This window comes from Pleurodeles waltl, chromosome 5, assembly GCF_031143425.1.
Source record: "Pleurodeles waltl isolate 20211129_DDA chromosome 5, aPleWal1.hap1.20221129, whole genome shotgun sequence".
NCBI lineage: Eukaryota > Metazoa > Chordata > Amphibia > Caudata > Salamandridae > Pleurodeles > Pleurodeles waltl.
Window position 1 is genome coordinate 1,563,306,455 of NC_090444.1, and position 72,089 is coordinate 1,563,378,543.

Consider the following 72,089-nt stretch of genomic DNA (forward strand, 5'->3'; position numbering starts at 1 on the left):
TGGGTGTGTGTGTGGGGGGTGTTTTATAGTGCAGTGATCAGTGTGTTTATGTGTGTTGGGTGTGAGTATTGGTACTGTCCAATGAGGTGTTGTGGTCTGGCTAAGAGCAGGAATTAAAAAGAGGCTCCCATTGTGTTCAATGGGACTCTGGGTGCTTTGCAGGATTAGCTTCATAATTTTTTACACTAATCTTGCAAAGCACTGGACTAGCATAAACAATTATGAGGTCAGTCCCCCTAACTACTGCCATGATGCGCCGTATTTTAAATACGGTGCACACATGGTGGCATTAGGTGGGTGCTAAGGTGCACAAGAAAAGTGGCGCTGCACTAGGTGCAGCACTGCTTTCCATGAATCTGCCACTATACATGCTAACTGGGCTGGCAGTCTGTAGTAGAGCACATATACATACATAACTGCAATGGCAGTGAAAAGTATCTGGGCATGCAGGAACAATTATCATCTCAAGCAATATCATTATGACCCACTCCATGCCACACCATTGCTTGTACATTTCCCTTAAATAATCTGTCTCTCGTGCAAGATACAAACCTTTCTCTTTGAATAACATAGCATGCTGTAATTCACTAACAATTATATGCAGGGATAATCTGTGAGAAATGTACTTAGTTTTTTAAGATTTGTATTTCTTCGGGTTAGTTCTGTGGGAAAATCAAGATATGTAACCTAGAGATAAAGGATTTCAGTCAAAAAATGTTTCAAATAATCGCTTTCACAATTCACGTTGTTCTGCTTTAAAATTGAAACAGGTATGTGACTTAAATTTAAGCCAAGAGAAAATAACTTTTAAAACAGAACAACACAATTCTGCGTACAGTGAAACAACACATTTTATGTCTGGTGCCTACAATAATCCATTTTAGATATCTGCTTGTTTCAAAGTTTCAGTTGCATGTTCCAAGCTAACTGGCAATCAATGTTTTGTATATGTAAATCAATGGTAATTTTGAAGCTGGAACTAAACGGAAAATGTTTTGAAACAAATAAAGGCACATCATGTAAAAAACATTGAGCAGTTCGTTTGCGTCGGTATCACTACCCTGGCGCTTTGGTATGGTTATAGTCAGTTGGGTTCTATTTCATTACACTTTTTGTACTCGTGCTTGTTAAATAATTGTGTTTCGTATTAGCATTTCCATTAATGATGAATTTATTTGTAATTTCTCATGATATTTCTCTTTAAGTACGTGCTCAATTTGTGGCTTTCAGTTTTGCTTTAGTGTGTTTTATATTTGTCACAGGTTGGGCAGAAAAATCGTGATCTGACCATAATAAATTGAAAGTTGTATTTGATGCTTCCTTTCTGTGGGTGGTGGGTTCTGATCGATGCAGATGTACATATTACTATTGTCAAGTGTGGTAAGTGTGCATTAATACATACAACGTGGGTATTGATGCCCCTTCCCTCCTTCAACAATGGCAATAAATTGCAAATTACGCTCTGAACATCTGTAATGTGGTTTACGCGCTGGCATTTTTCTATTTTTATTTAAAAACATTCCGGTTGCAACGGTTACATTTGCAGTACATGGTAAAATTATATTGAAGGGGCCTATTGACTATCAGAAGAATTGTGTTCACTGAAACATGCTACCTGCGAGACAGTGAACAGTGGGTATACGTATAACACAATATTGCTACATACTTTTCTTCAGTGATCACCCCATTGCGAGGCATGGCCTCTGTGCTTCGCAATACGGCAAGCAATGTTCTAAATGCATTGATGTTTCACAGTAATGAATGATTCCTTTTGCGAGTAGGGTATAATTTAGTTATACTCCTCTGCATTTAGATATCATTTACACTCTATTTAAATTACTGATCATCATCAGAGGTCATGTTTTACGTAATGGAAATTACTAGTGGCCCTATTACAAAGTTAATGTGAATCTACAAAGAAAAATGCTGTTATAAATTACATCCTACACTAGCAGGACCTTCATTCAATTACCCTGTGCCTTTTTCGCCATCAATCGAAGTCAATAAGTTGCAGCCAGCTATGCAATTCGATGTCTGGTCTGCTTTGCTCTGAGGAGCCTTTTGAGCCCCAATGATTGCAGTATTTACTACCTCAAAGCAGCCAAAGGAGCACATGTTCTCGCTTGCACAAGGACTCATGGAATCCTTGCGATGCTACTGAACTGTTCTTTTGAGAAAAAATCTTTTTTAAAGGTGGTCCCATATTAACAAACATTTTGTGCTAAGTGTGCATCACAAAAGTGATGCAAGAGTGCACATGTTTCAAAAATTGTATCTACTTTCCAGTGCAAAACGTTTTTTGTACTGGAAATTTGCCTGATATTAATGCCCTGCTTTGAGTTACTCATAGTCAAGAAGGATCGTTCCGTGGGTGGGACAGGCGCATTCCATATAACCACCAATGGCCTTTGATGCAAAACTCTGCCTACTAACAATATTAGACAGGGTTTTGCCACATAAAAAATACCACTTTAAAGTAGGCATTTCAAAAGGGAAAGTGGTTTTATTTCTTCTACCTGTTCCTACTTTGCATGTGTGCTTCACTGTACAGCACACATCTAACTGGGAAAAGTTTGAAAGTTTGTCTAGACATAGGGGGTTATTACAACTTTGGAGGAGGTGTTAATCCGTCCCAAATATGAGGGATATACCACCAGCCGTATTACGAGTTCCATAGGATATAATGGACTCGTAATACGGCTGGTGGTATATCCGTCACTTTACCGTCACTTTTGGGACGGATTAGCACCTCCTCCAAAGTTGTAATAACCCCCATAGTGTTTTGTTCTGGAAAAGAACCCTTCCATTACAAACCTATGAGAGATTCATGCAGGTACCCTTACACTATGCCACAAAGGTGTGTGCGTAACGCTAGCCAACCTATTTATATGCCAATATTAGGGAAAGAGCAGGAGTGTGCCATAGCTTTGTAGATATGACTCTTTCCTGCTCTCTCTCAAAATGCACAACAATGTGGTTAAGCTCACTAACCAGTGGCATGTTGGATCCCTTAACAGATAAAAATGTTTTAAAAATAACACATATTTATATATATATATATATATATATATATATATATGTTCTTTTTCTAAACATTTTTATGGATTTACTCGGTTTGCTACATACTTTGCCACATAATTTGAAAAATTAGCATTTTTCACCGAAAATAACGACCCTGTCTTAAATTGATAAAATGATACTGACAGAGAATAAGTATTATGATTTATATGTTGTGCTATATAATTTAAATAGCCATGCCACTAACTTTTGTGCTTTGTGCTTCAAAATCCTAATATCCCTGGCAATGTTAAAGCTCTGTAAAGTGGTTATCAAGGTCCCCTGTGAAATTGCTATTGCTGTGAGTCGTGGCCCATTCCCACACTCAACCATGGTAATAAGAGCATTTCTATAGCTATATCTATACATAGATATATATATATTTATATATAATAGATATATTATAGCACAAAGCGGTCCTATTGCGGTGCGTTTTCACGGGCTGGTGCACACGTTAGGGACGGACCTTCCCTCGTTTTAATGTTGAACAAAGGAATTGCTCATGCGTTGCACTCCAGGAAAGCATCTCATTTCATTTCAACACCTAAACCACCACTGACGCGTTTCGACCAACATGTCTTGCTCACAGCTCGTGAATGCATTTTCTGTCTCACATTTATACTGTCTCAATCACATCCATAATGAAGCATCATGGGATATGTAGTGCTATCTAAAAAACTTATTAAATCAAGAGGTTTGGTTTGCGGAATCCATTCAAGGCTGATGAACATAAACTTTTGAACTAATCTGGTATACACAGTAATATTCCTTGTCATATCTTACGGTCCTTTACACATTAATATATAGTTTTAAATACCCATCCTTTCAATTATTATATTTTGTAGTCTCAGTGACCCTAATATTATATCAGGTTATATTCTTTGTATATTTAGCTTCAACTCAATCTGTGATACCTCATATTTATATGCCACATACTTCCATCGGTAACAATATGGATAAATATTAACACAACATATATACTTTTACTTCTTCTGGGACTCAGTGCCCAGTTTTACCAACATAGGTCCAAAGTTTTTTTATTATTTTAATAACTGTCTGTTCACCATTGTCTCTACTTGAAGTTTAACTGATACCTCAACACTGTTCTCCACTTGTTTTCAAGCATTGGTGAATTGGATAAAGACCGTAATCTATTGCTTGATTATTCTTACTCATTCAACTCTACATTTACAGATAGCTGTATAATTCTTCGTCCCTATTTAATCCTTTAGGAGTCTTAATTCTTAGTTGCATAATTAATCGTGACTCCAAACGTCTAAGTTTCAACTCACAATCCTCCCCCTTTCATCCTTGTCAAAACTTGCAATGCTAAAGTATCTCATGCTTGTCCAATACTTCCCAATATGTGTTAATAAATGCTTTGACATGGCATAGTTTACATCCTTGTTTTTTTTTTTTTCGTTTTTTTCGTGTCCTCATATCTCTTAGAGTACCTCCATTATAATCTGACCTGGTCTACATTCCAGGATCGCCTGGATAGGTCCGAAGCAGCCAGCATCCGGAGGTCAAGCATCATGGGGGTGGGATTTCTGAGTGCCAACCCTCATTTGAAATAATCATTGGACAACAAACTAAAGAACGGGTGCTCAGAGAGAGCCAATTCACCCAAGGTTGACAAAGCTCATTAACATTTTTAATGCTGGTTCTACAGAGGTCTAATTTACATATTTTTATTACGCCATTCACCCATTCCCATCGGGTTGGTGGGGTGGGGGAGATCCAATATCTGCATATCTGCCACCTGGCTAAAAGTATTAAATAAAATAGCAAGTTCCTATGAGCGCTCGCGAGGTTTTGCAGCTCTAAAGAACCACCAAATCCACCTGAGACCGGGAAAGCTGCCATTGGTACCTGTAGCCCATTAGATAAGACCTCAAAAATCTCCCTCCAAAAATCTGAAATCCAAGGGTACAGAATCAGCATATGAATATCATCCGCCCCCTCTAATCCACATTTCTTACAAGCTGCCTGAGCATTTTTATTGAATTTATTAAATATTTTGGAGTATAGTAGGCCCTATGTAAAACAAACAAATGGTTCTTCCTAAGAAAAGCTGGCTTGACCACCTTATAAAGACGCTGCCAAGACCATGTCCATAGTATATCAAGCTCCTCCCTACTCACCACGTCATCCCACAGAGGACCAGGGAAGTTCTGTTCATCATCTAAACTATCCACAAATATTCTGTAATAGGCAGCAACTTCCTTCTTACATGGCTGGTTCTTATTTAATAACTCCTCTAACTCATTAGTCTCTTTGTCCGTTATTCATAAAGATCTTGTCCATGCTTGTAGTTGATAATATTTAAATCTAGACAACGAGCACTGCATCTCAGAGGTAAAAGTTTTCCAGGGTTTCAATACTCCATCCTGTAATACTTGTCCCCATTCCATAATACCTGCCTCCTTCAAAGGAAGAGATAGAGCATCTTTAAGGCAGTCTGGGGTTTCCGGAGAATCCCAAATGGGGGCATGGGTACTATAATATGATAACTTTGTAATTCTTCTTATCCTAGCCTACAATGATATGGCAGCTTGTAGTGTTTTCAACCTTACTCTTTTGTAGGACCTTGGGTGACCAAATTTATACATAAATATCCATTCCCCTTTCCCTTCACCTTTTAACATAGCCTTCTTCTGGGGGGAGACACCCTTTCCTGTTAGAAGATCCTTAACATTCTTTAACTGGAATGCCCATGCATATAATTGAATATCCAGGAGGGCGATCCCTCCATTAGCATGTCTCCTGCGGAGCTTCTTCCTAGCAATCCTCATCCCCTTATAAGCCCATATAAAACTATCTATTCTTGTTTGCAAATCTTGTATCCTCTGTTCCTTAAATTCCAACAGGATCATATTAAAGAGAAAAGTGAGTTTACGGAGAATAAACATCTTTACTAAGTTTGCGCTCCTGTATAAAGTCAAAGTTAGATGTACTCAACTTAATGAAAGTTTATCTATTTGTTGTGCTAAGTATTTCAAGTTTACTAGAGGTGTCTCTTCCAAATTCTCAGGAATCTTGACTCCAAGGTATTTTATTTCCTCTTCTTTTAATCTATGCTGCGCATTCATATTCCATGTCATTATTTCTGTCTTTGACATGTTAACCACATATCCCGAAACCCGACCAAAGTTCCGTGTTATCACCTCAAGTCTGTCTAGTGCTGAAGGGAGGTCTGCTGTGAAAATCATGATGTCATCAGCATACAAAGATACTTTTTTCTGCCACCCCATATAAACAAAAGGTTTTATCAAAGTATCATTTTTGATCATACAGGCCAGTGGCTCTATGTATAGGTCAAAGAGCAACAGAGAGAGAGGGCATCCCTGTCCAGTCCCTCTAGTAATAGGAAAAGGAGGAGTTAGATTCCAAATTATTGAGACTCTTGCTGATGGAGTGGCGTAAATACTTTTTAAGACCCCCAAAAACTTTGGTCCAAAATTTAGGTGTGTTAAAATGCAGTTTAAATAATTCCAGTTCACTCGATCAAACACCTTGGTAGCGTTGAGAGTAATAACTGCCAGGGGAAGCTCAAATACCTTGCCATATCAATTACCCGTATCAGTTCATGAGATAATTGTTGCATGTACCTATTCTTTAGAAACTACTTCTGGTCATCCTGAATCAGAGGTACAATACTTCTCCCTAATCTACTAGCAAGAATACTCATAAATATTTTATAATCATTATACAGTAGAGAGATTGGTCTATATGATTCACAAAGCGAGGGGTCCTTCCCAGGTCTTAACATGATAGTTATTATTGCTTCATTCCACGATATTGGTAAGCGGGATTCTCCCCTCCAAATGAAGTTAAAGAGGTCTTTAAGAAATGGGGCTAAAACACCACATAACTTTACATAAAATTAGGCGGGTAAGCCATCAGGGCCCGCTGCTTTCCCCTTATTACTTTTTGAGATAGCCTGTGCTACTTCCACCTCTAAAAATTCCTCCTACAAAAGAGACTATCCTTCATCATCTGGTTTTTCCATCAATAACTCCTCTACATTTGGCATCCTGGCCTCTGCCGCATTCAATAAGTCCTCTGTATATAAAACTTCGAAAAAACCCTGACACACTCTTTGAATCTCTGAAGGTTCCCTTAAGGTCACCCCTGTAATAAGGTCTCTTATCTCTGAGATCTGGTTTCTAGCAAGATCAAATTTTATTTTCCATGCCAATACTTCCCTGCGCTCTCCCCATATTCAAAATTTGCAAATTTGCTTGCATCCCATCTTTCCTTTACTTGCGTTTCTATTATTGCTAAAAGGGAGGCCCGTTTAGACACCAATTCCAATAATATTACATCGTCAATCTTTTCCTCAAATTGCGCCTTCACCAGCTTTCCTTCTAAATTCTCTAAATCTTTCTCAAGATTCTGAACTTCCACCCTGTATCCCCTGTTTCTCTGGGCAGAAATATCAATCAGGATCCCTCTAATAAAGGCTTTATAGGAATCCCATACAAGGTAAGGAGGGGCAGAATTCAAGTTAACTTCAAAAAGCCACTTAGTTTCACTAGACAAACGTTCTACCACTTCAATATTGTTCAAAAGAGAGCGATCTAACGTCCATCTCCTTACTGGCCGTTGCCCTGCTTCCTTCAAGGTCAACACTACTACGGCATGATCGAATAAATGTGTTGGAATGTGTTGAACATCCACCACAGACACCCTAAGAGCCTCAGTCAATAAAAAATAATCTATCCTAGAGTGATGTCTATACTTTTTATTATGGAAGGTAAAACTGTGAGAGCGACCATGTGAATCTCTCCAGATATCCACCAGAGCATAATGGTCCATTATTACTTTAATATATGCCGAGGATTTTTTATATCCACGTGCTTTACTTTCAGCTGCTGATCATCAGCCGCCATGTTCCCCATCTAAAAAAACCTTGTTTAAAAGAACTCTGTGAATGCATCCTTCTTCTTTGTACAGCTCTAATATGCTCCAAGATCCGTTTTTTTAGGCGACATATAGTACTTTCCACGTAACGAAGTCCACAATAGCATTCAATCATATAAACCACATAGGTGGTATTGCATGTGATTCTTTTATTGATGATTATCTTGTTGCCTTTCAAGTCTCACACAGACAAGACAAGGATGAAAGAGGGGGAGATCGTGCACTCAGACCCTTACGCATCCACTGACAGACCCATTCAGACACTCACACAACCACTCACAGACCCACTCAGTTCCTCTTGCACACAGACACAGCCCCAGTCAGACCCTCACGTACCTACTCACAGACCCACTCAGTTACACACCCACTCAGATGCTCATACACCTACTCACAGACCCACTGGCAGCCTCATGCGCCCACTTAGAGATGCACACTCACACTGACACACCTACTAAAACACTGATATACACAGTCTCACACCCAGACAGACACCCTCTCACATCTATTCTGACACCTAAAGAGGCCATGGACAACTTCTGCTGCGCCCGACCAAAGGTCTGTGCACAGCATTGGGTTGGGTGGTTAGGTGGTTTTGCCGCAGGGTCTGGCTGCAGGCCAGGTCTTTTAGGAAACCTCTGTTGTGCACATGGGAAGGCAGCACATCGTCCAAGGCTGGGTACTTATAGGGGGTTGGCCTCAGGGCCAGACTGCAGGCCAGGCCATGTTGTCACCCACTTCCGCGTTCAGCCGAAGGTGGTTGGGTTAACGTACAGTAATGAAAATTGCTATATGTAAAAAAAAAAAGAAATTCACTTAAAAAACAAAGGTTACAGGGACATTATAGTTAGGAAATAGTACATACTATTTTTGCCTCTTTATAAATTTCCCACTTTTTTCATGCTGAGCACATTAGCGTCACATTGGTGCATGTGTAGAGGTACAGCTTTACATTTGTGTGTGTGTGTGTGCCTGTGCATGTTTAATTTAAGCTGTTATGCACTGCCCCGAACATGTTGACATTGTACACCTCAATGATCTTCCTTAAAAATAGTTTTGATTATCAGATCACCTGAGTGAAGTAGATGCATATAGCTAAGCTTCCTGTCCGATATTGTAACCCCTTTGTCCTGATTCATAACAATTTGGTTTGAGTAGGTGTGACTTACGCTTGCAGCACCCTTCTCTTATTTCTGGAACCAAGGAGTAAGCCAGGACTACTTGTGTAGGTCACAACACTTTTTTGTGAATTGGGCTGTTTTTAACATTCGATCCATGGTCCATAAAGCGATAGAATGTAAACTCTACTTCCCTCGCATTCCAGTCTCAGTACACAGTTATCCCTCCAGTCATTGGCTCATACTACAGATGCCACAGCACATCAGTGCTATCCTATTTAATGTTGATGTCGCTGTTCAGATGTGGTTTTTAAGAAATTCTTTTGAAAGCTGTGTTCTCTTTCGTTTTCAGAACATTCATTTTTCAGACCCGTCACTGAAACAGAACACATCCATTTATAACGAATAAGCACAGCTTCTAAAAATGCACAGCTAGAGATAAATGTGTCTTTTAACAACCCCCATCACAAATGAGCAGAAAGTTGCTGCCAAGAAGCCAAAGTGCATTCATTATTTCTCCTCCAGACTACAGCATATATTTAATAGCAAATCATTCCGTGTTTATGAGCCAGAAATGAAAGTGGTCGAATATTTTATTTTACACTTTCCAATGGATCTGCTATAAATGATAAAATATTTCATAGCCAGCACTCCGTAAGGCTTGGAATAAACATGTCCAGGCAATGAGCTGCTAGAGACGCGTTAGGATCAGCATGTGAATGGTTGCTCTGATTTAAAATAATTACAGGCAGGCGTCTAAGGGTCTTTATGGAAAAAGGTAATCTGTCACACCACACATTCTTTGCAAACTGGCCTCCTGTTTGCGGCTGATTTTCTATGGTACAGAAGCTGATCCCTTTTGTGTGCTGCGGTGCAACTGTCTATGTTTGTATTTCTGTGAGCTAGTGTCAACACCTGCTTTGTATTCCTTCTGTCATGCTTGTCATGGTGGGGAGCCGTGTATGGTATGGTCAGCGAGGGTTTAATGAGCTGCTGCTGGTTCAATAGAACGCAGTACACAAAGGCACCAGATGGGGTTTTGCAGTGAAGCCCGCCCACTTTCGATCATGCATGTATCCCTTTAACCGGCTTTCTTTACAAGAACCGACCCCCTAGCTTTCTATAAGTGTCTAACTCCTTTCAATTTTCAAAGAGCCACCACTCCTCACCCTTCTCTGTTGGAATTGTCAAAGTGCTTTATTCTATCCTTTTGGTGTCACTTCAGTGGCACCTGTTCTTTTCCAGGCCCTTACCTCTACATTCGTTTTTCCGTCTTTAATTGTGTATCAAAATTCTGTTTAAGCCATGAATATATACACAACAATGAAAACCATAAAGCAAACGGCTACTTTATTTTGCAGTGAGACTACTAGTTTAGTTAACATTATGCTAACATTAGGTTTGTATCCCTAATTAGATATCCTTTCAGTCAGGTAATCATTGGTAAAATCTGTCTGTTAAAACTATACTGGTGCTGCTTGTATCACTTTGAGAGAATGCATAATTGAATTGTGCGAAGGTAGATTTATCATGTTAATCCGATTTCAATGCTTGAATTGCACGTCTTTTGGTTTGGTTATTTTTGCCTATTCCCGTTTGATCAAAATACTTTGGAATTAATTGTTACATACTCTACGAGAAGGAGCATTTGAAAAATGGTTGTGCATGATCCGGTGTGGGTGTGCAGTCATAAGGAGAGCCAACTTCAGTTTCAACTAGATTGAAATTTGTAAAGAACATATTTAGACCCTGATTTAAGAAAAGTGGTGCTGCTTTTCCTACGCCCCTTAGCGCCCCCCTGATGCCACCATGTGTGCGCTATATCTAAGATACAGTGCGCCATGGCGGTAGATCGAAGATTTGCAGGTTTAGCATCATAGATTTGTAAAATAATCCTGCAAAGCCCATTGCACACCATTGAAAATAATGGCGTTAAAAGTGCTGAAATAAATGACGCAAAGAAATCTTTTAAATTTCTTTGCACCATTTTTTTCGGCCCCCCTAACGGGGGAACGCCCCCTTTGCATACATTATGTCTGGTGCAGGCATAATGTAGAGCAAAGGTATATAAAGTAGTGCAATGCATGCATTGCGCCACTTTGTAAATTTGGTGCAGCGATTTTTGCTTTACAGGGCAACATTAGAATAAAAAATAACGCTAATGTGGCATAAGGAAATGCTAAGGGCTCTTAAATAAGCCCCTTAGTTCCCAATGACCTACAGGTAAGAGGAAACATCTGCACACCCAGCCACCACTTGTGGGGGTTAGACTGGACAGATATAGCAGTTTATCTATCACAGTTCTTCATAAGGGGAGAGGCAGTTCCACACAGATATGAGGAGTTAAAATATATTGCCAAAAAATCACACAAGCATTCGACATCATCCTGGTCTCTTAAAAAAAAAGTTTAGTAAAAATTAAGAAAGATCAGAGACCAAGGTAGGTGTGTTTTGCATGCTGCCTTGGCTTATTATTTGGAGATCTTCAGGTCTTGATGTGCAAAATGCTGCTTTTCCCAGAACAGTATTATTTAGAGGACAGACTGACATCTGTGATCCTCAAGCCTGCCATTTCTTGTAACTGTCACATGTGAACAGTAAACCCATTAAAAACCATACGTGCTCTGAGCTCTTCAGCTAAGGACCCTCCCCTCTGCTTCTGTTGTCTCCTGGAGACTAACCACTCAAGGCCTAAAAAGAGTTCGTTATTTCTGGTTCCTAGACTTAGATGTGTGAAAAGTAAACCAAGTCAAATGATATCTGAGATCGCCAAGCCTTCCCAAGGCTTAACTGGTGATGCCACCATTGCAGGCCCACAGAAGCTCAGAATATTTAACCTGCGTTTTGACTTTTTCAAACAACTGCCAACAGATTATTGGCTATTAAAGTCCTACAGAAAACATAACACTTTTTGTCCTTTGAATTTATCGAATGTAAACAACATTTACTAGTTGCAATATGAAAATAACTTGGAATTATCTGAATCTAAACAACATCTACCCGTTGCAAAATGACTGTGACCTGTTATACTTTGTCAAGAAGTTGGCCAAACCACGACCCCAATGTTTGCTAAGCACTCAAAGTGCTGGACGTGTTACACCAAATTAATAAGGAAGTCCCCTGAGAAGCAACTCTGGCCCTCCAATTAGATCCCCGAATCTGCATTCCTCCAATTGAACCAAAAACAGGAGATATATATTCACTCAGAGCAATTTGTATTCTTTCGAAATATAATATAACAGAGAATATGTTCAAGCCTTTGACAATTTTGAAAGCAAGATCACTGCAGTTGATGAGTATGAAGTGTTGATTCTGGTCCAAGGGTATACAAGAGTGTTTAATGTCTTCTAAAAAAAAACTATCAGCTACTTTGCTCTTCCAGATCCTCATTCGAAGGTGGAGAGAATATTACACCTGAGAAGGATGGCTCCATTGACTGTTGAAGACCTGACGTTTGAGGTTCATGAAGCTGTAGATGTTATTTTCTGATTAGAATTATATGTGCTTATTAATGTTAGTCATTTGAAATTGAAACAAAATTGTTATGATTCATAGAAATATTGTCTGGCTTATGTTAATTACATCTGGACTCCATTTTAAAATAATATGACTTCTGTTTCATACTATTTCTCATCTATTTATATTTTTTCATCGACATTGCATGCAGCAGAATGTGCACTGTTTGCTCTGTATAAAATAACCCCAGAGTTAACCTTTAGATACTTTCCAAGTTCTTCTTGCTTGCAAAATGTATTGTAGTATTTTAAAACTCTTTTCCTCCTTCATGTAGCTAGTTTGTTCTGACACTTCCAATGACCAGGCGGGTTGTGCATTTTTTTAATTAAAATCTATTGTGACATTTGCTATAAAAATTCTTTCGTTTGGTGGAGAACGAGATCTTTTCGAGCTTTTATAATGATGCTCCCCATTTCTCAATCAATTAGCTACACATTTTTGATTTCGACTATTTTTTTAATTTTGTCTAATGCTGCATTATTTTTAACTTTGACAGCCTTTATGGCAATTGGTTCCTATGCCTTTGGCTGTTTTATTGAGATTGCTTTATTTTTACCTTTCTGTATTACACTTCAATATTTTCGTAACACTTTCATATTTTCTCAATACATGATCTTGAACTCCCTTTTGGAGCCCATGCCTTATGTTGACTGTATTTTGAAATGCTGTTTTCAATCTTGTCTCTAGTACATATAGCCTCATCTCCCAATTTATATTGCTCCCAATAGCAGGTTATATGCATTTTCTTAAAATAAGACGTCTTAAACAATGAGATTGCAATATTCAGTTTCATTAGGAGGGTGATCATAATTTGACAGAAAGACAATAATGAATATATGTGTTTATATATTGTGCCTCTAGTATAGAACCATTATCATTAAGCCCCAGTGTCCCGGACCACTAATAAATAATTTAGTGAACTGGCTGCTGGATGGAACTGTTTTTTTTAAACTGTATCTCCGTGATGTCCATAATCTGGTCTGCACACAAGGAAGGCAGCAAAAGAACAGAATGAAAACCATGATAGTTGCATTATGATAATAACGTCATTCTTTTGCTTGCAAATTATAGTTGATTCTATATTTTGGATTTTTCATTATAACATATCTCAAAGATACACTTTAAGAATACAAAGGAAAATCATCAGCATGTTGAGAAAAAATTGCAATGGTTGCTTGAGCATTAATGGGTAAAATAATACCTCTGTAGTCTTGGAATACTGTTTTGCCAGAGTTATCAACTCAGTTATCAATTTCAATCAAATTATTGATAAAGATGTTTGTCGTGTAGTGAAGTCAACACTATTTAAGAAAAAACATATGCCTTTGATCCTAAATATGCAGCCTAAATGTGCATTCCAAATGAGGACTTGAAAGAAGTGCCATCCATCTGTGCCAACTCGGATTTGCACTCTCCAATTTCTTTATATATAACCAGTTCAAATGATCTACAATTATAAAATAATTAAAATGTTATTATTTCCTTGTTAAATTCTGCACTATTGCTTGCACACTTATTATAGGATTGTAGTCCATTTTAAAGACTATTTGAATTGTGTGTGTGTCCCTCATCTAACACCAAACTCCAGTTCAAAACAGCCATTGTGCCCCCAAAAAACCCAAAGACTGACATCTGGGAGAACAAGATGAGGGTTCCCAAATAACCAGACAGTGGATGCACAAGCATTATTTTGGCATCCTGTTTTCTCACCTTTCAATTCAACCCAACTGGCATACCCGCCAAGTAGGATTTGATACTTTAGCAGGATTTGACACTGTAGTTTCGGAAGAGCCATCTCTGCTATTTAAAGAACACAATTTTTTGCCCCTGAGAGGCCTGTCACCTTTTTCAAACCTATCCAATTGATAATCACTGGCTGGTAGACATTAGACAGCAAATGCAAACTAGCCCCTGGTTAGTTCAGACAGGAAAACTGTAACTTTCTAAAAGTTGGGTTTACTTAATATTTAGTAAAAGTCTGACTGCACCACTGGATTGGATTTTTAATCAATATTAAAAATAATTAGATTATTTTTCTGGTCAGTGTCACTCCTGCGATACAGTATTAGGATTTTAGTCTGTACTTTCTACATAGGCCAGTTATGCCTGATGTAGTAAAAATAGATCTGGGGGGCTATTCTTCTCAAAGACATGTTAACCCTAACTTTCTACATGTTCTACTTTCAATTACCATACACTCCATTAAGGGGCTACAACACCTACTTTGGTGTGACATATGAATATTTACAAATATTTTGACCTGCCTAAGTGGCTTATTTTGACAAGTCGAACTGCAATTTATTCACTGCTACACTCAGGTTACAGCTGTAGGCATGAAGCAATATTTACCCTTTTTACTGTAATGAATGGCACAAAGGACTTTGCAGTACACTTGTGGTACTTATCATACAGGCCTTGGGCACACTTTATATCAAATACTACTGACTTACAAGCAAGATTATTATGAAAATTATGAATATGCCAATTCAACCATGCTTAAAAGGGTAATACAGGCACTTTACTTCTGGTAGCATGGGTAAAGGGCACAGAGTTCTAAAGCCAGCAAACATGTAGGGTCCAGCAAAAAATCTGGGGTGCTCGTGTAGAAAATGCAGATTTCCTATATTGAGCCTTAAGCAATTTACCAAAATGTACTTTCTCTTTTCAGGTGTTATGGCATGATGACCCATTCCCTTTTCTAGGTATATTACACATGCTATCCCAGAGACTCTCTCAACAGAAAAAGAATAATCATTTTGTATTTTATATTCTAGTCTCCATGCGTAAGGCTCTCCAAACGCTAGCAGGTTATTCTCACCAGTAGTGAAAGTTAGTCTCCACCACAAAGCCCACAAAGCCCATAGTTGCCATATATCACTACATTGGTATTGAACAGGATCTTTTGTTTAATAGAAAGGTCTACACGGGGACTGTTCTTGAGCAGTTGTGACCTAAAATCCATGGGGATAATTATACTTCCTTTCCCCAGTCTATTGTGTATTTTTCCTCTAAATTAGTAATTGCTAGCTCTCATTGTCATGCAGGGATTAGGATGTCAGATATGAAGGTGAAAGGCCTTTTGCTAAAGACAACATATGAGCTTCAGTCAAGCTTTTTTTTAAATAATCCAAACATGGCTACAGCATTACAGCTGAAAAAAGTATGAACATTCTATTGATCTTCTTGTAAGTTATCAAAAAGTGTTTAAATACATCTTACATTTAAAGCTGATGTTATATTTTCAAAAGAATGTATTATAGGATAAGAGGAAAAGATTTGAAAATGTCTACATACATTTGGAGTTATGTTGCAAACATATCATGCATCACAACCATAGATTTAAAACAGTACTACCCTTCAAGGACACAATTCATCACTGAGGCCTTATTAACAGGCTTAAATCACTTCACTTATTATAAGATGTCCAGAAAAAATAATGTGTTAATCTGCCACAAATAGGGTTTTCCGAAAATATGGACTTCGGGAATAACCAGAGTAAATGTCTCAGAGTGATAAATATGTGACTATGCTACTTCAGTTCTTCAATTAGACCTTTGCAGAATGCTGGAAGTTCATCAGTTCACTCAAGATGATGACTGATCCACTTGCAACAACACCATGATTTTCCAATACCATTGAACAGTGCAATTGTGGTCAGTAGTATTAAATCAAGGTTTTATCAATAGTCAAAGTGAGAACTAATACTATAGATCCATATCTGTAATGCTCTTTTATTGCTTAACAAATCAGCTGAGTTGTCGATTTACAAGTTTCTGGATTTGCTAGTGCCAATGAATCACTCTTGACAACAGGACCTTCCCCATTCTAGTTAAAATTTGTTTCCTCCTTAGTTCCTTCCCATTGATATCAGCAACGTTTCAGGTTCAGTGACAAACAATACTGTCATTTTTAAATATTTGCAAATTGCAAAATGTGAATGTTAAATGAGATGTACCCAGTAAAGAAGACATGTAATTCTATGAACCACCAGCAGCTAGTGAAGATCTTGCCACCTTTCAGATGTATGATCACTTATGAGACCCAAAGTAACTCTACTGCAGAATTTGTGCTACTGTGTAGGAAAGTCCTCCTTTTTGCCCTGGTAACCCCCACACTTTTTGGACAGGTACTGGTGGTTACTGACTCTTGGCTGTGCCCTGGGTACTGCTTACCAGTCCCAGGGCCAGTGCTCTGTGTAAAATGGATATGCAAATTAGGCAAAATATAATTGGCTGAGTTAACGTACCCATAAGTCCCTAGTATATGGTAGGGCATGTAGGTTTAGGGACCACAGCATAGGTAGTGCACCCATAGGTGCACTGCTGAGGTGCCCAGTGTCATTTTAACGGCAGACTTGCCTTGCTGGCTGCTTTTAAATTAAAGTTATATACAAATTCGACTTTGGAATTAAAAGTAGTTCCAAAGATTTAAACTACCTTATTTTTACATATAAGTCACCCCTAAGGTGTGCCCTATGTGCCCCTAGGGATGGGTGCCATGTAACTATAAGCAGGGACCTTATAAAATAGTTTTATGAGCCCTGGTGAGGTAAAAACAACCAAATTCGTTTTTCCCTCATTGCAGTAAATGGCCTTCATAGGCTAGAATGGGGAGACTTTATTTAATTTTTAAAGTCCCCTTAAATGATAGATACCAAGAGCTTGGTATCAAATTAATTGTTATAATAAATCCCGCAACTTACAGTTGTTGGATTTAATATAACTTGTTCAGGTAAAGAGTTTTAAACTTTACCTGAAAAGTTGCCAATTTCAGCCCTGCATTGTTTTTCCTGCTGTGCTGTGATTGGCCAGCCTCTAGCAGCCTGGGCAGGCTGCCTTGATGAGGTGTGAAGTGGCCTGGCTTCACACAAAGGAATTTGACTGTGGGAGGGAATCTCCCCACAGCAGATGGTGAGACAGGAAGGGGTAGGGCTGCCAAACTGTTCTTCAAAGGCAGAGAAGGACATTTGGAGCATCCAGCAACACCCCAACATCCTGCAACCCCAGACAACTAGGTGCCCCTTAATTAGATTAGGAGAGGGCAGGAGAGGGGTGTGTTTATGATTTTTAGCCACACCAGTGGGTGGGCTCAGCCAGATGTAACCTCCAAAAATCAGATTCAGCCCTGATGGCTTTTTGGAGAATGTTGCCTCCTGGGATTGATTTTTGCCACACTTCCCAGGAAGTGGTCATCACAGGGGGAAGGACCCTGCACCTGATTAGAGAACCAGGACCCCTCCGCTTTTCACCCATGAGCAAGGATACAACTGGCAGACCTGCACCCACACCTCAGATCCCCATCAGATTCCAACAAGGAAGAACCAAAGGAGAAGAAGGACTGCTCTGCTCGACCCCTGGCCTGCACCTGGAACCTGTACTCAGAAGGACTGAACCCGCTGCACACTTGGGCTTCACCACAAGAAGGACTTTGCCTGGCTTCAACTGGTTCAAGGAGGGACTCCCTGTTTGCTACAGGTGAAAAATTGCTAACCAGAGTCCCCTGCACCAACTCCTGAAGAAATCAACCAGCTGGCCACTGCCCAGTGGCCAAAAAGGAGTTTGCGCCAGGTGCATTCTGGGAGTTGTAGTCTGCACCCCCAAGGACTATCTCAGAACTTCTGGACCCTTGGGGTGAGCCGTGGACCTCAAAAGAACCTTAAAAGGACATATGGGAGAAGCCTCAGAAGTTTGGAGAAGTTTAGATAACTTTTGAAAAAAATCTCCATAGATTGATGCACCCGCCGCGGCAACTCTAGCCGGCTTGCCTCAACCGCGACCCGGCCTGATTTGCTGGTTCGTCCCAGTAAAGAAAATCTCCAAAAAAGAAACTAAGTCCGAAGGTAAAAAGTTGACCGGGACCTCCCAGAAGCGTATCCAAGGAGGGCTCCAGGGACATCGGATCAAGATCCAGGTTTACCCCGGTCGATGGATTTTCACCTCGAAAAAACGACTAAGTCCAAAGGTAAAAATCTCCACCGAGGATTCCCGCAACGCGTATCCGGAGAAGGGCTCCAGGAGGTCGGATTGGACTGGCAGGTTTGTCCCGCTGAAGAAAATCTTCGAAAAAGAGACTAAGGGGGTGATTCTGACCGCGGCGGACAGCGGTCGCCGCCCGCCAAGCGGTTCCCGCCGAAAGACTGCTCCGCGGTCAAAAGACTGCGGCGGTCATTCTGGCTTTCCCACTGGGCTGGCGGGCGACCGCCGAAAGTCTGCCCGCCAGCCCAGCGGGAAACACCCTTCCCACGAGGAAGCAGACACTGAAATTCTTTGTGGGGCCCTCTTACGGGGGCCCCTGCAGTGCCCATGCCATTGGCATGGGCACTGCAGGGGCCCCCAGGGGCCCCACGACACCCCATACCGCCATCCTGTGCCTGGCGGGTGAACCGCCAGGAACAGGATGGCGGTATGGGCTGTCAGAATCCCCATGGCGGCGCAGCAAGCTGCGCCGCCATGGCGGATTCCCATGGGCAGCGGAAAGTGGGCGGTACACCGCCGGCTTTCCGCTTCTGGCTGCGGCTGTACCACCGCGGTCAGAATGCCCGGCGGAGCACCGCCAGCCTGTTGGCGGTGCTACCGCCAACCTCCGCCATGGCGTAATTACCGCCAGGGTCAGAATGACCCCCTAAGTGTGAAGGTAAACTTTTAACCGAGGTCTCCAGTGGCCTGTAGCTGAGCAGGGCTCCATCGCGGTCGGCCTTAAACTTTGACTTTGCTCCGGTCGAGGTGCAACCAGATGACCTGATTGGCGCTTTTTGTTTCTAGGCGCTAAAAAAACAATAATTCTTTAAAAATTCATATCTCAGGTTCCCCTTATCCGATTTTATTCATTTTTGTGTCATTTTAAAGATAGAAATATAATCTATTTTTATGAATTGGTTTTGGATTTTTAAACTCTTACCTGTGTTTTATTTAATTACTGTTTTGTGATATTTGAATGCTTTACACTGTGGGGGTCATTCTAACCCTGGCGGTCGGTGATAAAGCGGCGGCCAACCCGCCAACAGGCCGGCGGTAAAAAAAAGGCAATTCTGACCCTGGCGGGAACCGCCAACACAGCCCGCCGCATTAACACTCCGACCGCCACGGCGGAACAAACAAACAGCGCGGCGGTCACCGCCAACAGCCAGGCGGCAGACAATGTACCGCCCACCCCATCACGACCCACCAATCCGCCACCTTTTCCGGGGCGGGAGCAACGGCGATAAAAACATGGCGGAAACAGACATTTCCAATGGAAAACGCTCACCTCGAGACACTCCACGCGGAATCCGGACAGCATGGAACCCGAATTGAACATCATACCTGCTCTCGTCTACCTGCTCATCTACCACGAGTACGAACTCCGGCGCAGACGTCAACGGTGAGTACTGCACCTACGACACACGGGAGGGGGGAGGAAGAAAGGTTACGGGCATATACATATGCGACCCCCCCACCCCCCCAATATGTACACACCAATGCAGAGCAGGAAGTCACAGTGAGACCACACAAACACCCTTAAAAAATACAATGACACAACCAAATTTTGAATAAATTTTCATGTTAAAAAAAAGCACCTGGAAATAATTGAGCAACCGTGAAAAATATTTACAAAAACCAAAAATATATACACATCAGTGTATCACTGAAGTAACAAGTCCTGCACATCCTACGAATCTAACATGTCCGTGGGCCAAGGTTCTGCGAAACAAGGGCAAAGCCCACACACGAGACCTGAGTCCTTTGGAGAGAACACTGCAGGGGCATCCGATGTCAAAACTACAGGCACCTCAGGGGGAAGGGAAGGGGTAGCCACCACAGCCACATGAGTCCACGACGCCAGATCCACGAGGAGCCACCATGCCCACTGTACCATCCTGGGGAGTGCAAAGCCACAGTCTCTCAAGTCTCTGCAGTGGGTGGGTTGCCCACTGTACCATCCTGGGGAGTGCAAAGCCACAGTCTCTCAAGTCTCTGCAGTGGGTGGGTTGCCCACTGGACCATCCTGGGGAGTGCAAAGCCACAGTCTCTCAATGTCTCTACAGTGGGTGGGTTGCCCACTGTACCATCCTGGAGAGTGCAAAGCCACAGTCTCTCAGGTGGATTACAGAGTCCACTGGTCAAGGAGGAGGCATGGTGGGCACAGTGAACCATAAACAGTGCCTGAGACGGCGGGACCCAGCGCAGCGGTGCATGACATGGCGATGTCCAGCGGAGCGGTGCTTGAGACGGCGGGGCCCAGCGGAGCGGTGCTTGACAGGAAGGGCCCAGCGGAGCGGTGCTTGAGACGGCGGGGCCCAGCGGAGCGGTGCTTGACAGGAAGGGCCCAGCGGAGCGGTGCTTGAGACGGCGGGGCCCAGCGGAGCGGTGCTTGACAGGAAGGGCCCAGCGGAGCGGTGCTTGACAGGAAGGGCCCAGCGGAGCGGTGCTTGAGACGGCGGGGCCCAGCGGAGCGGTGCTTGACAGGAAGGGCCCAGCGGAGCGGTGCTTGAGACGGCGGGGCCCAGCGGAGCGGTGCTTGAGACGGCGGGGCCCAGCGGAGCGGTGCTTGACAGGAAGGGCCCAGCGGAGCGGTGCTTGAGACGGCGGGGCCCAGCGGAGCGGTGCTTGACAGGAAGGGCCCAGCGGAGCGGTGCTTGAGACGGCGGGGCCCAGCGGAGCGGTGCTTGAGACGGCGGGGCCCAGCGGAGCAGTGCTTGACAGGAAGGGCCCAGCGGAGCGGTGCTTGAGACGGCGGGGCCCTCTTCAGCGGTACCTGTCTTCACGGCGGGGCCCTCTTCAGCGGTACCTGTCTTCACGGCGGCGCCCTCTTCAGCGGTACCTGTCTTCACGGCGGGGCCCTCTTCAGCGGTGCTCTTGCAGTATGTCAAGGGAGTCATACCTGGCCTGGACACCCTGCTCAGTCGCCCTCCGACCGTGCTGTGTCAGGCCCCTTCGGGGAGTGAGTCCTGGGCCCTTTGGTGTTGTCCATTGCAGCCGGGATGGGGCTTGTGGGGCCCTCCTGCTCCGCGCACCTGGTGGTTGTCCTCTCCGCCCTGCTGTCCTTCCGCTCCTTAGATGGGGCTCTCGGGCCCTTGCCTCCCCTGGCTGCTGTGGCCGGTGAAGTGGCCGGAGTCACCTCCTTGGGGGCAGCCGTCTCTGTCCGCTCACGGCGGCCCTTCAATTTCTGGGTCCTCTTGCCTGGGGGGGGGGCTGGCTGTCCCCTTGCTGCTCACCGAAGTGTTACTGCCGCCAAAGGGTGGACTCCACATGCCATGCACCACTTGCACTGTAGTAGTTGGGCTGGAGGTGGCTGAGGTGCCCTTGGGACTTTTCCCAGTTGGAGGGGGTGGGTCGGGGGAGGGAAAGAGGTCAAAACTGGAGAGGTAATTTTTCTTGGGACCAAGGTAAGGGGTAGGAGTAGTGGTGAGAGAAGTGGAGGAAGAGGATGTGGTTGTATGAGAGCCAGGTGTGCTGTCCTTGGGTGCAGGTGACTGGGACGTAGGCTGTGGTGAGGTGGTTGGCTGTTGTTTGGGTGTCTGCCTGCGTTTATGTGTCTTGGAAGAGGGGGTGACAGACACAGTGGGAGAGGACACAGGGGACGTGTAAATGCCAGTGGGGGTGGTGACTGCAGGTGTGCGGACTGTAGTGGAGGGTTTGCTGGTGGTGGAAGAACTGGCTGATGTTGGGGTGCATGCAGGTGTGAGTGTAGACGTCACAGGGAGGGAGGAGGGAGACGAGGAGGACGGGGACACAGAGGTGGTAGTGACTGTTGATATGTCTGCATCTGTGTGTTGCTTGGGTGAATGCTTGTGTTTTCTGTGGTGCTTATGTTTGGATGAGCTGGCCTTGGGTGTTGAGGTGTGTGCAGGCTGGTCTGATGGTGTGGATGGGATAGGTTGAGGTACAGGAGACAGAGAAAGGGTGGAGGCAGATAGAAGAGGGAGACTGGAGACAGGGACAATGGCTGCCGTCAGTGCTGAGGCCAGAGCAGTGAACGCTCGTTGATGGGCAGCCTGACCCGAATGAATGCCCTCCAGGTAGGCATTGCTCCGATGCACCTCCCTTTCCACCCCCTGGATGGCATTCAGAACGGTAGTCTGCCCAACAATGAGCGTCCTCACCAGGTCAATGAGCTCCGCACTGAGGGCAGCAGGGGTAACAGAGGCAGGGGCTGAGGTGCCTGGGGCGAAGGAGACGCGCGCCTTCCTGGCCGAGCGGCCACGGAGCGAAGACTGAGGGGCTGCTGGGAGGGCGGTGCTGGTGCGCTGGGTGGCGGCTGTACCTGTTGTTGCGGGGGGCACAGATGGTGCCGCCCCCGCCAGGGAGCTCCCAAACGAGGACGTGTCCGTGTCGCTGGTGTCTCCACCGGCCCCCGTTGTGGTGCTCCCCTCGCCCTCCGGATCACTGGTGCCCTCGGTGTCTGTGTCAGTGCCCACCGGGGCCTGGTGACCTGCAGCTCCCTCCTGCTCCGACGCCAAATCTCCTCCGCCGGATGATGCTAAAACACAAGAAGACAAAGATTTAGGGTGGGGGGAGAAATTAAACAAAGTTGAGTGCATGCCTTAGCAATACCCTTTGCGGAGAGGACAGACACAGGTGCCTCGTGCACTAAGTCCCGAACTTGGGGTACACTACTCAGTACCTCTGACTAGGCAAACAGGTCTAGGGACAACACACGCGCACATGGGTGATGCTGGAGCATGGGTAGCTGCACTTGGCACCCTACAGAGGTGGGGGGCGGGGGCACAGGGCCATGCCTAAGGGAGCGGACTACACTACAGAGAGCGCCCGGGCCTAATGTCACCCACAGCCCTCCTCCCCCCCCCAGACGCCTCCAATGCGCATACAGATGGGAGAATGTGCGGATACTCACCCCCTTGTGTCTGCTGTGCTGTCCTCAAGCGCCCATCCAAATTAGGGTAGGCCACCGCCAGGATCCAGGACATCAGGGGGGTAATGGTGCGACTGGCACCCCTCCTAGGTCGGGAGGCCATCCCCAGCAGTGTTTCTGCGGTCTTCCTCGTTCCGCGGCGGATGTCCTCCCACCTCTTGCGGCAGTGGGTGCCCCGTCTGTTGTGGACCCCCAAGTTCCGGACTTCCTCGGCGATGGCACGCCAAATATCGATCTTCTGGTGGGCGCTCACCTGTTTGACATGTACAGGGTGGGAAAGAGAAACCGTCACATATCTGCATGTTTGGAGTACATGCCCCCCCTCCCCAACCTTGTCATGGTTCCCATTCTCTCATCTGTCGTGCGTTGCACTCCCCATTCCCTCCACACCCAACCAACTTACTTCCCCCCCCTCCACACAGGCATAACCCATTCAATGTGCACTGAGTGTACTCACCTGTTGGTCTGGAGGACCGTACAGTTGCGCATACTGGGGGAGGACCCCGTCCACGAGCTTCTCCAACTCTTCTGAACTGAAGGCGGGGGCCCTTTCCCCAGTCGCAGCAGCCATTGTCACTTCCAGACCGAGTTCACAGCAGCACTTGCAGTATAGGTCCTCTCCTGTGGATGATCAGGTCTCGAATGATTGAGCTGATAGAAAATGGCGGTCACGCCCGCGGCGGTGCGTACCGCGGCGGTGCGTACCGCGACCGCCGGCGCACATCGTCATTCGCTCCTGAAACCCATAGGCTTCAATGTTAACCAATGCGTCTTCGCACAGCGGTCTTCGACCGCCTACCGCCACGGTGCGCCCCGCCAGCGCAGTGACCTCACATCCCATTGTCCCACTTCACAGGTCAGGCATCGGCCATTTCAAGGGCCCACATGGCTTAATTTCTAATGCGTCACACAGGCCTAGGCCTTGCAATGGCACACATACAAACATATCAAACCATACATTTACCTGTACTGTGCAAGCTGTTTTGTACGTACCTGTGAGTGGATTGACTCTGTACTCCATATTCTCCTTCCTAGGCACCGTCCGCTGGGACTAGCGATGAGAAGGAGGAATCCTCGCGTGTACCGGCCGCTGGTGGACCTGTCGACAATGGAAGAACGCCATATAATACTACGATACCGACTTGACCGTGCCTCCATCCATGAACTGTGTGCCCAGCTGGAGCCAGCCCTGATGTCCCCCATCCGCCAACCCACAGGAATTCCCCCTCTGGTGCAGGTTGTGTCAGTCCTCCATTTCTTTGCAACTGGCTCATTCCAGACAACAGTGGCCATGTCATCTGGGATGTCTCAGCCTATGTTTTCCAAGATCTTATCCAGAGTGTTGTCTGCCCTGATGAAACTCATGCGGAGCTACATCATTTTCCCAGAGGAGGGTGATTTGCCTACAGTGAAAGCTGATTTCTATGCCCTTGGACACATCCCCAACATCATTGGTGCAATTGATGGAACCCATGTGGCTTTAGTCCCCCCAAATGACGATGAACAGGTGTACAGGAACAGGAAGAATTACCATTCAATGAATATCCAGGTGGTCTGTTTGGCTGACCAGTACATCTCCCATGTGAATGCCAAGTTCCCTGGGTCAGTGCATGACGCGTATGTGATGCGAAATAGCAGCATTCCCTATGTGATGGAACAGCTACAGAGACAGCGTGTGTGGCTAATAGGTGACTCTGGTTACCCCAACCTGCCGTGGCTATTGACCCCAGTGAGGAATCCCAGGACCAGGGCAGAGGAACGGTACAATGAGGCCCATGGGCGTACTAGGAGGGTGATTGAGCGAACCTTTGGGCTCCTGAAGGCCAGATTTAGGTGCCTGCATATGACAGGTGGATCCCTAATGTACTCACCAAAGAAGGTGTGCCATATCATCGTGGCGTGCTGTATGCTCCACAACCTGGCTTTGCGACGCCAGGTGCCTTTCCTGCAGGAGGATGGTCCAGATGGTGGTGTTGTAGAAGCCGTGGAGCCTGTGGAGAGTGAAGAGGAGGAAGACTCTGAGGACGACACAGACAATAGGGACAGAGTGATACAACAGTATTTCCAGTAACACCCAGGTAAGAATCACCCACGCCATTTCACAATTGCTTATAGCCTCCTGCATCTGTACATTCTGTAGTTCCCCACAGATGTTTTTCATTAATTTTTGCCTTTCCCTTCCCTTCTCAGTGCTGTCTGACTCAGTACCTGACTTCTGCTTGGTTCGCCCATGAAATACAGCGTATTGACATTGGTATGTTGTCATGACTAATTGACAGAACAGAAATTGAACAGTAATATGTAATACATTTGTTAATAATACAGCATGACTCAAAACAGATTTGTGTGCAAAATGTGATTTATTTACAGTGCTAGATATCGGTACATGTGATTCTAAGGGTGATGGGTGGGGGTGGAGGAATATCCATGGCAGAGTCCAGTTCTCAGTCTCACAGGTGCATTGTTCTTTTGCCTGTGGAAGGATGGAGCATAGGCAGTTCATGGTTGGACAGGGTGGCAATGTGGGACAGTGGGAAGACTTGAGGGGGTATGTCCTGCTGGCGGGGGTCTTGACATCCTACTCTGTCTTTTTTTTTGGTCTCAGGCTCCTCTTACAGGGTGGTTGTTCTTCAGCAGGAGGTGGGGTTCTGGGGGGTTGTCGAGGTGTTGGGACCTCCTGTCCACTAGCGCCGGCGGAGGTGGTAGGCTGTTCCTGGTCCGGCCTAGTGACAGGGGCCCTGTGTGGTGCACCATGGTCCCGCAACGCGTCCTCTATCCTGTGGAGGGCCAGGACGATGGTCCCCATTGCGGTCCCGATGATTCTCAGCTCCTCCCTGAACCCCATGTAGCGTTCTTCCTGCTGTGCCTGGATCTCAGTGAACCTGGCCAGTACCGTCGCCATCGTTTCTTGGGAGTGGTGGTATGCCCCCATGATGGTGGTGAGGGCCTCTTGGAGAGTGGGTTCCCTGGGCCTCTCCTCCCCCCCCTGTCGCACAGCAGCCCTCCGAGCTGCCCGATTTCCCCCGGCCTCTGTCCCCTCGCCGGTGTGCCCGCTACCACTGCCCCCAGGTCCCTGTTGTTGTTGGGGTGTTGGGTTAGCCTGGGTGCCCTGTAGTGGCGGACACACCGCTGATTGAGCTGTCCTAGAGACAGAGGCATGGGCCCGCTGGGTGGGAGCTGTGCTGGTGTTGGCAGAGGGGGTCGGGTCTGGTGTGGCCTGTGGCAGCCTGAGGGGAACCGACTGCCCAGAGGTCCCCGATGGTCCGGGCTGGTCATCAGGTTCACTGTCGACAGAGCTGCTATCCTCAGTGTGGGCCTGTTCCGGGGGTGGGATGGACACTTCTGGACCCTCCTGGCTGGTGTGTTGTCGTTCGGGTCCTGCATGGGGTAAGAGAGTTTGGTTATTGTTTCTGTGTGTGCAATAGCGTGCGTGTTATGGGTGCCCTTGTCCCCCAGTGCAGGCATTCCCTTGAGGGAGGTGTTGTGAGGGTAGTTAGGGGGGGGGGGGTTAGTGCAGTGGTCATGCTTAGGTTATGGGTGCCCATGATTTGTGTTGGCATGCAGGAGTTGGTGTTGGGATGGGTGGGTTGTGCTGGTGAGACATTGTCAGGGAGGATGTGTGCTGGGGGGTTGGGGGTGAGGGTGGGGGTGTGGGTTGGCATGCTGGTGGGGTGGGGGGGGATATAGTAGTTGAGATTGGACTTACCAGAGTCCATTCCTCCGGATACTCCTGCGAGGCCCTGAGGATGCAGGATGTTCAAGACGTCTTGCTCCCACGATGTGAATTCGGGAGGGGTGGGTGGGGGTCCGCCGCCAGTCTTCTGGACCGCGATGTTGTGCCGGGAGACCATCGATCGGACCTTCCCCCGTAGGTCGTTCCATCTTTTGCGTATGTCCTCCCTATTCCTGGGATGCTGTCCCACCGCGTTGACCCTGTCCACGATCCGCTGCCATAGCTCCGGCTTCCTAGCTATACTGGTGTGCTGCACCTGCGAGCCGAAGAGCTGGGGTTCCACTCTTAGGATTTCCTCCACCATGACCCAGAGTTCTTGGTCAGAAAAGCGTGGGTGCCTTTGGGGTGCCATGGGGTGGTGTGGGTGTGGTGTGGGGTGGTGTATGTGATGATAAGTATGTTGGTGAGTGGTGCTTTGTGCTACTATGTGGTGTGTGTGATGGTGTAGTGTGCCTCAGTGTGTCTTGCTTTGAATTGTCTGCTGTGTCTCTCTCTCCTTCTCTCAGTAATTCTGGTCGCAGGGGTTTGTGGGTGATGTGGGTGTGTGTTTTATAGTTGGTTGATTGTGTGGGAGTGGTGTGTGTATGTGTATCAGGTGTGTGTATTTCAAATTGTCCAATGTGGCTGTGTTTTGGTGATGTGTGTGTATTCTGACCGCGGCGGTGTGTACCGCCAATGGAATACCGCGGTTGAATGACCGCCGCGTGGATTCGTGGGTCGTAATGGCATGGGCGTATTTCTGTTGGCGTGACGGTGGAGGTTTGGTCATCTCCAGTTTATCGCTGCCTGCTTATGTGGCGGCCTGCAGTGGAGGACGGAATTTTGGAGGTTTGGCCGTTGTGGGTCAGAATGACCGCGGCGGTTAACCGCGGCTGCGGCGGTGTTATGGTGGTATTCTGACCGGCGGTAAGGGCCTTTTACCGCCGAGGTCAGAATGACCCCCTGTGTCTCCTAAGTTAAGCCTTGACGCTCGTTGCCAAGCTACCAAGGGTTGAGCTGGGTTTAATTTACTGAGACCTAACTGGACCTTAGTGGAGTTTAGTGGCCTATTGCTAAGTGTAGGTACCTACTTGCCCTTACCAATAACCCATTTTCCAACATTTTTGGTGAGCAGTGGTGGGATCCTGTACTTGTGTTCAGTATCACATTACAGTTTAAGTAAAACAAATTAAAAATCCTTTAAATTGTCCTAGTGCAAAATTTGGTGTTCATTTTTAATTTGTATTAATTGTAATTATTGAATTTTTGTTATTTTTCAAAATTCTTGTTTCCAATTTTTGCAAAAAGTTTTTGTTGACACAAAACTAGGGAACCATGGAGCTTGATCTGGCTAGCCTACCCACACTGACAGTAGTCCAGCTTAGGGGGTTGTGTATTGAAAGAGGGTTGCCTGCAACCACTGACCTCAGGAAGCATGTCCTGATCAAATCCCTGACAGCATGGGCTGAGGCCCAAGAGGTAGACTCAGAAGAAGCTGCAGAGGAGGGAGAAGTAGGGGAGGATGCTAGCTCCAACCACTCAGGGGAGGGAGGGCATCTGAGCCTAAGTGAGGATGAGGAAGACCGGTCCTCATTAAATACAGTCACTAGGGGCAGACCCAAAGCTAGTTGGGGGAAGGGGGTCCCTTCAGGAGGAGAGAACCTGTCCCTCAGGGAAAGAGAGCTGGAGGCCCAGCTAGCATTCATAGCTTTGGAGGCTGAGAAGCTGGCCCTAGAAAAGAAAAAGTGGGCAAGGGAAGAGAAAATAGATGGTGGCAGCGACAAAGAAGCTGAAGTGTCCATGGGTGAGGGGTTTTGCCCCAGATTACCCAAGGAGGTGGTTCCTGTCTATGTAGAGGGGGATGATATAGATAAGTGGCTGGGGGCCTTTGAGAGGGCCCTCCAGTTGAGGAGAGTCTAGCCTCAGTACTGGGGTTCACTGCTTTGGGAGTTGGTTCCCAACTCTGGGAGGGATAGGCTCCTAACCTTGAGGGGGGAGGAGGCAGACTCATACCCCAGTATGAAGAGATGCTTGACTAAAAAGTTTGGTCTGACCCCAGAGCAGTATAGGCTCAAGTTTAGGGACACCCAAAAGACAAGCACCCAGTCCTGGGTGGACTTTGTGGACGTTTCAGTAAAAGCACTGGAGGGCTGGATACAGGGCAACAAGGTAAGTACCTTTGAGGGGCTGTACAATTTGATTATGAGGGAGCACCTTCTAACCAATTGTGTCCAAGAGAAGCGCCGCCAGTATCTAGTTGACTCTAAGTTGACCAACCCCAGAGAACTGGGGAAGGCAGCAGATGACTGGTTAAGAACTAGGGTTAACCAGAAACCCCCAGGGGGTGATCAGAAAAAGGGAGGGCATGGTTCTTCTCAGGGGAAGAACCAAGGTAAAGATGATAAAAAGCTCAAGGAGTCCTCACAAGTCCCCAAAAACTTCTCAGGGTGGGGGAGCCCCCAGCCGTTCTACTTCTAAGGGGAAAGGGTATCAGGGAAAGAATTGTGATCCTGCTAAAGCAGGAAAGTTTCAAGAGCTTGCTAAGGCCGGCAAATGTTTTGAGTGTCATCAACTTGGACACAAAAGAGGAGATGCTGTCTGCTCCAAGAAGCCCCCCACTGGTGGGCAATCCGAGGGGATTGCTAGTGTAGGGTTGGGGGTGGAAGTTGGTCCAGTGCTGGGATCAGGGTACATAGAGGTCACCTTAGTATCCGTGGGTGGGGTGGACATTGCAACTATGGCCACCTTACCTCCCAGCATGGAGAGGTATAGGCAGAGGCCTAAAGTCAATGGGACTGAGGCGGAAGCTCTGAGAGATACAGGAGCCAGTGTGACAATGGTCACAGAGAAGCTGGTTTCTCCAGAACAGGTCTTACCTGGTGTCTTCCACCAAGTGACTTATGCAGTTAGCAGAACCAAACTCCATCCCATGGCCATGGTGAGCCTGGAATGGGGAAGTGTGACTGGCCCTAAGAAGGTAGCTATAGCTCCTGCCCTCCCAGTAGAGTGTCTGTTGGGAAATGATCTTGAAGCATCTGAATGGTCAGAGGTGGAGAGAAGGGTCCATGCACAGATGCTGGACCTCCATGAATGGGTGTGTGCTGTGACTAGATCACAGGCAGCACAACAGGGAAGTGCTGGACACTTGGACCCTGGAACAATGAGCCAAGCCTCCAAGAACAAGAGAAAGGGCACTGGGTCTGGCTTGCCAGCCCCTACAAGTACAGAGGATCAGGAGGAATCCAAATCTGAGGGGGAGGATCTGACCTCTGAGGGAGGGCCAATTCCCCTGCAAGCTCTGCCTGACTTGGCAGAACTGCAAGGGGCAGGTGGGTCCATCAGAGAAGAGTTGTGCCAGGGACAAAGAGAGTGTCCCACTCCTGAGGGCCTGAGGCAGACTGCTGCCAGGCAAGAACAAGGGTATATCAGTGGAACCCACAAGGTTTACTGGGAGGATGGAGTTCTCTACACCGAGGCAAGGGACCTCAAACCAGGGGCAACCATGAGAGTAGTGGTCCCCCAGAAGTATAGAGAATTCCTCCTTACCTTAAGCCATGATATCCCCTTAACTGGACATTGGGACAGACCAAGACCTGGAACAGGCTGGTCAACCATTTTTATTGGCCCCAAATGTCAGAAAAAGTCAAGGAGTTTTGCAGCTCCTGTGTCACCTGCCAAGCTAGTGGCAAGACAGGGGGCAAGCCAAAGGCTCCCTTGATACCACTGGCAGTGGTTGGGACTCCCTTTGAGCGGGTGGGGATTGACATTGTTGGTCCCCTGGACCCACCAACTGCTTCATGTAACAGGTACATTTTGGTGGTTGTAGACCATGCCACCAGATACTCTGAGGTAATACCCCTCCGGACAGTCATTGCTCCCACAGTGGCTAGGACACTACTTGGTGTGTTCACCAGAGTGGGGTTCCCAAAGGAGGTGGTCTCAGATAGAGGCACAAACTTTATGTCAGCCTATCTGAAAGCCATGTTCGATGAGTGTGGTGTTACTTATACGTTCACCACCCCCTATCATCCAAAGACCAATGGTCTGGTTTAAAGATTTAATAAGACCCTGAAGGGCATGATCATGGGTTTGTCTGACAAACTCAGGAGGAGATGGGATGTTCTCCTCCCATACCTGCTGTTTGCCTACAGAGAGGTGCCGCAGAAGGGGGTTGGATTCAGCCCCTTTGAGTTACTGTTTGGGCACCCTGTAAGAGGCCCATTGTGCTTGGTGAGAGAGTCTTGGGAAAAGCCTCTCAGAGAGTCCAAGGAGAATGTGCTAGATTATGTGCTGGGCCTGCGGTCACGCATGGCTGAGTACATGAAGAAGGCAAACAGAAACCTGGAGGCCACCCAGGAGCTCATGAAGCTCTGGCATGATCAGAAGGCTACCATGCCTGAGTATCACCCAGGACAGCTGGTGTGGGGTTTGGAGCCCATGGCTCCTAGGGCACTTCAGGCCAAATGGACTGGGCCCTATCCAATTCTGGAGAAAAAGGGTGAGGTCACCTACTTGGTGGACCTTGGCACCCCCAGGAATCCTCATAGGATCCTGCATGTTAACAGGCTGAAACCCCACCAGGACAGGGCAGACATGACCATGCTGATGGTCACTGATGAAGGGAAGGAGGAGGAGAGTGAACCTCTGCCAGACCTCCTGTACTCAAATGCACAAGATGGGTCAGTGGAGGGAGTGGTACTCTCTCCCAAGTTGACGGACCAGCAACAAAAAGACTGCAAACAGGTTTTGGAACAGTTTGCTAGTCTGTTCTCCCTGACCCCTGGACTCACCAATTGGTGTGTCCATGACGTTGACACTGGTGGCAGCTTGCCTGTCAAGAACAAACTGTACAGGCTGTCCGACCAGGTCAAGGCCAACATCAAAGCTGAAGTGGCTTAGATGTTGGAGCTCAAGGTAATTGAGCCCTCTGACAATCCTTGGTCCAGTCCAGTGGTACTGGTGCCCAAACCTAATCCCCAAGGTGGGAAGAAGGAATTGAGATTTTGTGTGGACTACAGAGGTCTAAATGCAGTCACTAGGACTGATTCTCACCCCATACCTAGAGCTGATGATCTCATTGATAGGTTGGGGGCTGCCAAATTCCTGAACACGTTTGATCTGACCTCAGGATACTGACAGATTGCCTTAAGTAAAGGAGCTAAGGAGACGTCAGCATTTTCCACACCAGAGGGCCACTTTCAGTTCAAGGTGATGCCCTTTGGCCTAAAAAATGCTCCTGCCACCTTCCAACGGTTGGTGAATAGAGTCCTGCCTGGGTTGGAATCTTTCAGTGCAGCTTATCTGTATGATATAGCTGTATTTAGTTCCACCTGGGAGGAACACCTGGTCCACCGGAAGGAAGTGCTTCAGGCCCTGCTTCAAGCAGGCCTGACTATCAAGGCAAGCAAGTGCCAGATAGGGCAAAGCTCAGTTGTGTATCTGGGCCACCTTGTTGGTGGAGGCTATGTACAACCTCTCCAGCCCAAGATCCAGACTATCCTGGATTGGGAGGCTCCTAAAACCCAGACTCAGGTCAGGGCCTTTCCTGGCCTGACTGGGTGACACAGAAGGTTTGTTCAGAATTATAGGACCATAGTGGCCCCTCTGACTGAGCTTACCTCCAAGAAACAGCCCAAGATGGCCATTTGGACCACAGAGTGTCAGAAAGCTTTTGACACCCTAAAACAGGCTATGTGTTTAGCACCAGTGTTACTGGCCCCTGACTATAGCAAGGGGTTTATAGTGCAAACAGATGCTTCAGAGGAAGGGATTGGGGCAGTGTTAGCACAAGTTAATGAAGAGGGCCAAGATCAACCAGTTGCCTTCATCAGCAGGTGACTACTCCCCAGAGAGAAAAGATGGAGTGCCATTGAGAGGGAGGCCTTTGCTGTGGTCTGGTCCCTGAAGAAGTTGAGGCCATACTTGTTTGGCACTCACTTCCATGTACAAACTGACCACAGACCTCTCAGATGGTTGATGCAGATGAGGGGGGAGAACCCAAAACTGTTAAGGTGGTCCATTTCCCTACAGGGGATGGACGTCACAGTGGAGCACAGACCTGGGACTGCCCATGCCAATGCAGATGGCCTTTCCAGGTTTTTCCACTTAGCTGATGAAGACTACCAGGGTGTAGGTTAGTACCCATCACCTTTCATCTGGGGGGGCAGTGTAGGAAAGTCCTCCTTTTTGCCCTGGTCACCCCCACACTTTTTGGACAGGTGCTGGTGGTTACTGACTCTTGGCTGTGCGCTGGGTACTGCTTACCAGTCCCAGGACCAGTGCTCTGTGTAAAATAGATTTGCAAATTAGGCTAATTATAATTGGCTAAGTTAACCTACCTATAAGTCCCTAGTATATGGTAGGGCATGTAGGTTTAGGGACCACAGCATAGGTAGTGCACCCATAGGTGCGCTGCTGAGGTGCCCAGTGTCATTTTAAAGGCAGGCCTGCCTTGCTGGCTGCTTTTAAATTAAAGTTATATGCAAATTCGACTTTGGAATTAAAAGTACTTCCAAATTCTTAAACTACCTTCTTTTTACATATAAGTCACCCCTAAGGTGCGCCCTATGTGCCCCTAGGGCTGGGTGCCATGTAACTATAAGCAGGGACCTTATAAAAATAGTTTTATAAGCCCTGGTGAGGTAAAAACAGCCAAATTCGTTTTTCCCTCATTGTAGTAAATGGCCTTCATAGGCTAGAATGGGGAGACTGTATTTTAATTTTTAAAGTCTCCTTAAATGATGGATACCAAGAGTTTGGTATCAAATTAATTGTTATAATAAATCCCACAACTTACAGTTGTTGGATTTAATATAACATGTTCAGGTAAAGAGTTTTAAACTTTACCTGAAAAGTTGCCAATTTCAGCCCTGCATTGTTTTTGCTGCTGTGCTCTGATTGGCCAGCCTCTAGCAGCCTGGCCAGGCTGCATTGATGAGGTGTGAAGTGGCCTGGCTTCACACAAAGGAATGTGCCTGTGGGAGGCAATCTCCCCTCAGCAGATGGTGAGGCAGGAAGGGGGAGGGCTGCCAAATTGGTCTTCAAAGGCAGAGAAGGAAATTTGGAGCAACCAGCCGCACACCCACATTCTGCAACCCCAGACAACTAGGTGCCCCCTTGATTAGATTAGGAGAGGGCAGGAGAGGGGTATGTTTATGATTTTTAGCCACACCAGTGGTTGGGCTCAGCCAGATGTAACCTCCAAAAATCAGATTCAGCCATGATGGATTTTTGGAGAATGTTGCCTCCTGGGATTGTTTTTTGCCACACTTCCCAGGAAGTTGTCATCACGGGGGGAAGGACCCTGCACCTGATTGGAGAACCAGGACCCCCCTGTTTTTCTCCCAGGAGCAAGGATACAACTGGCAGACCTGCACCCACACCTCAGTTCCCTACCACATCCAACGAGGAAGAACAATAGAAGAAGAAGGACTGCCCTGCTGGACCCCTGGCCTGCACCTGGAACCTGCACTCAGAAGGACTGCACCAGCTGCACACTTGGGCTTCAACACAAGAAGGACTTTGCCTGGCTTCAACTGGTTCAAGGAGGGACTCCCTGTTTGCTACAGGTGAAAATTTGCTATCCAGAGTCCCCTGCACCAACTCCTCAAGAAATCAACCAGCTGGCCACTGCCCAGTGGCCAAAAAAGAGTTCGCGCCAGGTGCATTCTGGGAGTTGTAGTCAGCACCCCCAAGGACCATCTCAGAACTTCCGGACTCTTGGGGTGAGCTGTGGACCTCAGAAGAACCTTCAAAGGACATCTGAGAGAAGCCCCAGAGGTTTGGAGAAGTTTGGAGAACTTTTGAAAAAAAACTCCATAGAGGGACCGACCCACGGCGGCAACTCTAGCCGGCTTGATTTGCTGGTTCGTCCCGGTAAAGAAAATCTCCGAAAAAGATACTAAGGCCCATATTTATACTTTTTGACGCAAAACTGCGCCAACGCAGTTTAGCGTCAAAAAAATTAGCGCCGGCTAACGCCATTCTGAAGCGCCATGCGGGCGCCGTATTTATTGAATGACGTTAGCCGGCGTTAGCCGCCGGCGCTGTCTGGTGTGCGTTAACAAAAACGACGTACACCAGGCAGCGCCGGCGTAGGGGGAAAATGGCGTATGGGCGTCCACAAATGGTGCAAGTCAGGCTGAGGCAAAAAATCGCCCCAACCCGATTTGCGCCATTTTTTTACGACGCCCATTCCCCATTGAAATGACTCCTGTCTTAGCAAAGACAGGAGTCATGCCCCCTTGCCCAATGGCCATGCCCAGGGGACTTCTGTCCCCAGGGCATGGTCATTGGGCATAGTGGCATGTAGGGGGGTACAAATCAGGCCCCCATATGCCACAAAAAAAATTAAAAAAAATACTTACCTGGACTTACCTTAATGTCCCTAGGGTGGGTCCCTCCATCCTTGGGTGTCCTCCTGGGGTGGGCAAGGGTGGCAGGGGGTGTCCCTGGGGGCAGGGGAGGGCACCTCTGGGCTCATTCTGAGCCCACAGGTCCCTTAACGCCTGCCCTGACCCAGGCGCTAAAATCCGGCGCAAATGCAGGTTTTTTAGTCCCGCCCACTCCCGGGAGTATAAATACGACGCATATGCATCGCAGTCATTTTTTAAGACGGGAACGCCTACCTTGCATATCATTAACGCAAGGAAGGTGTTCACGCAAACAAATGATGCTGACTCCATGAACTTTGGCGCTAGACGCGTCTAACGCCAAAGTATAAATATGGAGTTAGTTTTGCGTCGAAAAAAATGACGCAAATTCGTCGCAAACGGAGTATAAATATGCCCCTAAGTCCGAAGGTAAAAAGTTGACCGGGACCTCCCAGCCAGCATATCTGAGGAGGGCTCCAGGGACATTGGATCAAGATCCAGGTTTACCCCGGTCAAAGGATTTTCACCTCGAAAAAACGACTGAGTCCGAACGTAAAAATCTTCACAGAGGATGCCCGCGACGCGTATCCGGAGAAGGGCTCCAGGAGGTCGGATTGGACTGGCAGGTTTGTCCCGCTGAAGAAAATCTTCGAAAAAGAGACTAAGGGGGTTATTCTAACTTTGGAGGAGGTGTTAATCCGTCCCAAAAGTGACGGAAAAGTGACGGATTTACCACCAGACGTATTACGAGTCCATTATATCCTATGGAACTCGTAATACGGCTGGTGGTAAATCAGTCACTTTACCGTCACTTTTGGGACGGATTAACACTCCTCCAAAGTTAGAATAACCCCCTAAGTGTGAAGGTAAACTTTTAACCGAGGACTCCAGCGGCCTGTAGCCGAGCAGGGTTCCATAGCGGTCGGCCTTAAACTTTGACTTTGCCCCGGTTGAGGTGCAACCAGATGACCCGATTGGTGCTTTTTGTTTCTAGGCGCTAAAAAAACAATACATCTTTACAAATTCATATCTCCGGTTCCCCTTATCCAATTTTATTCGTTTTTGTGTCATTTTAAAGATAAGAATATAGGGGGTTATTCCAACTTTGGAGGAGTGTTAATCCGTCCCAAAAGTGACGGTAAAGTGACGGATATACCACCAGCCGTATTACGAGTTCCATAGGATATAATGGAGTCGTAATACGGCTGGTGGTAAATCCGTCACTTTTCCGTCACTTTTGGGATGGAATAACACCTCCTCCAAAGTTGGAATAACCCCCATAATCTATTTTTATAAATTGGTTTTGGATTTCTAAACTGTTTCCTGTGTTTTATTTAATTACTGTTTTGTGATATTTGAATGCTTTACACTCTGGGGGTCATTCAGACCTTGGCGGACGGCGGAGGCCGTCCGCCAAGGTACCGCCGACAAATGACCGCACCGCGGTCAAAAGACCGCGGCGGCCATTCAAATATTTCCGCTGGGCCGGCGGAAATGCCCCTGCAACGAGGACGCCGGCTCAGAATTGAGCCGGCGTAGTTGCAGGGGTGCGATGGGTGCAGTTGCACCCGTCGCGTATTTCAGTGTCTGCAAAGCAGACACTGAAATACTTTGTGGGGCCCTCTTACGGGGTCCCCTGCAGTGCCCATGCCATTGGCATGGGCACTGCAGGGGCCCCCAGGGGTTTCCCGCCATGAACAGGATGGCGGTAGGGGGTGTCTGAATCCCCATGGCGGCGGAGCATGGAGGATTCAATGGGGCAGCGGTAAACCGGCGGGAGACCGCCGGTTTACCCTTTCTGACCGCAGCTGAACCGCCGCGGTCAGAATGCCCTTGGGAGCACCGCCAGCCTGTTGGCGGTGCTCCCGTGGTCGGTGACCCTGGCGGTCACCGGCCGCCAGGGTCAGAATGACCCCCTCTGTCTCCTAAGTTAAGCCTTGACGCTCGTTGCCAAGCTACCAGGGGTTCAGCTGCGTTTAATTTACTGAGACCTAACTGGACCTTAGTGGAGGTCAGTGGCTTATTGCTAAGTGTAGGTACCTACCTGCCCTTATCAATATCCCATTTTCCAACATACTGTAACCTAGAGAGTACCTCCTGAGAAAAACACTGTTTACAGTGGGCTTTTGACTTGTGAGTTTATGACTGCTCCCTCCACAATAACACGATGCCTAGGGGACAGAATCTAATGCTGAGCCTGGATTCCAGGCTGGAGCATATTCAATCGAAATAAATATTTAGAATACATTACTGAAAAGGGGTCAGTCATTTTATGTCTTTTACTTTGGCAACTGGTTGAAATAGCCCACACAAAAAGCAGGGGGAAAAGGTTAGACCGACCACAGCTGTGTCCATTTCACATTCCGATGCGAGACCCGCCACCTCCTCACTCAACCCACCCCCGCCGACAGTGGAACAAAATCCCTGAAGAACAGCTCTTCTCCGCGCTCACCATCAACCAACCCACCCTCACCACCGACGACCCCAACGACGCAGCCCTCAGCCTCACAAACTGGATCACCAACTGCGCAGACAACCTTGCACCCCTCAGACGCACGCATCGACAGGCCAACACCAAAAAACCTCTCTGGTTCTCTGACACCCTTAAGGAATCGAAGAAAACCTGTCACGCCCTCGAGAGAACCTGGCGCAAGGACCACACCGCTGACAACATGACCGTCCTCAGGAACGCGACCTGCGAACACCACCACCTGATCCGAACAGCCAAAAGGAATTTCTTCACCGACAGACTGGCCAAAAACAGCCACAACTGCAGAGAACTTTTCAGCATCGTTAAAGAGTTCTCCACCCCCAACGCCAACGCCGTCACGCCCTCACAAGACCTGTGCAACTCCCTCGCCACCTTCTTCCATCGCAAGATCACCGACCTCCACGACAGCTTCGGATACCAGACCCAACCAAGCATCACCGAACCCACACCCCCGGCCATCATCCTCAACGCCTGGACCCACATCAACACTGAAGAAACCAAAACCACCATGAACTCTATCCACTCCGGCGCCCCATCGGACCCCTGCCCTCACTTCATCTTCAATAAAGCCGATGAAATCATCGCCCACACCTCCAGGACATCATCAACTCTTCATTTTCTTCTGCTACCTTCCCCGAAAGCTGGAAACACGCCGAAGTCAACGCCCTACTAAAGAAACCTACGGCTGACCAAAGCGACCTGAAAAACTTCCGCCCCATCTCGCTCCTCCCCTTCCCTGCCAAGGTAATAGAGAAGACCGTCAACAAACAGCTTACCAACTTCCTGGAAGACAACAACCTTCTCGACCCTTCACAAACCGGATTCCGAACCAACCACAGCACTGAAACCCCCCTCATCTCAGTCACAGACGACATCAGAACCCTGATGGACAACGGTGAAACAGTCGCCCTCATCCTCCCCGACCTCTCGGCTGCTTTCGACACCGTCTGTCAGCACACCCTAATAACCCGCCTCCGCTCCACCGGGATCCAAGGCCAGGCCCTGGACTGGATCCCCTCCTTCCTCTCAAACCGCTCTCAAAGAGTTTACCTCCCACCTTTTCGCTCAGACCCCACCAAGATCATCTGCGGCGTACCTCAAGGCTCCTCGCTCAGCCCAACACTCTTCAATGTCTACATGAGCCCCCTCGCCGACATCGTATGCAAGCACAACATCATCATCACCTCCTACGCCAACGACACCCAACTTATAAACTCCCTCACCAAGGACCCCGCCAGCGCTAAGACCAACCTACAAGACGGCATGAAGGACGCCGCAGATTGGATGAGGTTCAGCCGCCTAAAGATGAACTCGGACAAAACGGAAGTCCTCATCCTCGGCAACACCCCGACCGCATGGGACGATTCCTGGTGGCCCACGGCCCCTGGCACCGCACCGACCCCTTCAGACCACGCCCGCAACCTCGGCTTCATCTTGGACCCTCTTCTCACCATGACCAAACAAGTCAATGCCGTGTCCTCCGCCTGCTTCCTCACCCTCCGCATGCTCCGCAAGATCTTCCGCTGGATCCCCGCCGACACCAGAAAAACCGTGACCCACGCCCTCGTCACGAGCCGCCTGGACTACGGCAACACCCTCTATGCTGGGACCACCGCTAAACTCCAAAAACGCCTGCAACGTATTCAAAACGCCTCGCCCCGCCTCATCCTCGATGTACCCCGCAACAGCCACATCTCCGCACACCTGAGACACCTGCATTGGCTCCCAGTCAGCAAAAGGATCACCTTCCGACTTCTCACCCACGCACACAAAGCCCTCCACAACAAGGGACCGGAATACCTCAACCGTCGCCTCAGCTTCTACGCCCCCACCCGTCTCCTCCATTCCTCTGGCCTTGCGCTTGCTGCCGTCCCTCGCATCCGCCGCTCCACGGCAGGTGGGAGGTCCTTCTCCTACCTGGCAGCCAAGACCTGGAACACCCTCCCCACCAGCCTCAGGACCACCCAGGACCACTCCGCATTCCGGAGACTCCTCAAGACCTGGCTTTTCGAGCAGCAGTAATACTCAAGACCTGGCTTTTCGAGCAGCAGTATACTCTGAATTTCATATTTTCATATGCATGAGTAGAATGGAAGAAACATCTATTGAGAAAGAAGCACAGTAAACAAATAGATGAATGAGTATCGGAATGAAATCTGAAGGAACGGGAAGACTGACAAACTTGACAATGGTCTCTGTCTAGCACCTGCAGGGCATTCATATTTTACTATCTTCACAATTGGTTTCTTTTTGATTTGTGTTCTCTGAATATCTGCTAATCAGACACCTGGCTACTGGGACTTGCTAAATCACCCCCAACTGCTTGTTCATTCCTCTAACACTGAAATATAATATTGTTATTACATTTTAATATTTTAATGTTTTGTTATCTTTATTGTTTTTGTTGTAAATGTTTTTAACTTAATTTCTTGGTTCTAAGAAGGAGAGGCTTCTCTTAATATTTGTCTCTTTGTCTAGTGAGAGTCCCTCAAACACAATAATCCAGATACACTGATATTTTGGACTGAATGGATGTACACCAACTGAATGGATGTACACCAAATCACAAAAAGCACAATTTGTGTTTCAAATCTAACTTGCAGCCAACTTTGGTGTAATTCCTTAATTGTCTTGTCTGAATTTGACTAGGATACTTTATTATTGCAGCCCAATCATCATCAGATAGCTCTTTGCCAATGTCCGTCTCCCACTTAGTTTTTAGTTTTGTCAGGGTTAGTGATAAATGAGTCCTTAGCCCTCGGTAGAGCCATTTAAGTAAGTGTTTTCCATGCCCTATTGTGTATATAATACTTACAAGTTCGTGTGTAGGGGGTTCTATACCGTCTTGGGTCAAGTATTTTTTAATATAGTGTAGTAGAGTGGCATGGAGAAGGAAGAGCGATGATGTCAGGTTATGTTCATGTCCACGCCCTCCTGTGTCCATTTATGTATTTGACGTTGAGTCAGTGAGCCTGTATTTACTGGTAATCCCAATAGTGGAATATTAGGAGAGCAAGGGGTGGTTTTAGCTGTGTATTTGAGTGATAGTTTCCAGTATTGCAAGGCTACTCGTAGTAGAAGTGGCATTTTCTCCGGAGTTTGAGAGCCTGGACATAACAAGGAGTGTATGCTACCTTTATCCAACATTATTTGGGTGTACTCTATTTCCTGCAAGTTTCGCCCGGCCAGCCAAAATGCTAGCCATTGTAGTTGGCTTGCCACACAGTAGGCCTTGAAGTCCGGTGCACCCATGCCTCCCTGCCCCACCGACATCTGCAGTTTGGCTAGGCCAATAAGGCATCTTTCCTTTCCCCAAAACAGTTCAAGCAGCGTTGAGTGGAGTGTCTTAAAGTATACCTCTGGTACCCTTACCAGTAGATTCATAAAGTAATATAGCAAGCGGGCAACATCACCATCTTGGCCAGAGCTAGTCTACCTGCAATTGATATTGGTAATGTTGTCCAAAACTGGATCTGTGACCTAAGTGAAGTCATCGCTCTTTGTAGGTTACCTTCTAAGAGATCTATTGGAGTGCGATAAATTTGTATACCAAGGTACCGAAATATGTCTGCAGGCATTTGTAATTGTTTATCACCAAATGGCACTGCATTTCTCAGATCTAGACCTGAAAGGGAGAACGCTATTGATTTTTCAAAGTTTATGGCCAGTCCTGATAATGGTGTGAATTCTTGAAATATTCAGAACTCCGCCATTCTACCGCCGCGGCCGCGGTAAACCGCCACGGTCATTCTGACCACTAACTGTGAAACCGCCAAAAACCCGACATCCAAGGAAGGCCGCCTCATCAGCGGGCCGCGGAAAACTGGAGATGACCAAACCTCCACCGCCACGCCAACACAAACACGCCCATGCCATTCTGACCCACGAATCCACGCAGCGGTCTTTCAACCGCGGTATTCCATTGGCGGTACACACCGCCGCGGTCAAAATACACACATATACAAAACACAGCCACATTGGGCAATTTGAAATACACACACCTGACACACATACAAACAACACTCCCACACATCCAATCAACTATAAAACACACACCCACATCACCCACAAACCCCCACTAGTTGGAAATCGGAGAGAAGGCGAGAGAGAGAGAGATAGAGAGAGCGAGCACAGCAATAGAAAACCCCAACACACACAGGAACCCAACCTCATCAACCACACCACATTCACGCACACATCACCACATATCACCACGCACATCACCACAAACACCACCCCACACCTCATCCACAGCGCCCCATGGCACCACAAAGACACCCCAGGTTCTCGGACCAAGAACTCAGGGTCATGGTGGAGGAAATTATAAGGGTTGAGCCCCAGCTCTTCGGCACACAGGTGCAGCACACCACTATAGCAAGGAAGGCTGAGCTATGGCAAAGGATCGTAGACAGGGTCAACGCTGTGGGACAGCATCCCAGAAATCGGGAAGATATCAGAAAGCGATGGAACGACCTACGGGGGAAGGTGCGCTCGATGGTGTCGCGACACAACATCGCTGTGCAGAAGACTGGCGGCGGACCCCCACCCACTCCACCCCAATTCACAGCATGGGAGCAAGAGGTGGTAAACATCCTGCATCCTGATGGCCTCGCTGGAGTAGGCGGAGGAATGGACTCTGGTAAGTCGATTCTCAACTACTTCACCCCCCCCACCACCAGCATGCCAAACCCCCCCCCCTCACCCCCAATCTCAACCCCCAGCAAACAACCTCCCTGCCAATGTCTCACCAGCACAACCCACCCTAAAGAACACCGACCCCTGAATGCCAACACAAACCAGAGACAGGCGCCACCAAAGCATGACCATTGCACATACCCATACCCCCCCCCAACCACCCTCACAACACCTCCCACAAGGGAATGCCAGCACTGGGGGACAAGGGCATTCACAAAATGCACGCCATGGCACACACAAAAACAATAACCATACTCCTTTACCCCTGCAGGGCCTGAACGCCAACACCCCGCCACGGAGGGTCCAGATTTGTCCATCCCACCCCCAGAACAGGCCCCCAGCGAGGACACAAGCTCTGTCGACCTAGAACCTGATGACCAGCCCGGACCATCGGGGACCTCTGGACAGTCGGTTCCCCACACACAGACACAGGCCACAGCAGACCCAACCCCCTCTGGGAACACCAGCACAGCTCCCATCCAGCGGGCCCATGCCTCTGTCTCTAGGACGCGTCAATCAGCGGTGTGTCCGCCACTACAGGGCACCCAGGCTGACCCAACACCCCAACAACAACAGGGACCTGGGGGCAGTGGTAGTGGGCACACCGTCCAGAGGACAGAGGCCCGGGGAAACAGGGCAACTGGGAGGGCTGCTGTGCGACAGGGGGGGGAGGACAGGCCCAGGGAACCCACTCTCCAAGAGGCCCTCACCACCATCATTGGAGCATACCATCACTCCCAGGAGACGATGGCGACGGTACTGGCCAGGTTCACCGAGATCCAGGCACAGCAGGAGGAACGCTACATGGGGTTCAGCAATGAACTCAGGACCATCGCAACCGCTATGGGGACCATAGTCCAGGCCCTCAACCGGATAGAAACCACATTGCGGGACCATGTGGCACCACAAAGGGCCCCTGTCACTAGCCAGGAACAGCCTACCACCTCCGCCGGTGCTAGTGGTCAGGAGGCCCCCACAGAACGACAGGCCACCAGAACCCCACCTCCTGCTGAAGATCAACCACCCCGCAAGAGAAACCTGAGATCACAAAGGAAGACAGAGTAGGATGCCAAGACCCCCGCCAGCATAAGATACCCCCTGATGTCATCCCACTGTCCCACAGTGTCAACCTGTCCAACCTTGAACTGCCCCTGCTCCATCCTTCCACAGGCATATGGAATAAGCACCTGTGAAAATGAGAACTGGGCTCTGCCATGGACATCACTCCACCCTCACCCATCACCGTTTTAATATCATGTACCAATATCTAGCACTAAAAATAAATCACTCATTGCACTGAAATCATTCAGGAGTCAGCCTGTATTATTTACAAATGTATAACACATTACTGAGCAATAATGTACTGTTATTTTTGTGATGACAACATACCAATGTCAATAAGCCTTAGTCCATGGGCTAACCAAGCAGAAGTCACGCAGTGGGTCATACAGCACTGAAAAGGGAAGGGAAAATCAAACATCAGTTTAAAAGAACTGGGGGGAAATACACAAAGTAAAGATGCAGGGGGCTTTCAGTAAATGTTAAATGGCGTGGGTGATTCTTACCTGTGTGCTACTGAAAATACTGTTTTCTGTCCCTGTTGTCTGGGTCGTCCTCTTCGTCTTCCTCCTCTTCACTCTCCGCAGGCTCCACAGCTGCTTCAACACCACCATCTGGACCATCCTCCTGCAGGAAAGGCACCTGACGTCGCAATGCCAGATTGTGAAGCATACAGCAGGCCACGATGATCTGGCACACCTTCTTTGGTGAGTACATCAGGGATCCCCCTGTCATATGCAGGCACCTAAACCTGGCCTTCAGGAGGCCTAAGGTTCTTTCTATGATCCTCCTAGTTCGCCCATGGGCCTCATTGTACCGTTCCTCTGCCCTGGTCCGGGGATTCCTCACTGGGGTCAATAGCCAAGGCAGGTTGGGGTAACCAGAGTCACCAATTAGCCACACACGTTGTCTCTGTAGCTGTTCCATCACATAAGGGATGCTGCTATTACGCATCACATACGCGTCATGCACTGACCCAGGGAACTTGGCATTCACATGGGAGATGTACTGGTCAGCCAAACAGACCACCTGGACGTTCATAGAATGATAATTTTTCCTGTTTCTGTACACCTGCTCATCGTCTTTTGGGGGTACTAAGGCCACATGGGTCCCATCAATGGCACCAAAGATGTTGGGGATATGTCCAAGGGCATAAAAATCACCCTTCACAGTGGCCAAATCAACCTCCTCAGGGAATACAATGTAACTCCGCATGTGTTTCGTCAGGGCAGACAACACTCTAGACAAAATTTTTGAAAACATAGGCTGAGACATTCCAGATGACATGGCCACTGTTGTCTGGAATGAGCCACTTGCCAAAAAATGGAGGACTGACAGAACCTGCACTAGAGGGGGAATTCCTGTGGGTTGGCGGATGGGGGACATCAGGGCTGGCTCCAGCTGGGCACACAGTTCATGTATAGTGGCACGGTCAAGTCGGTATCGTAGTATGATGTGGCGTTCTTCCATTGTCGACAGGTCCACCAGCGGTCGGTACACGCGAGGATTCATCCTTCTCCTCGCAAGTCCCAGCGGACGGTGCCTAGGAAGGACAACATGGAGCACAGAGTCAAGCTAATCACTGGTACGTTCACCACAGCTTGCATAGCACACGGTTATCTATGTATTGAAATGCGTGTATGTGTGGCAATGCAAGGCCTAGGCCTGTGTGACGCAGTACAAATTATGTCATGTGGGCCCTTGAAATGGCGGCTGCCTGACCTGTGAAGTGGGACAATGGGATGTGAGGTCAATGCGCTGGCGGGGCACACCGTGGCGGTAGGCGGTCGAAGACCGCTATACGAAGCCGCATTGGTTAACATTGAAGCCTATGGGTTTCAGGAGCCAATGACGATGTGCGCCGGCGGTCGCGGTACACACCGCCGCGGTACGCACCGCCGCGGGCGTGACTGCCATTTTCTATCTGCTTAATCACTCGAGACCTGATCATCCACAGGAGAGGACCTATACTGCAAGTGCTGCTGTGACCTCGGTCTGGAAGTGACAATGGCTGCTGCGACTGGGGAAAGGGCCCCTGCCTTCAGTTCCGAAGAGTTGGAGAAGCTCGTGGATGGGGTCCTCCCCCAGTATGCGTTACTCTACGGTCCTCCAGACCAACAGGTAGGTACACCGGGTGCACATGGAATGGGCGATGCCTGTGTGGAGTGGGGTGGATGTAAGTTGGTGGGGTGGGGGGCGTAGGAGGAGTGCAACGCACGACAGATGAGAGCATGTGCCATATGGCAAGGTTGGGGAGGGGGGGCCAATCACATCTACCATGCAGTAAATTGATGAATGTTTCCTTCCCACCCTGTACATGTCAAATAGGTCAGCGCCCATCAGAAAGTCGACATTTGGCGTGCCATCGCCAAGGAAGTCCGGGCCCTGGGGGTCTACAACAGACGGGGCACCCACTGCCGCAAGAGGTGGGAGGACATCCGCCGCGGGACCAGGAAGACCGCTGAGTCACTGCTGGGGATGGCCTCCCAACGTAGGAGGGGTGCCAGTCGTACCCTGACCCCCCTGATGTCCCGGATCCTGGCGGTGGCCTACCCTGATTTGGATGGGCGCTTGAGGACATCACAGCAGACACGAGGGGGTGAGTATCTGCACATTCTGCTATCTTTCTGCACAGTGGAGGCGTCTGGTGGGGGAGGAGGGTTGTGGGTGACATTAGGCCAGGGCGCATTCTGTAGTGTAGTCCTCTCCTTTAGGCATGGCCCTGTGCTCCCGGCCCCCACCTCTGTAGGGTGACAAGTACAGCTATCGATGGTCCAGCATCACACATGTGCGCGTTTGTCGTCTCTAGACCTGTTGTCCTAGTCAGAAGTACTGAGTAGTGTACCCCGAATGCGCGGCTTAGTGCATGAGGCTCCTGTGTCTGTCCTCTCCGCCAACTGTGTTGACATTGCATGCACTCAACCTGGTCTTCGTTTTTCTTCCCCCACCCTTCTTCTTCATCTTCTTGTGCATGTGTGCATTAGCATCATCAGGCGGAGGAGATTTGGCATCGGAGCACGAGGGAGCTGCAAGTCACAAGGCCCCGGTGGGCCCAAGAACAGACACCGAGGGCACCAGTGATCCGGAGGGCGAGGGGAGCACCACAACGGGGACCGGTGGTGAGACCAGCGACACCGACACGTCCTCGGATGGGAGCTGATCATCCACAGGAGAGGACCTATACTGCAAGTGCTGCTGTGAACTCGGTCTGGAAGTGACAATGGCTGCTGCGACTGGGGAAAGGGCCCCCGCCTTCAGTTCAGAAGAGTTGGAGAAGCTCGTGGACGGGGTCCTCCCCCAGTATGCGCAATTGTACGGTCCTCCAGACCAACAGGTGAGTACACTCAGTGCACATTGAATGGGTTATGCCTGTGTGGAGGGGGGGGGGATGTAAGTTGGTGGGGTGTGGAGGGAATGGGGAGTGCAACGCACGACAGATGAGAGAATGGGAACCATGACAAGGTTGGGGAGGGGGGGGCATGTACTCCAAACATGCAGATATGTGACGGTTTCTCTTTCCCACCCTGTACATGTCAAACAGGTGAGCGCCCACCAGAAGATCGATATTTGGCGTGCCATCGCCGAGTTAGTCCGGAACTTGGGGGTCCACAACAGACGGGGCACCCACTGCCGCAAGAGGTGGGAGGACATCCGCCGCGGAATGAGGAAGACCGCAGAAACACTGCTGGGGATGGCCTCCCGACCTAGGAGGGGTGCCAGTCGCACCATGACCCCCCTGATGTCCCGGATCCTGGCGGTGGCCTACCCTAATTTGGATGGGCGCTTGAGGACAGCACAGCAGACACAAGGGGGTTCCGCACATTCTCCCATCTGTATGCGCATTGGAGGCGTCTGGGGGGGGGAGGAGGGCTGTGGGTGACATTAGGCCCGGGCGCTCTCTGTAGTGTAGTCCGCTCCCTTAGGCATGGCCCTGTGCCCCCGCCCCCCACCTCTGTAGGGTGCCAAGTGCAGCTACCCATGCTCCAGCATCACCCATGTGCGCGTGTGTTGTCCCTAGACCTGTTTGCCTAGTCAGAGGTACTGAGTAGTGTACCCCAAGTTCGCGACTTAGTGCACGAGGCACCTGTGTCTGTCCTCTCCGCAAAGGGTATTGCTAAGGCATGCACTCAACTTTGTTTAATTTCTCCCCCCACCCTAAATCTTTGTCTTCTTGTGTTTTAGCATCATCCGGCGGAGGAGATTTGGCGTCGGAGCAGGAGGGAGCTGCAGGTCACCAGGCCCCGGTGGGCACTGACACAGACACCGAGGGCACCAGTGATCCGGAGGGCGAGGGGAGCACCACAACGGGGGCCGGTGGAGACACCAGCGACACGGACACGTCCTCGTTTGGGAGCTCCCTGGCGGGGGCGGCACCATCTGTGCCCCCCGCAACAACAGGTACAGCCGCCACCCAGCGCACCAGCCCCGCCCTCCCAGCAGCCCCTCAGCCTACGCTCCGTGCCCGCTCGCCCAGGAAGGCGGGCGTCTCCTTCGCCCCAGGCACCTCAGCCCCTGCCCCTGTCACCCCTGCTGCCCTCAGTGCAGAGGTCATTGACCTCCTGAGGACGCTCATTGTTGGGCAGACTACCCTTTTGAATGCCATCCAGGGGGTAGAAAGGGAGGTGCATAGGAGCAATGCCTACCTGCAGGGCATTCATTCGGGTCAGGCTGCCCATCAACGATCGTTCAATGCTCTGGCCTCAGCACTGACGGCAGCCATTGTCCCTGTTTCCAGCCTCCCTCTTCTGACTGCCTCCACCCTGTCTCCTGTTCCTCAGCCTATCCCATCCACACCATCAGACCAGCCTGCACACACCTCAACACCCAAGGGCAGCTCATCCAGACACAAGCACCACAGAACCCACAAGCATTCACCCAAGCAACACCCAGATGCAGACATTCCAACAGTCACTACCACCTCTGTGTCCCCCTCCTCCTCGTCTCCCTCCTCCCTCCCTGTGACGTCTACACTCACACCTGCATGCACACCACCATCAGCCAGTGCTTCCATCACCAGCACACCCTCCAGTCCAGTCCGCACACGTGCAGTCACCACCCCCACTGCCATTTACACGTCCCCTGTGTCCTCTCCCACTTTGTCTGTCACCCCCTCTTCCAAGACACACAAACGCAGGCAGCCACCCACCCAACAGCCATCCACCTCACGACAGCCTACAGCACAAGCACCTGCACCCAAAGACAGCACACCTGACTCTCCTACAACCACATCCTCTTCCTCCACTCCTATCACCACTTCTCCTACCCTTTACCTTGGTCCTAAAAAAGTTTTCCTCGCTAATCTTAACCTCTTTCCCTCCAATGAACCACCCCCTCCATCTGTAAAGAGTCCCAAGAGCACCTCAGCCACCACCAGCCCAGCTTCGAGTGTCACTGTGGTGCATGGGTTCTGGAGTCCACCCTTTGCCAGCAGTGACACTTCGATCAGCAGCAAGGACACATCCAGCCCCCCCCCCCAGGCAAGAGGACCAGGAAAGTAAAGGGCCGCCGTGAGAGGACTGACACGGCTGCCCCCAAGGAGCAAACTTCGCCCACTTCACCAGCCACAACATCTAGGGGAGGCAAGGGCCCGAGAACCCCATCAAATGAGCGAAAGGGCAGCAGGGCAGAGAAGTCAGCCAGCAGGAGTGCGGAGCAGGTGGGCCCCACAAGCCCCATCCCAGGTGTTGGGAAGGACACCAAAGGGCCCAGGACTCCGTCACCGAAGGGTCCAGCAACATCACGGTCGGAGGGCGACTGAGCAGGGAGTCCAGGCCAGGTCTGGCTCCCTTGCCTTACTGGATGAGCACCGCTGAAGAGGGCCCCGCCGTGAAGATAGCCACCGCTGAACAGGGCCCCGCCATGCAGAAGAGCAGCGCTGAACAGGGCCCCGCCGTGCAGAAGAGCACCGCTGAACAGGGCCCCGCCGTGCAGAAGAGCACCGCTGAACAGGGCCCCGCCGTGAAGATAGGCACCGCTGAACAGGGCCCCGCCGTGCAGAAGAGCACCGCTGAACAGGGCCCTGCCGTGCAGAAGAGCACCGCTGAACAGGTCCCCGCCGTGCAGAAGAGCACCGCTGAACAGGGCCCCGCCGTGAAGATAGGCACCGCTGAACAGGGCCCCGCCGTGAAGATAGGCACCGCAGAACAGGGCCCCACCGTGCAGAAGAGCACCGCTGAACAGGGCCCGCCGTGAAGATAGGCACCGCTGAACAGGGCCCTGCCGTGAAGATAGGCACCGCTGAACAGGGCCCCGCCGTGAAGATAGGCACCGCTGAACAGGGCCCCGCCGTGAAGATAGGCACCGCTGAACAGGGCCCCGCCGTGCAGAAGAGCACCGCTGAACAGGGCCCCGCCGTGCAGAAGAGCACCGCTGAACAGGGCCCCGCCATGCAGAAGAGCACCGCTGAACAGGGCCCCGCCGTGAAGATAGGCACCGCTGAACAGGGCCCCGCCGTGAAGATAGGCACTGCTGAACAGGGCCCCGCCGTGCAGAAGAGCACCGCTGAACAGGGCCCCGCCGTGAAGATAGGCACCGCTGAACAGGGCCCCGCCGTGCAGAAGAGCACTGCTGAACAGGGCCCCGCCGTGAAGATAGGCACTGCTGAACAGGGCCCCGCCGTGAAGATAGGCACCGCTGAACAGGGCCCGCCGTGCAGAAGAGCACCGCTGAACAGGGCCCCGCCGTGAAGATAGGCACCGCTGAACAGGGCCCCGCCGTGCAGAAGAGCACCGCTGAAGAGGGCCCCGCTGTGAAGATAGGCACCGCTGAACAGGGCCCCACCGTTCAGAAGAGCACCGCTGAACAGGGCCCCGCCGTGCAGAAGAGCACCGCTGAACAGGGCACCGCCGTGCAGAAGAGCACCGCTGAACAGGGCCCCGCCGTGAAGATAGGCACCGCTGAACAGGGCCCCGCCGTCTTAAGCACCGCTCCGCTGGGCCCTTCCTGTCAAGCACCGCTCCGCTGGGCCCCGCCGTCTCAAGCACCGCTCCGCTGGGCCCCGCCGTCTCAAGCACCGCTCCGCTGGGCCCTCCCTGTCAAGCACCGCTCCGTTGGGCCCTTCCTGTGAAGCACCGCTCCGCTGGGCCCCGCCGTCTCAAGCACCGCTCCGCTGGGCCCCGCCGTCTCAAGCACCGCTCCGCTGGGCCCTTCCTGTCAAGCACCGCTCCGCTGGGCCCGCCGTCTCAAGCACCGCTCCGCTGGGCCCTTCCTGTCAAGCACCGCTCCGCTGGGCCCTTCCTGTCAAGCACCGCTCCGCTGGGCCCCGCCGTCTCAAGCACCGCTCCGCTGGGCCCTTCCTGTCAAGCACCGCTCCGCTGGGCCCCGCCGTCTCAAGCACTGCTCCGCTGGGCCCAGCCGTCTCAAGCACCGCTCCGCTAGGCCCTTCCTGTCAAGCACCGCTCAGCTGGGCCCTTCCTGTCAAGCACCGCTCCGCTGGGCCCCGCCGTCTCAAGCACCGCTCCGCTGGGCCCTTCCTGTCAAGCACCGCTCCGCTGGGCCCTTCCTGTCAAGCACCGCTCCGCTGGGCCCTCCCTGTCAAGCACTGATCACGGTTCACTGTGCCCACCATGCCTCCTCCTTGACCAGTGGAGACTGTAATCCAACTGATGGACTGTGGCTTTGCACTCCCCAGGATGGTACAGTGGGCAAACCACCCAGTGTAGAGACTTGTGAGACTGTGGCTTTGCACTCCCCAGGATGGTACAGTGGGCAAGCCACCCAGTGTAGAGACTTGTGAGACTGTGGCTTTGCACTCCCCAGGATGGTACAGTGGGCAAGCCACCCACTGTAGAGACTTGTGAGACTGTGGCTTTGCACTCCCCAGGATGGTACAGTGGGCAAGCCACCCACTGTAGAGACTTGAGAGACTGTGGCTTTGCACTCCCCAGGATGGCACAGTGGGCATGGTGGCCCCTTCGTGGATCTGGCGTCGTGGACTCATGTTGCTGTGGTGCCCCCCCCTTCCCTTCCCCCTGAGGTGCCTGTAGTTTTGTCATCAGATGCCCCTGCAGTGTTCTCTCCAAAGGACTCAGGTCTCCTGTGTGGGCTTTGCCCTTATGTTGTTACACTTTGGCCCACGGACACTTCGATTTTCTTTTGATGTGCAGGACTCATTGCCTCGGTTATCCATTGCACTGTATATATAATTATTTTGGTATTGTTTTTTAGGCTAGTTGACCAATATTTTTCAAAGCCTATTTTGTACTTAAATATTTTTTCAAATTTTACTTATGTCTTTGCATTTTTCCGGGGGGTTTGGGTGGTGTCACTGTGACTTGTTGCTCTGCATTGGTGTGTAGTTTGGGGGGGTTGGGGTCGCATATGTGTGTGCGCGTAACCTTTCCTCCTTCCCTCTCCCGTGTGTCGTAGGTGCAGTACTCACCGTTGTCGTCTGCGCCGGCGTTCGTACTCGTGGTAGATGAGCAGGTAGACGAGAGCAGGTAGGATGTTTAATTCGGGTTCCATGCTGTCCTCCTTCCTCGTGGAGTGCGTAGAGGTGAGCGTTTTCCCGTTCGTAGTCTGTTTCCGCCGTGTTTTTATCGGCGGTGCTCCCGCCCCGGAAATGGTGGCGGATTGGTGAGTTATGATAGTGTGGGCGGTACATTGTCTGCCGCCTGTCTGTTGGCGGTGACCGCCGCGCTGTTTGTCTGTGCCGCCGTGGCGGTCGGAGTGTTAAGTTGGCGGGCTGTTTTGGCGGTTCCCGCCAGGGTCAGAATTCCATTTTTTGGACCGCCAGCCTGTTGGCGGGTTGGCCGCCGCTTTATCACTGACCGCCAGGGTTAGAAGCACCCCCTGTGTGTTTTGTTCTAGGTGTATCTATTCCCCAGTCTTCACTACCCTGCCTCAATCGGTGGGCTAATGGCTCTATCACCAGGACAAACAGTAGGGGGGATAATGGACATCCTTGCCTGGTGCCCCTGTGTACCTGGTAGGCCTCAGAGATGTTCCGTCCTGTGTGTGTCCTTGCCGTTCGTGAGGCATATAACAGACGGACCCAACGTGTGTAGTCATGAGGGACACCAAACTTCTCCAACACTTTGAACATATATTCCTAACTCAGGGAGTCGAACGCCTGCTGAAGGTCCAGTGAGAGACATCCCCCGTGTGGGTACCGTCCCCTGGCAGCTTCCATCACATGATATAATCGGCGGATATTCAGGGAGGTGTTCCGGGACGGAACGAATCCGCATTGATCCGTGTGTATTAGGTTGTCTATAAAATTGAGTAGTCTTTGCGCTAATATTTTTGCTAGTATTTTATATTCTGTATTCAGTAAAGGCAGGGGTCCATAGGAGGAGATGTCTGTTATGGCTTTTCCCGGTTTTAATAGTGAGGTAACATTTGCCTGTTTAGTCGTATCTGGGAGAGCTCCATTTTGTACCGAGGCATAGTATAATTTTTCCAACTGTGGGGCAAGCTGTGAGCAGTAGAGGAAATACAATTCGGACGGTAGTCTATCCGAACCCAGTGTTTTGTTACGTGCCATGCTTTTAATAGTCTCCCGTATCTCGTCTTGTGTTAACTGCATGCTTAATTGTTGGCTAGCCTCTTCGTTAATTGTCAGTAGTGTAATGTCAGCCAGAAAGGAGTCAATCTTAGCCTGATTTATCATTAGGGGGCTGAATATAATGTAGTGTAGTAGTCATGGAATGCTGCATTTATCTCTAGTTGCGTAGTTATATTATCTTGTTGTGGTGTGATAATTTGGAGAATGGGCGTGGGGGAGGGCTCTGCTTTTATTAGGCGTGCCAGTAGTGTCCCTGCTTTGTCCCCTTCACTATGAATTTGTTCTCTATATTTAGCATAGTCTATTTTTTGTAGCCTTTCAATGAGTACTGTATGCTCGGCCCTCACTTCGTGCAGTTGCTGAGCCTTAGAGGGTTGTAGTATCATTTATTTTTCTAGTGAGTGCAGTCTGTTCTCTACTTGCTTTAGCTCCCTTGCTAATACTTTCTGCACTCCTGATGCTGCTCCCATCACCGCTCCTCTTATTACTACCTTGAATGCTTCCCATTACAGCAATGGGGAGGATGCTGAGCCAGTGTTATCAGAAAAGAAGTTTGTGATCGTTTGGGACATTTCGTCTCTTGAAATAACATCTTCTAATATTGTATGTTGTAGATGCCATGTGGGGATCGTTGTAGACCGTCGGCCCCACAATAGTGTCAGCTCTAAAGGATTATGGTCTGATAATGTTTTCCCTAGATATGTGACCTGAGATATCAGTGTTTGCAGTGATGTAGCACATACAATGCGGTCTAGTCTCATGTGTACTTTGTGTGGGTGTGAGTAGAAAGAGTACTCTCTCATACCCACTTTTCTAGCTCGCCAGATGTCTGTTAGTGACCAGCCTTGTAGCCAATTACGCAATGGGTCTGCCTGTCTCTGTGCGTTAGTGCCTGGTAATGAGGGGGTGGTGCGGACCAACTCGATATCTAGTACCGCGTTAAAGTCTGCGCCTATTATCCATGGGATGTGTGCCCACTGTAGTAGCACCCTCGACAGGCTTTCCAAGAAGACGTCCTGGGCAGTAATCAGGGCATATATACTACCCAGTATTATGAGCTTTCCATCTAGCTTGCCTCTGATCAGTGTGTATCTGCCCTCATCATCTATTTGAGTCTCCAATACTTCAAAGGGTACTCCAGCCTGTATCCATAACGCCGCTCCCCTTGCAAATGCAGAGTATGATGTATGTAGGAGTTGTCCCCGCCATTTCTTGCTGAATTTTGTAGCCTTGTGGGTAGTGAGGTGAGTTTCCTGCAAGTAGGCTATGTGTGTTTTCCGGCGATTCAATTTAGCCAGTATTCTATGTCGTTTTTGGATAGACCCCATTCCCCGCACATTCCAGGTGACAATATTATATTCACGTAATGAAGTCATACTGTGGAATTAATATGATCATCATTTTTGCAGCCAATTTTAGCCCTTGCCCCTCTTGATGTAGTATGCATGATGTGTGTGGTGACGTCGACCTTATAGACCAGCTAATAATGCTTCTTATTGAACTTAATACTAGGCGAAGCCTAAACTGACTTTGCCAAACTTTTGTGCAATACAAAACCATTATAGTTGCAACCAACTGAGAAACATATAAAGTGCCTACGCACTGGGGTTATATCAGATGTGCAGTCAATAGTTCACGCCAGTGGCCAACGGGTTACTTTAATATAGCAGGGATCGTGGTGCTCAACCGCCCGGACCCGCCATAAAGGAGGGTAGAAGTGGTCTCCACAGAGGATGGGTGCATAATCTATGCTGAGTTAGTGGGTTTTCCTTTTAGAGGTCTCATGCTGACTGTGGGGTGACAGCGGGGAACAATGCCAAGCTTCCCTCCTAGTCAGATGCCGCGGTGCTATCTGTGGACGAGAGAGTCCTGTGTGGGGAGGAGTCTATTCCCTGTAAAGAATACGCTGATTGTAATGCATCAGTCCAGCCCTCCAGAACCTGCAACAGCGTCGGGCCAGCCTTTTTCCGAGCTGATTGCGCCCTACTGTGTCTTTGCGAGGCTGATAGGGCTGTCTCGGGGGAAGGGCGCCACTACGCTCTCCAGATTCCGAGTGAGGGACGGTTGCATCCAGCCAGCCACATGTCAAGTTCGGTGTTTCAAAAAAGTGCGTTTTCTGATTGAATGTAACTCGCAGCCGGGCCGGGAACAATAGTGCATCTGTTATCCCTTCTGCTCATAGTGCCTTTTTCACAGATTGGAAAGAGTTTCTGCGTTTCTGGATCATTAATGTGTTGTCAGGATACAGGGAGATTCGGGCATTGTCCACTGTAATGGGGTATAAGGGGGTCCTTCTGACCCTGGCGGTCCATGACCGCCATGGCGGAGGGCGGCGGAAGCACCGCCAACAGGCTGGCGGTGCTTCCTGGGCTATTTTGATCGCGGCGGTAAAGCCGCGGTCAGAAAAGGGGAACCAGCGGTTTCCCGCCGGTTTTCCCCTGGCCCGGGGAATCCGCCATGGCGGCGCTGCTTGCAGCACCGCCATGGGGATTCCGACCCCCTTCCCGCCAGCCTATTTCTGGTAGTGTCCACCGCCAGAACCAGGATGGCGGGAATGGGTGCCGTGGGGCCCCCTCACAGGGCCCCACAAAGATTTTCACTGTCTGCTTTGCAGACAGTGAAAATCGCGACGGGTGCCACTGCACCCGTCGCACCCCTGCAACTCCGCCGGCTCCATTCGGAGCCGGCTTCCTCGTTGCAGGGGCTTTCCCACTGGGCCGGCGGACGGCCTTTTGGCGGTCGCCCGCCGGCCCAGCGGGAAAGTTGGAATGACCACCGCGGTCTTTTGACCGCCGCGGTCTTTTGACCGCGGTGCGGTCATTCGGCGGTAACTGCATGGCGGGCGGCGACCACCGCCAGCCGCGGTCAGAATGACCGCCTAAGTCTCTTGCTGCCTGTAGTATAATGATGCGATCTTTGTAGTTTAGTATCTGGGCTACCAATGGGCGTGCTAGTGCTCCTGGTGGCGGTCTCTTCCTGGTATGCGGTGCGCTCTTTCCACTGCAAAGTGTGCTGACAATCGGTCCGTTGTTATTTTTTTCAGCCAGTCTTCTACATATTGCGTGGGGTCTCTACCCTCCTTTCCCTCTGGGAGACCAATTATGTGAACATTGTTGCGTCTGGATCTTCCTTCTGCATCCTCGACTCATTCCTGTAGAACCTCTACTTGCTGCTGGAGGTGCTCGATGGCGTTTTTGTTTTCCTTGTGGGTCGGGAGGATTTCGGCGACATTTGATTCAATTTGCTTCATTCTGTCTGATCATTTCTTCTGGTCGTCTTTCAGGATACTCAATTCAATTGTAATGGAGCCCAGTTTTTTCACTATCGCTTGCCGTGAGTCCTTGATTTCTTGAAGGATAACGTCTTGCTTGTCCGTTTGGCTTCCGGATGGTGTTGTCTGCATTGGATCTTCGGGGGTTAGCATCTCCATGCCTTCAGGGTGTTTGCCTTTTGTGCGGCCCATTATTGTGTGTCTTTATGGTGAGTTTATTCCAGTGAGTCGGTAATTTAGAACACTCAGTTAAGCCCACAGGTGAATTTGTGCAGGTTGTGATTTCTTCCCATTCAGCTGGAGTTAAATACTGGCTCTTTGCGCAGGGGGGCGTTCAGGGCACAGGGTAGGCACCGACCGATAGCCCCGTTCTGCCCAAGTCAAAATCCGGGGCCTTCATATTTCCCAGCGCACGCCTTCAACTCTCAAGCTCTGCAGTTGTAGCTGTGCGCTCAATGCATTTCTCCCTCTCAGGTCTAAATGACACTCAAGTGTTCTATGGGTATCTCCGCTCTGCCGCCATACCGCTCAGCATATGCCAGTCCCCGCCCTTGACGAGTTCTCCCCTGAGGGGGCCGGTGGGATCAACAGGCGCAGTTTCAGTTCACTCATGCAAGGCAAGCCACCGGAAATCCTCCGGCACCCTCTTCATCCGTCAGGGCATGCCGCTGTGTCTTTGCAGCATCTCCTCAGCCCCAGGCATATTGCGAGCGCAGCCAGCTCTGGGATCATCTCTCCCCCTACCGCCCCCTCACTCGTGCTCTCCGTGGTTTCTCCACGGAGGAAAAAGGGGGGGAGGAGCGGGGGTAACCGGGGCCCTAGGCCCAGTCAGGGCACATTGCCGCAGCCCAGGATCTTACTCTCGGCACCAGCCCCAGCCGCACCCTCCACTCACCGCAGCACGACTCGGTCCGGGTGACGCCTCGATTTTTGCAGCCACCGCGTCGCAGGCCCAGGGTTTTGGCGGGATCTAGCGGCACCTCTCCGCACTCAACAGAGCGCTCAAACAGCTATCCGGAGTTGCTCTCATATCTCCTTTGTGCAGTGGATGGTCCGTTGTTATTTAGCAGCCCCGATTTTACACGGATTTGAATGTTTTGGCAGGCCCGAGACGGGAGCTCCGCGATTAGACGACCGCCATCTTAGGCGGTTAGCCACACCCCCTTTGCATGACATGCTTGAAGCATGTTTCTAAGTAGTTTCTTGTACTTAAATGAAACCAAATGGTTACATTTCCAGTACTTCCTAATGAATTTCAGGTTTCTTCATGTAGAAATGTCTTGAACAAAGGCTGTTCTTTTACAGGGGTAGGTTGTAGTAAATCTCCGAAAACAATTATGTTTTCTACTAAAAAGTATATCATATGCTTAAGCGGATGAAGACCAGCATTAGGTTTGAGACAATGTTCACTTAATTGATGATTAAACTTTTTAATTTCTGGAAACTTTGTGACAAGTTTCAACAGGTAACTTTTGGTAATGCAGCTTATTGTTGTAGTCTACAGGCAACAAAAGTAGTCGATGCAAGGTAATTCTTTTGATGCGTGCAGCTAATCCAGTAGTAACACAAGATAAAGTGAAGTCTGTAGTTTTTTTACAAGGATTTTGCTCTGCCTTACTGTCTTATTTTTCTGCTAAGGTGGTGCACAACATTCCCCACCCCACACCATATTTACAAATTGGTGCACTGTTACCAGGTATAATGTATGCAAGGTAGGCATTGCCCTATTACAAGCCCAGCAGAAATGGTGCAATTAAATCTACAAAATGTCACTGCGCCATGCTGTGCCAGCATAGTGTCATTTTTTCAATTCCTGCTCAGGGCAAGCATTAAAGGGGATGCTGTGCTGTTGTATACAAGGCTCCCTTAACATTGCTGGACTCGCGTCAACATTTTTATGCCACTCCAGCAATGCTAAGTTTTTGTGCCACAATAGCAACAGAATTCCTGACACTGTTATGGACACTTTGCTCCATGGAGCACTGCATTGTAAATACAGTGCTTCCATGATGTCATTGGGGGGGGGCACAGGGCAGCGCAACAAAACTGGGGAATCGATCATGAGGTACCGGTTTATTGTAAATGAGCACCCATAAGTTTTTTGTGATTTATTAAACTAACCCATTTCGAACCCATCAATGGTCACAACCAACTACAGCATATTTCCCCTCATCTACATTTTCCTTTACATTCTTTCTGTACCTACACTGTTGCAGAATCTCATTAAGAGACCTATTTTCTAGTTGTGGACTTCTTTTTGGATAGTAAGCATCCAACATATTTGTTTTTATTATATCTGTACTCTCTGGATCAAGCTCCATTAGGTACTGAATTTCTGGGAAAGACTTCAGCACTCAGTTTTGTGTGTTAGCAGAGTGTAGATTGACCCAAACAATTCCCCTAGACTTTGAGTACAAGCTAGATAAACTAAACCTGTCACAACAATCATAAGAACTTATCTCACTGTGTCAAAGCATTTTCAAGCTGAAGCTGTATAATTTCTTGGCTAGGGACTCTTCCGCAAAAATCTCCTCCCACATTTCCTTTATCTTTATTTTCCCTGATTTTGTGATGTACAAAGTGACATAGCGACACCAGCAATGGATTTGTCTGCAACAAACTGTATGCACCTATTTGCAGTCCATAGTCTTAGAATAATGGGATTATAATCATTAATACAATTGGAGGCCTCTGATCTCAGATCATACTTATTTTTGAGTGATTTCATGTCAGTATGTGTCTCACCGCAGATAAAAAGCTGTTCACTCTTGCTTTGGAAATGATACATCTTGCAAATCCAAAACAACACCTTGTATAAAATGTTCCTTAACATCTGTATCTTGGATGACAATACTTGCCACATCTATGTGTTTGGAAAAGAAATCTGTAACTTCACCAAGAGGAGGATTTGTTTTATTGCATATGAAAGCCAGCATCACTTGAAAGTTGTGATTGAAATACCTACACACATTAGTAGGATCCAAAGAGAAAGGTTATCCTGCTGTCTTCAACTTAGTATCCTCAATATTTGTATTTTCTTCTCTTATAAACTGAAGTGAATCATCCCATGAATACCCTGTACAAATAAGTGTGACAAACTAAGTAGGTGCACCTATGTTTTGGAGCATAAGTTTAAGTTCTCCATGACAATGATACCAATATACGTTGGTTCCAAGTTGACAAGCCATCAAATAATTAGGTTGTGTTCAAGGTTTTCATCCTTACTTTGTACTTTGTCAACAAAGTCTTTTGCAAATTATTACAATAAATGGATCTATAGTTTGAATGAGAATTGATTCATATGCATTTAATTGTTCACTTTCTTGTTGAATCAGTACCAATTCTAATCTTTTATGTATTGCTCTATCTGGCATTTTATTATCCTCTAATTAATCATAGAAATATTTACATATTGTTTGCTTTGTGGCTAAATCAAAGTGTTCTACCACAAACAGATATGTACCACATTCCTGCCACTTATCTCTGTTTTCTTCCTCAGTTTTAGAAAATACAATTACTTTAGAAGTTTGGTTTTTAGAGTGGGTGCGGCAACAACAAACACAAACACATTCTGGTTTCTCTGAACACAGTGTATTAAACTTGGCTATCTCTTTTCTGCATTTTTCAATACTAATCTCTGTGGCCTGTTGCTCTACACCTACAGTCATTACATCTTAATTTTCCCAAAACTCTTCTTCGGGACCAAAGAAACAAAATTGAATAGCATCACAAACATTCTCTACCCCTGCCACAGTACAATGCACTACAGCTCTATTCATCTCCCTTGAATATAAAGCTGGACTTTTTACATAGTAAAGTCTCCTAACTACTTTTCACATTTCTGAATGATACACAATAATGTTCTAAAATGATGAAAAGTGTTTTACACACTATCTTTGAAAGATATGCTAGTGAATGCCCTTGTAACTTAGTGTATTTCCTAACTTTGCAAGGATTTAATCCTTGAAAAATTCAAATGTTTTGTTTTAGACTTTTGCATGAGAATTGTCTTAGGAGATTTCTGAAGAATACTACAAATGCTGCTACACTTCTACTTGTACAGAGTGGGCTGTTTACACTTTGATTGTACTTCTTCAGCTATCACTTCTTCTACATTCCTATGACCTATCTCTTCGTTTTCTATGGGAGTACTGTCTTTTACTTCATAACAATGACCAGTTGTAAGTAACTCCCTTTAGTAAAAAACTGCTCTGTACTTGATGTGTACATCCATTCATCTTTAAACATTTTACAAAAATGACTTTTATTTATAAGCCTTTCCCTTCATGTTCTATTCCTCGTGCACAGTATTATTTTCTCTAGTGTCTTCATTCTGTTTAATTTAATATTAAGATAAAAAAAAAATCTTTACAGCAAATGCTTTTTTAGTTACACTCTCAATGTGTTGCTTTTTCTCAAGAAAAGCACTTCTTCTTTTATACTTCTTCATCTCCTTCAACAAATTTGGAATTATTCTGTTTTGAAACATTCTTACTCTTAACTTCGTATACTGTTTCTTTCTCCAATACAAAGGGGGTCATTCTGACCCCGGCGGTCATAGACCGCCGGGGCCAGGGTTGGCGGGAGCACCGCCAACAGGCTGGCGGTGCCCCGCAGGGCATTCTGACCGCGGCGGTTTGGCCGCGGTCAGAAGTGGAAAACCGGCGGTCTCCCGCCGGTTTTCCGCTGCCCAAAAGAATCCTCCATGGCGGCGCAGCTCGCTGCGCCACCATGGGGATTCTGACACCCCATACCGCCATCCTGGAACAGGATGGCGGTATGGGGTGTCGTGGGGCCCCTGGGGGCCCCTGCAGTGCCCATGCCAATGGCATGGGCACTGCAGGGGCCCCCGTAAGAGGGCCCCACTTTAAATTTCACTGTCTGCATTGCAGACAGTGAAATTCGCGACTGGTGCAACTGCACCCGTCGCACCTTCCCACTCCGCCGGCTCCATTCAGAGCCGGCGTCCTCGTGGGAAGGTTGTTTTCCACTGGGCTGGCGGGCGGCCTTTTGGCGGTCGCCCGACAGCCCAGTGGAAAACCCAGAATCACCGCAGCGGTATGACGACTGCGGTGCGGTGTTCTGGCGGGGGTACTTTGGCGGGCGGCCTCCGCTGCCCGCCAAGGTAAGAATCACCCCCAAAGTGTCTGGGCTGTGCGCCGTCTCAGTATAATTTTTTTTATACTATGGCAGTTCTAAAACAATTCCAAATCTACAAAGTGATGCTAGAGGCGTCTAGTGTCACTTTTTATGCACGGGCAATGATATGCAATGTAGGCATTACTGTAGGAAGCTAGCCCTCTTTGTAGTGTTCAGAACTAAGCACACTGTGCAGGGGTTCCAGGCAACCACATGATGGTTTACAGAGGAAAAACTAGACCACCTAAAGCTCTAATTTTTGTGGTATCTTGGTTGAGCTGTTAGGCTAATCTTGGAGAAGTGAAAAGCATTTGTTTACTCACAGTATCAATAAAGCAAGACACACACTCCAAAGAATAACTCAAGACCAATTTCCAAAAATACATCAGTTTTTATAAAAATTTAAAGACCAATATCTTCAAAATTGTGTAAGTACTTTTTAATATGAATTTTTAAAGTTTTAATAAAGTTAGTCTTTTTATGCGTACTTATGCACTATAGGAATCAAAGTAGGAATACTTTGAAAAGTCACAGTAAATCAGGCAATGCGTTTACCAATGTCTCCTTTTACATGTATGTTGAGGTCATTGATGGGTACCCTAGACCCACTGAAACACTTCAGGTGACTCCTGGTTCCAACAGGATCAGTTGCCAAAAGTCGATAGATCTAGTGCCAGGGCACTGTGGGGGACCACTTGGAAAACCACTGCACAGGTGTACTCAAAGGAAAGTCCAGTGGGTCCCCTTGGGGTGTCAAGGTTGCAAGGGGTGTGGGACCCTTATGGCACAGCTGGATCTTCAGTTGAGGGCAGCTGGGTGCAGAGCGAATCAGTGAGCCAGGAACAGTGCACAAAGGTTACCTTGGGAGAAGGAGGTAGGTAACCTTGAATGTTGCCTGCAGGTCACAGATACATTTTGGTGGGAGGTATGTGTGGTTCCTAAAGTTTCCTGTCTGGGTTCCTCCTGGTCCTTTTTCAATCTGAAAGGGACTGTCCTTCTGGGGGTCTGACCTGAGGTGACCAGTACTTGGGGCTATTAGACGGTCTGGCCACTGGAGGTTGCAGTGCCGCCAAACTTAGCACACTGGTAGAATATGTTCTCATGTACTGATGGGCAAAGTTTGATCCGGCTGCATTGTCTAGTTCCTTGGTCAGTAGCCAGTCAGTGAAGTGGCCTTCCCAGGGTCTTTGGTTCCTTGGTGTTGCAGAGTAATGCCTTCACTCTGGATGGAGATCTTGGGCAATTTTGGAAGAGTGGATGTCCTCTGGAGGTTTGGAGAGTCCCTCCGATGTCCAACCCCTCATTAGCGATTGTCAAGTCCTGGGTGCATTACTTGGTCTAGGGATGTCCACTAAATACTGTATTAAGTGGGTATTTTAGGGAGAACCTAGTAGTGACCAATGGATCATCTACCTTCGGGTGGCTACACCGACTAAGTGACTGGCTATTTTCCTTCCTTGAAAGATAGAGGAAAATGAAATTAAGAGGTCATCTTGCATGCAACACTCAAGGGGTGGTACCAGGGGTGGTACCAGCCAGGACTGACCACTCCTCCTGTCCTTTGTCTGGCTTCCCACCAAAAGTGGGGGTATGAAATGGGGGTGGCAATCTGCTGCTAGCAGCAGACCTAGGCATTGAGTTTCAAGGCGGTAAGCTAGCAGGGCTGTGCACATTCCTGACAGAGGTGGTGTTAGCACACTCCACCCAGGAAGGTCTTTGTTCTGAATCCCAGAGAGCAGAATCTCTCACCCCATGGAATAAGACACTTGTCCAGTGGTGACAAGCAGGTTGTGACAATCCAGCAACCATGCCAGGTTAGTTAGCTGTTGTGGAGGGCACCTCTAAGGTAACCCCTGGTTATATTTTGTAATAAATCCAATGCTGATACCAGTTTGCATTTGTCATTCTGAGTGAGTTGTTTGATACCAAACAACGAAGGTTTCATGGTAGCTATCATGTAACTGTGAAACCCATACTGGCCAGTGTTCAGCACATGCATTAAAATGGCTGCCCTGTTCACTTACTATGTCCCAGGTTTGGCAAGGACACAGGCATATTGCTCATACATTTATGCCCACACATACCATATAGTGCACCCTGCCTTAGGGCTTGAAGTCCTGCCAGGGGGGTGACTTACCTATAGGGCATAAAGTGTATGATGGACAGGGCACACTAGCTGTGTGCCTTGTTGAGTTTGTCTTTTGGGTTTGCATCAGGACACTCAGCCTGCAATGGCAGTGCTGGGTGCACCTGAATGCAGGGCCCTAGAGGATGGCACAATCAGTGCTGCTGCCCTCCCATTTATTAGGGACTATAGTGGCAGCTAAAGGTGTCTCCAATTGTGCCAAGGCATCACAACACTTTTGGGTAAAGAGATCTGACCCACTGAACCTGGTTAGCAGGGGCCCTGGGCAGTAACAACTTTGAGGCTACATCATTTACCAGGCAAAAAGTGGGGGCTAACCATGTCAAAAGAGGCCTTTTCTCACAATTCCCAGGCAAAAAAGCCATACAGAACTGACTCAGTGAAATTTACAACATTTCACTGCATCATTCTGTGGCTTTACTGCGTCAGAATTGTATTTCCTGCTCAGAGCAGGTGTAAAATTGGCACAGAGTTTTGCATTATGGGGGCCTCCTCTCATTGCTGGAGTAGTATCATTTTTTTTATGCTAGTCCAGCAATGTGTAGGTTTAGCACCACAGATGCATTAGAATTTCTGACGCATCTGTGAAAACATGTGCCATGATGCACTGTATTGGTAATGCAGTGCTTTCATGGTGTTGTAAGGGGTTCATAGGGCGGCGCAAGAAATCTGGCTAATCGGAGCCAATGTGTCAGATTCTTGTAAATGAGGCCATCTGTTTTTTATTAGATTTCCTTTTAACACCATACACTTCTTTCTCTTTGCCAGTACATTTCAAATGTTTCTTTTCAAATAATGTTTTTCCTTTATTGTGCATTTTATGGGATAGTTTAAAAAAAAATCCTTAGGCCCATATTTATACATTTTGACGCAAAACTGCGATAACGCAGTTTTGCGTCAAAAAAATTAGCGCCGTCTAACGGCATTTTGAAGCGCCATGCGGGCGTCAAATGTATACGTTGACGTACGGTGGCGCAACCAACAGGTGGGAGTCATTATTTCGTGACGCACACAGCGTCGGTCTGTCGTAAAGGAAACCAACGTAAATGCGACGCACATCACTGTGGGTCGATTTACGACAGCGCAATTGTGAAAACGCTGGGTTTTTTCACGCTATTGCGTTACATTTTTGCGCGAAAACTGCCCTTTCAGCAGAGGAGAGCCAAAATGGATCCCAGATGCCCCAACAGACCCCAGGAGGATGAGAGCAGACCAGGAACCAGCCAGGAGGATCCATACAGGAACCAGGACATTTTTTTAAAAAAAAGAAAGTGTTGCTTCAGTGAAGAGGAGCAGGAAATCCTGGTGAAAGAGGTGACGGAACACCAGCACCAACTTTTCATCTCCTCAAAATTGCCACTCAGTAGGAGAGAGGCCATCTGGAAACAAATAGTGGACAAGATCAACAGTGTGGCTGAAGAACGCCGCACAGTCACTGAGTGTAAGAAACGCTGGCATGACTGCAAACGTAGGACAAAAGAGAAAATGGCCAGGAACAGGAAGGCAGCAATGCAGACTGGAGGGGGGAGTCCAGCACAACAGGAGGCCCTGGACCACATGGAGTAGATGGTCGCAGCCGTCATCCCGGAGGAGATCGTCACAGGGATTCAAGGACTGGACAGCGCAGACTACCACAACACAACGCACATGCAGGGTAAGTCGCATGGGGAATTAAAATGCAATAATGGGGACTGTAAGCAGGGGGGGGGGATACCTACTACACAATGCATGTAAGTTAGCACATATATGAAGTGGCATGGGTAAAGGGGCATGGCAGGGGGGCATGCCCAGTACTGACCGAAGCTGGGGCACGACAAAATACAGCAACAACAACAGTCCCATGGGGACATCCTGTAATTACAACAAGAGAGCCAAGGGAAATCAGTGACAGGTGGGAAGGCCACTACCTCAAATCCACATCCAGGCACTTGTAGTGCAAAATCTAATCTACATCAACTAGGTCCCTATCTGTAATGCAGTAGCAAAAACAACAACTGCAATGTAACTGCCACAACAGTTGACAATAACACCTCTCATCTCTGTGCAGCTATAGTACCAAATGGCAGGAACCCCCCCCCTGGAACATACACACCTAAATTAGGGGGTGAGGATGACATCCGCAACTACTCCTAGAAATAAGACAAAGGTACCAGTACACTCAAATGCCGAATGTCCATACCTGACACATACATAAGCCTAAGTAACCAGCAATAGGAGCCACACAGCACTAACGACACACACATGCTGCATACGTCAGGGTCCCTCACGTGCCTGGCTAACAAGGCTACATCACTAATGTCATACTGCTCAGACAACAACATTGAGGAGGGGACACAGGCAACTGGTCACTGAAACACACCTGCACAGTCTGACAAACAAATAGGACATTCATACGATAAACAGGCCAATCCAGTAAGACACACATGACCCAACATCATCTTCAAACATCAGCAATGTTTACATCCATACCACATCCTAACATTGACATGCATAGGTAATGCCACGTAACATGTACAGTTCATGCAATGTGAATAAAAAGTGTATGGGGCAGGGCCTGAGAGGCAAGTGTGCTGGCAGGGCAGTCACAACACCCACAGTCAGTCAAAGTGTATTGTGGCAAGTGAAACGTATACATTGCGCATTAGCTTCAGGCTTTAGGCCTTTGTGCATCTTACCCTGAATGTACTTATACTCATTTGCTCACATCTAAGAGCCTCAGAGCACTTTGCACTAAATGATTCTCATTGCCCTTCCTATCAGTTAATGTAGCAAATAGCCAGTCTTAAGGTGTGGTCAATTAGTCAAATCACACTGTTTTGCCTACTTCTGCACTGGAGTTTGCCAGAACATATTCACTCTGTGCCCCAGTCAAGGATACAGTCTGGTATGTTGCTGATAGATGTGGTAGGGGTTAAGGTTTGGCATTCCTGCGTAGGGAAACTTTGTCATCACCATGACATATGACTTTTAAAATCACTTCCTTGTCCCAAGACACGCAAGAGGGAGTTTCCAAACAGAAAATCACAACTAGATGCTGCCTGCCTTGCTGCTGATGCACAACCAGATCACAGCCCATTCCTCTGATATGAGGGATGATGTCTCCCCTGTGATTCAGACAGGCAAGCTCAAAACTTAACATGCTGTGCTATACATAGAACAAGCAGAGGGAGAGTAGAAACTGTTAGGCACCATGATAGCTGTGTACTAATGTATTACTCTCCTGCGGACTATTTCAATTCTAACAGTGTGTATTGTTTGGGTTATTGGGGCTCACACCTACATTTCTACAAGTCAGTTGTACAATGAAACTTCATATTAAACAAATACTGTCTTTGTCCTTTGTGTATGGGAACATACCGGAAAAGACATAATTGTGTAGGATCTGAGTGACCACGACTTCCCTGAGAAGTTCCAAAGATGTCATGCGCTCGGATGTCTAAACATTCCTTTGATGTGGGAGACCAGAGGCACTGCTAGTTAGTCTGAGCAAAATGAAATATCTAGGTGACAGAGTTATTTACAAGTGGGTCAGACTTAGTCCCCCACACCATTAGCTATCCTGCTGCTTAGAAAGCCAAGAATCACATGTAGGATAATGAGAGCACACCCAACAAAATGTCCCTCCATAACAATAGTTAAACACAGAGGGAGGAGTAGGACAAAAAAAAGCCTATTCCTAAATTATTACAAAGCAACACCTAGAGGCGACCTGGCAGACATGTCTGATATCTCCATATCATACATGTGACACACAGGTGGGCCATAGGCCTACAACAATGCCCTATGACGGACAGCAGATACCAAGACAAACACAGAGTACAAAGTTAAGGCATCCAAAGGCTTGTATCTTAGTGCAAAATTGTCACAACACAGACACACTAATTGTACCCTGTTTCATTGCAGAGGAACACGGATCTCCTGCCGATCTGCCCGTCCATGAGTTCCCTGATGACATGGATGACGAGACCATCAACCTCCCACCAGAGACCATTCAAATGGTCCTTGAAAGCCTCCAAACCCCACCTTCAGTCACAAGGAGGAGCACAGAAGAAGCAGCCACCACAGGAGAACCACCCGCCACCCCAATTGTAAGACCTGCCAGCTCCAACACAGCTGAGGACTCTGACGACACTGGCACCAGCTTTGAAAGAACAGTCGTTGGGGTCCAGCGGGAGCTGGCCAAGGAGGTGCGGGTGGGGATGCAAACTATGGCAGCCAGCCTTGAGGGGGTGCGTTTGTGCATGTTGTCAACTGCAGATCAGGCAGCTGCAATGCAAGCACGAACATCGCTCTTGGAGGAACTTTTAAAAACACAGAAGGAAATCTGCACAGCTGTCATCCAGTTGACACAACAACTCCAACTGCAAGCCAGTCAACGTGTGCACGAATGCAACTTAGAACCCCTCAGGGCCGACCTGGCTGCCTACCATCGTGATGTGGCTGCCATTCTGAAAAACCAGCAGGCCCTCCTTGCTGCAGTACTGCCCTTCATTACTCGACAGGAAGCAGCCCCCGGGATGTCTGCCTCCATGTCTTCTAACACTGAGGTGTGTGTTGCCCCTTCACAACCAACAACCACAAGGACACACCAGGCAACACACACATCAGAAGAAATAGACATGGAACAGATTACATTCACACGCAAGAGTACCCGGAAGCCCTAGTCCCTGCACCATGGCCTACTCTGACCAAGGTCCTACGTTTTGACACATGCAAGTCTCACTACAACTACACTCAATGACTGTTCGGCAATCCACTGTATGACTTGTCCCTATTGCCAGTGAATGTCTCTCTCCTACTATTTGGCAATTCCTGTTCCTCTGCACTGTCTGTGACATCACCCCACCATGTCAGGAGCATCATCCACACCCCGTCTGTAGGATCACCATGTAAGAATGCACCAGAACGGACTCAGCTAACATTGTGAATAGACATTTTGCACTACACCACCTATAAATAAATATCACTTGCACACCTATTGTGTCTCTGTGTTATTTCACACTTCAAATGTGCAGTACATAACTCCAAAGTGGCTGTGTGGCAACCATGTAGATTCTCTATACTACTGTCCTGATTTCATGTATACTGAAACATCTGTGCATCGGCCAGGATTGCATCATAGCCTTACTATACTGAGGAAAATAACTGATGAAGGGACTAAGCACACACAATCATGCTGTGTTGGACAGAATGATGCACCATCTATAGCTATTCTAGACAACTAATGGTGGCTGAGAAATGTAGGCACCATGCAATACTAAAATTAGAATTAATGCTGTAAAATGTAAGGAATCTTAAACAAATTACACTGCATCAATCACCCTTACGGCGTATACTTCCATTAAGGAAATTCATGCTGAATCAGTACACACATGATGTAGGTCAGCAATGACAGCAACAAGACAAGAGTGTGAACAAATCCTCATCTACAAAGATCTCCCTGAACTTCACACTGCTGTCCGACCTATCTATTTACCTACAATAACAAGTCTGGAAGCACTCTTTGTGAAGTAGGATACATGCCAACCCAAAACCTTGATGATCAATGTACACTACCAATGGTGGGTCTCCTACATGGTGGATACTTACCAAGTTAGCACACGGGTAGCTGGCATGTTAAACCTCAATAGCCTGGGGATAGCGAGCATAGGACACAAATGTCATACTAAAACATTCTGCTACACTGATGTCAAGGCCATGATAATGTAGCACCTAACGCATCATGTAAAGGGTTAACAAAATTTTTATTTCAAAGAAGTAATAAAAGAGGCAACTAAGGGAAAGGTAAACCTACACTAATCTAACCTGACTACTACTAACCCACAACTGTCCCTAACTAACCTAAGCTAAACTTACTCTACACATGTAACGAAACGATCTAAACATCAACCCCCCACCCACCATTATGAGACAAGACACATGCAGGACAACACTTACTAACCTACACACATACTATACTATCCTATACAAACATATATTTTTTGGGGTATTTTTATTTTTTTATTTTTTATTTTTTATTTAAACAGGAATCCCAACATTGCCCCCCACCCACCCACCCACACAAAATTAGAAGATAGAAAGAATAAGGACCCACCACCCTCTTACCTAACACTAACTAAGCTAATTACCTACACTTATCCTATAACTAACCCCCCAAACCCAACTAACAGTATAAAATAGGAAAGAGGTGAGAGGGGAGGGGTAAAAGTTCAGGAGGGCAAACGTACTACAGATTTGCCCTCCGTAGTGTGCGTCTGATGGAGCGCACCTTCTTTTTGACCTCATTCATGTCCTCCGTCAGGTTGTCCACCTTTCTAATCAAGTTGTCCAATTTTCGGAACAATGCCTGGAAGGCCGCTGGGTCGATAGGAGGGTCAGTGCTGGTTTGCGTGCCTGTGGAGGTGGATGTTGTGGCAGGAGTTGTGTGGCCACGGGACAGTCCTGCTCCCACCACACGGCTGGGTCCAGGTCTGGAGGAAGATGCTTGGTCCGTTGCTGGGTCCACTTGGGCAGACCAGGTGGATGTAGTGTCGGTGGTTCTTGGTGGCACCGTTGGGGGAGCCTGTGGTGTGGCCCACCACGCCCCGGAGGCCCGATCTGAATGGTACTTGCGGGCCATCCTCCGATACCCACACTGCACCTGCAGGATGTGCCTGTATCTCATCGCACGGCGCTCAAAATGGTTGCGATCAGCGGCACTCAGGTTTGCAGCTGTGAAGAGAAAAGGCAAATATTTAGCTTTGGATTTCCAGTGGGTGGAATACCACAATGGGTCATTTGTCCATTACCAGAAATGTGTTGGTTGCAGCAATTGTTACAACATAGTTCACGGAAAGGCTCAGAGGAAGTACATGTGAAGCATGCATACATAAGGGCATATCACACCTAGCATATCCATTTCTCTACATGATGTATGACATCACCCTAAACTACTCATCCAAATCATACCTAAGGCATTTGACATTATGGCACCACCTCTTCCGCATACTGACTTCACTACATATGTCATTCTATGTGATAACAATCACACTCCTCACTCAATGGCATTTGGAATTAGTTGTGTGCTAAGATTGAACCCCTGGCCCAGAATCATATGTCCACACTAGGGGCCAGATGTAGGAATTTGGAAAATGCAACTAGCAATTTGCAATGCAGAACGGTGTCTCTGACACCGTCTGCGAGTCGCTATGGGGTCCCTAAGACCCACCTCATGAACATCAATGATGTGCGTTCCAAGTTGCGCCACCTTAGCGACTATGGGCACTCACGGGGATGGAGGCCTGCTGGGAACAGCAGACCTCCATGGACGTGACTGCTTTTAAATAAAGCAGGTTATTTTTCCCCAAGTGTAGGCCGTTTACCTGAAAGGAAAATGAGCTGCAATTAGTTAGACATCACAACAAATTCAATCTTGGATCATTTCACGGTAATTAGTGGTCCCTTAGACCACTGGCTGTTTTGTGCAGGATTATTTTGGTCCACTCACAAAGGTGAAGGGTTACAATGGGGACCCCTTCCAGTTAGCAAGTGGGTTACCATCCACTTCAAGTGGATGATAACAGCGACTCACTTTGCAACCACGTACTCGGTTGCAAATGGGATTGCCTACCACTGTGAGTTGCAAGTAGTTCTGGTAAACCCCTTAATATTTTGCAATTTGAAAAGCATTTTGCTAATATGTTCATGACCACCAATAACAATTTGGAATCGGAAACAGACGTTTGCAACTCACAAACAGAAATTTATGCCATTTGCAACGTGTAGACATTTTGCTACATCTGGCCCTAGGTACTCACTCAAGTCACAAAAGGTGTCAAGTACGTGTAACATACTGGTTGCTACAGTCCTAGGTACCCTGTTTCACAGTAACATCCCAGTCTTTGTGGGTGGTGTGGGAAGAACAACCAACAATCCCATGTTCAATGCACACCCAGGAGTGTTTAGAAAGTTCCACAAGTATGTGCCTTCACACACAACACCTATGAAGGGCTAGCAACACGTTGTAGTCAGCCAAACATTGTCACATCCCAGGTCCACACATGTCAAAATGATATGACTTAGGCCAACATGACATACTATCAGTGAGGCATGTTTTACAACACACACAGAGGAGGTCGAACACCCATTCTGATGATTCCACAGAACACCTAGGCCATTGCACTCAAGTCACACACACTTCTAGTTCACCTTGTGGAAGTACATGCCCCTGGAAGATCCGACCTACAGTGTACACA